Source organism: Copidosoma floridanum, unplaced genomic scaffold (assembly GCF_036245765.1).
Source record: "Copidosoma floridanum isolate Cflo_tuat_1 unplaced genomic scaffold, Cflo_Japanese_pri ptg000017l, whole genome shotgun sequence".
In the NCBI taxonomy this organism is placed as follows: domain Eukaryota; kingdom Metazoa; phylum Arthropoda; class Insecta; order Hymenoptera; family Encyrtidae; genus Copidosoma; species Copidosoma floridanum.
Genome location: NW_028321894.1, coordinates 11,596,756 through 11,668,844, shown reverse-complemented (window position 1 = coordinate 11,668,844; position 72,089 = coordinate 11,596,756). Strand labels below are relative to the sequence as shown.

The window sequence follows — 72,089 nt, the reverse complement described above, 5'->3', positions numbered from 1 at the left end:
TGTAAGGATGGGAACCCCAGCCACCCATTACCCTGCATTACCCTCTTAAATATAAGCATTTTATTAAAAATTACTAATACTCTTTGAAGTCTGAGCTGGTTAAACCTCACAATAAAGCTGCAAGGGAGAAATAAATTTGAGCAAAGGGGACAGTCTTTAACAGGCAAGCGATACAAACCAATCTCTCCACCTTGGATCACCCAAAATCCCTGAGCTCTGTGAAAAAAGAAAGTGCTTTGTACACCAATGTTTCCAGTGCAACGTCTTTCAATTACTCGAGTGCTACAACAGCAGGCCAGAGGAGATTACCCTGAGGTATCCAGGTAGTCACGTTTGCTAGTAACTTCAGTTAAGAAAAAGTTTAGCTTAATGGTTTTTTATGGAGCCATTGAATGTCAAACTACCTTACCATTATATATACAACAACTTAACAAAGTTTACAAAAAACAGTCTTTAGGGCTCACGAAAGTTTTTACCATGCCTATAGTCGCAAAAGAGTAAATTAGAACGAGAACTTCAATTTTTTTTAATGTATACAATTTTAGGCATCAAGAAACTGACGCAGAACGTTTATTAAGATTAAAATAGCAGCGTTAAAATTATCAAATAATAAATCTTTTACGTTTGAGATCAGCTTCTTATTTTAACCCTAACAGTTATTACTTCAATCTTCTAGATTTCAGAATAGGTAGAATAATAAATATTAGTTATTATTGTATCGATAAAAAATAGAGAAATGAAGCTCAAAGACTTTGCTGCTCTAATAAAAATGTTGTGAAATTGGAAAAACAATTTTGTAATTATATATTTTTTGTCAGTTTTTAATTCTTAAAATTTTGACAAATAGCCCTTCTTAATAATTATAATGTAGAGAAATGCAAATAAAAAGTCTTTTAGGCCCAGCAATTATTTTATAGTGTAAGGGACTCCTGGATCTTCTAGCTTCATTTTTCTTCTTCTCACTTCTTACAAATTACTGTTTGACCAAATTAACATGGATTCCAAACAAAAATGTCCTTAATAAACAGTTTCATGTTTAGAGAAGTGTCAATTGTAGTCAAGTGTTTTGAACTCAAAACGTTTTATTTTATATGTCAACACACTAAGATCTTTCATTTAGTGAGTTTCAGGACATAGCAGTGTTATAATAAATGAATTAAGAATGCAGAAAGTTAGAGATCAGCTTTTTTTTATAACCGTGATTGAAATAACTTCAATCTTCTCGCTTTAAAACAGGTAAAATAATGTGGATTTGTATTTATTGTGGCTCTAAAAAATGAAAAAATGAGGCTTTAGGACTTTATTGCTGAGGTGATAAGCTCTGCGTTTGTCCCCAAATTTTTTATTTGATGACGGAGCATAAGGAAACTCTCAGGCAATTTGACAGCCTCTCTACTCTTGGCACGAAATTGGGCAACTTTAAAAATATCTTTGTATATCCATTTGTTCAGTTAATCTACAGTTTGCTTGAAGGTGTACATACATGGACCAAATTACTGTACTGTTAAAATAGTTGGTAAATGATCTTTGCACAGGTAACCATTCAACTAGTACCATGACAGCCTTAAATAAGAAACAGCTAGCCTTGTATCTTGTGTCTTACATCGTTACAAGTTTACTATATTGACTTTTTAAAACTTGTACTTTTTCAAATGAAGTTACTACCAAATTTATGTATAAGCTTAGTTGAAGTGTCAGAGTTATTTTTGAGTTAAGTGGTTAGGTTCTCTTTAAAGTTGTGTGGTACTTAAATGACACGTCCAATCTCCGACCATAGTTTGTGATATTCTTTTGTTAACCATAGCCTCAACTTATTATCATGAGCATATCGCCGTTTACCTCTGCCAGGATAAATACGAAGAATATGGTTTTCTTATTCAAACCAACGTCTGCTAATGTTAATATTTATCTTTGTAATGGAACAAAGCTTGCTGTGACTTTCCACAGACAGTTAGCTTTTCAAGCTCTAAAAGATACCCTCAACATGGTCCTCGAGCTTATTAATCTACTTATCTGAGATGTAATTGGGTGAAAAGCTATTCTCGATGTTATAAGATTTTTGCCACCTAAAACAGAAAACAGAGGTCTTTAATTTATAGCTTCTAATAATCATGATTCTTTAAAATTTATTATAACACAAACCAGGTATCGTTTAACTAAATCTTACTATTATATAACCCTGTACTAATCCGTATGTGTCTTTACAGAACTTCTTGCGGTGCATGGTTGGCACCACGAAAGAATAACAGAATTGTGGTTTAAGTCCGACAGCTAAGTCTTCATACCTTTCTCATTGTACACGGGTAGCATTTACAATTTTGTTAAAATTTTGTTTCAGTAGCTTATTTCCAAAGACGTAAGTTATACATAACGCGATGGCACGAGCAGGTATACAGCTCGATATTTTAAGATCACTGAGCATCTTCTTTTTATACTTTTAGAACTGGAACTCTGTGTTTCAAACTGATGAATATTAAATACATTACATGAGGTCTTGAAATAACAATAAACAGTAAATGAATTGTTTTGTTCAAAAAAAGTTATAAGCCACAATACAGAAAATAGATACCACCTCGCAAACATTTTTTTTTCCTTAGGATAATTATTTGAAGAATAATATTTAAAGTGGATTTCCCCTAGACGTATATTTTAATTATAAGTAAATTAACATGTGCTTAAAAATAACTGTTACGTTGTGAATTTTAGTTATAATATTTAATGGTCCATCAAATTCTTTGCACCACAGCTCATTGATGGATTACATACGATACAAACTATGATAATAGACGTACAATGGAATTTGCTAGATATTTTTTAAGTAAAGCTAGGGTGGATGAAATGTTTCAGCTGAAAGTCATATGGACACCATTCTTTTTAAAAAACAGGATACTTGCAAATACTTCTAAATTAAAAACACCTTTTAAAACTTTTTTCAATATTATTCCTGATGTAAGGGATTTAAGACTGTATGGAAGAAGAGTATTTTTTACATATGCCTAAACAAAGACGAAGATCAAAATACGATAGGAAAACAGGTTAAGAAATTCTTGGAGGTTACACAAATTTCAGATATGGAATTTGGATTACTTATAGTTAGTGTTGCCACATATGCTGATGGCATTTGAAACAATTCATATTGTATTCGTTTAAAAGAAGATAATGATTAACTTAAAAATAAAAACACGATTCTTGGTAATAAGTCTGATTTAAGTGAATTAAAATTTAAAGATGCTCGGTATGAAAACCATAACGAAATTAACAAGACAGACAAGAAATGTAAAAATCAGAACAAAAACAGCGTTAACAGGTGAATAAAAAAAATATTTAACGTGCAGAAAGATGTTATGAAAATCATGTGGATAGTAGTATTTATATCTTAAAAGTTTCAATAAAGCATTGGAAATTTTTTATTCTGCTAAGTGGAAAAATGCCATAAAATAAAAGATCTATTCATTTAATAAACATAAGACTTAAATATTGGTAGGTAAACCAAAAGAAAACAAATTTCAAAACGTAAAATAAGTTTATTGAGAAAAAAAATTAAAATAAATTTATTCCTAGGTTCTTGGTCAGAACGTTCCAACAAAAAGATATTGAAGATATTCATTTGTCAGTGACTAAGATGCAAGTTTTTAAAAAATTTCTGTATTAATGTTGTTGTAAAAGCTTGATTGTTGATTAAATGCAGGTTAAGACTGTATTTTTTAATGGTACAGTAGAGTTAGAGGTGTACGTGAAATAACCTTAAGGATTTGAAAACTGATCTTATTAAGGTTCTCTAATATAGAGCAAAAAGCATTTTATGGTTTGGAAAAATGCCTTACAGCTTGAATGAAATATTTTAACAAATTAACAAGAACTTTTGTACTTAAAAATATCAAGTTAACTAATTGTTTGCAGTCTACTTGTAATAAAAACATCAAGTTTATTTTATTTCAACTATTTCTGACTTATTAGTTGGTTGTAAAAGTCAAATGTCCTAACATGATTGAAAGAAGTTTTTCATAAAATTTTTCTTCAAACGTTTAGGAAAAATAAAGCATTATTTGGGAGCACACATCAATTACAATGTGTAGGAAAATAAAACGCTTTAGCATCAGAAAAGTTTGTGACGCTCTTTTTCGCGTCACGAAGTTCTTTCAGAACTAATAAAACAAATAATGTAAGAATTTGCCTGGACGGGAGAGTCGAGATGATGAGGAAGAAAAATTTCTCTACATGTGCGTGATAAAGCGATGGGTGTCGTAATTTTAAATTGTCTACGTACTTACAAAATACTAGCACATACTGTGTGGATATTCTTCTCCTCGGCCGAATGGAGCACTGAATGATTTGGGAGGATAAAGGATGAGAAACGGGTACTCGTCACTGTGGCTAAACCATAGATTGAGGAGGCCCGGAATGATATAAGATTCCCGTCCTCGTACTTATGACCTTGGCGTTATTGCAGAACTGGAACAAGCAAGAAATAGGGCTCCACCACCATCCAATGCTTCCCAAGACGTTCGGCGAAAGCTGAAATGATACTTGCATGCAAAGACGCCAAATTCAAAGAAACAAGTGAGGTGAGATTTCATTTAAGTACCAGGGCTTTAATGTAGTAAACTTAACAATACATATCTTTCTATAATGCATACAAATCACTACATCAAGCAAAACGTAAAACTTAAATGAAGGCGTACAAAAGTGAGCGAATAGCAAAGAAAGCAAAAGTAAGCGCTTAAGCGATAACCAATATGAGCTTAAGCCAAAATTATAAGATGTTTAAAACAATAACCAACGCGATGCATTAAAGCAAATTTTAGCGGTGCATTTAAGCTACTCTTAATCAAGCATTAAAGCTAAGTGCCTTGGTGCATTGAAGCGCGACACGAATGTATGGCGGATTCCCCGTTGGCACCAGAAAGATCAAGTGTCTCGACCAAGCCAGTACCATAGGAAGAATGCCGGTTGTCGTGCGATCACCGTGCCTGGATGGTGCTGTCAGATCGCTTGTGGTAGGTGCTGCCGAAACCCATTTCCTATGCACCGATTGGGAACTTTCGGTGATGGGCCATGCATTGAAGCCCCTCGAGCATTGCGCTGCGCGCGGCGATTTACCTGCTCTTCACCCTGCGTGCACCTATTCAAAACACAATTAGTAGCAAGCACAGCGTTAGCTATCAACATTAAATAAGAACAAAAAATATTTCTACCTCTAAACACAAGATGTAATAAAGACCACCAATCACTCATCGCTTTACCCATTATTAAGAATAAATTAATTAATTAATCCAAATACGAGAGGCTAGTTGGTCGCATTAGCCCCCCCGTGTATCTTTACCGCCCCCGTGGGTATGTGTGAAGCTTATTGAGCGCTCAGACCAAGGCCAATAATATCTTCTCTGTAGTAAAATAGTTTAATTCACTCACGTGCAACGTCTGACTTACGGAAGTGATTATCGCTTCCTCGCCTTGATCGTTTTTCTGCGATAACACAGCCGCTATCGCATAGTCACTCGCATCGGTCGTCAAGACATAAGGCCGTTGGATATCAAGAAATTTTAAAATGACGGTCTCATTAAATAAATCTTTAATTTTTTCGAATGCTTTTTGTTGATCCGTCCCCCACACGAAAGCTTCTTTCTTTCGTAGCAGCTTGTTCAAAGGTAACGTACACAGCGAGTAATTTTTCACGAACTTAGTGTAGAAATTTACAAAACCTAAGAACGATTGCAACATGGTGACATTTTTAGGTACCGGAAAGTTCATTATCGTTGCTATTTTTTTGGGCTGCGGTTTCAAAAAATATATTTCTCGCCTCATGAAATTCGACTTACACAAATGAACCCTTAAATTGTGCTTCAAACAGCGCTCAAAAACCATATCCAAATGACGCAAATTCTCTTCGAAGGTCGGGGAAAATACAGCCAAGTCATCTACGAATTGTAAGACAAAAGCCTCGAGCCCGAACAGCACCTCACTAAGCGCCCTTAGCAAGGCAGCCCCCGACGTTTTAATGCCAAAAGCGACCACGTTGAATTCATACACGTGATTGTCGAGCTTAAATGCTGTGTACTGTTGGGATTCTTCGGATAAGGGGATCTGCCAATAGGAACTCGTCAAATCCAAGTTAGAGATGGAATTTGCGTGCCGGCATCGTGGAAATAGCTCCTTAATCCCTGGCGGCGATTCGTGATCGTCGACTAAGTTTTCGTTCAATTTTCGAGCGTCCACGTAAAAACGCACCGTTTTATCTTTTTTTTATCACCACGCGAATGGGATTTATGTACGGACTGAAAGACCTGCGTATGACGTTTAGCTTTAACATTTTGTCGATTTCATTCTGAACCTGTTCTCGGTAATAAAGCCGAACCGGGTAGGGGCGCATAAAAAACGACTTCTTGTCCTTCAACACGAGTTCGTGAACATACGTAATAATAAGACGCGGGCGCTTCTCGAAAATTGGCTGATAACGTTGTATTAATTCTTTTAACAAGCTCTTTTGCCCCTCTGACAAATCTAACGCCTTTATTTTGTCTTCTACTTCGTCAGGAGTAATTTCGTACGACTTATCTGTTTGATCGAACGTTCCATTATCAATGATCACATGCTGTTTATTATTATTGTATTCCACCTTGCAATAATATGATTCATAAGTATTTGATTGCTCAGGACAGGATATCGACGGCATGACTATCTCCCGATGTCGAATATGTAGAGTGACATCCATCTTCGCCGAGTTAATAATAATATCCAGCTCTTTAAAAGCATCGAAACCAATAATAACTTCCTACGTCAATTTAGGCACCACCACATACGTCAGGGACACTTTATGATCCCCGAAATCCGTAGGAATAAAAATCTGTTTTTTCATTTTGCAGGACCTTTGACCCTTATTCGTTTCGTAAAAGGCTTCGGGAATACAGGATATCTCACTGCCCGAGTCCAACAGGGACATGACCTTAACGCCAACCAATCCCACCTCGATTTTGGGACATTTTAACCCACGAAATATCTGATCGTGCGGATTGACGTCGTACAATAACTCCTCTCGTGCATCGAAAAATATAGAGCGATGATTTAAATTCCGTCGGAATACCACCCTAGGTGAAAACACAGAGTCAATATGAATCTTGTAATTACCGAATCCTTTAAGGCAATCATCTATGAAGAAAAGCGTCGTGAGCCACGCAAATATTTAAATCGAGACCATATGGGATTTATCTTAGTTGGTACTCGACGATGCGACTGTTTGTTTATAATAATGCTATTCTTACCAAAACGTGCCCACCGATGCGATCTCTCGCTACCTCTGCGCGTGCAGTATTCAGTTGCGTTGACCTGACGCGCGTAATCGACTGATTTCGTCAACGCAACCTTTACAATTTTTTTTTCGGGTGGCATGGGTTTAAAAAATCGTCACAATCCCTAGGATTCGCACCAAAAAGACATGATTTTACTGGTTGTCGGTTGCCTCGTTGTGGCGAGGGATCACGTGTTTGCCCAAAACCTTCATCTTCTTGATCCTGCGAAATCTGGTTCGATCGACAGGTCTGTGTTCTGTTGCGATTATTATTGTGATTATTATTAACTCGACTTCCTGTGTTCGAACTCGGATTAGCATTCGATGCTGTGGGATTACTCGAGCTCGAAGGATTTTGATTTTTCTCAGGCCCAAGACCGCGATAACGCCGTTTGTCCGCGTCAAACTCCGCCAACAATTCTAACAGAGACTCGTCCGTTGAATTCTGATCACACATAATGGCATGCTTGAAATTATGGCTAAAATGAGCCGCGAGCTGATGCAATAAATTTTTATCATTCGAGGGAATATCTAAATCACGCACAAACCCGAACATATGAGTGGCATACTCTGCCCTCGTGTACTTTCCCCCAAGTTGATATGGACCGAATTCTAATTTTCTGCGGAGGCTCTGTTGCACTGCCGGACTCCAATATCGGTCGCAAAATTTACGTTTGAACTCGGCAAGGGTTTTTGCTTCGTGCTCGTGCAGATACCACCAGTTGCGTGCTGTCTCCTCGCAACATTCCGTAAAGATACACGGTAAGTTAGAATCGCGAGGTCGAACGTAATTCACGTATCTCTCGAGCTCAGAGAGAAACTTGATGGCCGTTCGCCGTCGCGTCCCTTAAATTTTGAAACGGACAAGTTTAAAGAAGGCGAACTATTTGTTGTACTCTCCCTTATGGATTGGCGTACTTGGTATAACTTCTCGTCGAGGGACTGCTTCAGGCTTCTTGAGTCATTGTAAGCTTCGTCGAAAAACTTTCCCATACGATCCCTTGACGACTGTACGTCATAATACGAGTCGTCAACATCCTTGTATAGACTATCGATATCTTCATGTGATTTATCAACAGACTTTTTTAAGTCGAAGTAATTGTTTCAATCCCCTCGATCAATAGCAAATTTTTTGTCACGCCGTTTTCGACGCTTTCTTTCAGTTTGTGAGTTTTATTCGTTGCTTTGATAAAATCACGGGTAAACTTGGCTCTCAACGCACGTAAATCGCTTGAATCCGTCTCACATTTCTCCAATATATTAACACTTTCCATAAGCTGCTTGTTTACTTCAAATATTTCTTTTACATCTTCGTTGATGGCACCCTACCACCACATAAGCTGTCCATACGATACACTATGTTTCTCCTCGTCAACCACGGTTTCGCGTAGTTGAATTTAAAAAGCCTCAGCTCGCCTACCATGAGCCATTTGGCCTTAAAACCCGAGTGGTCAAACGGAAAAGAAAATCACTACGTGTGTTATATTAACCCAATGTAACAGCAAGGTATGGGATAAACATACCAATCTGGGATGTACAAGAGTTGTCAACGTGTACGTAAGTATCAACGGAACGTAAACAACACGCGAGGCCGACGAAAAATCAACATACACGCCCTTGTAAATAGAGTTCATGGGTCGTATAGTGTATTGTCGATATCCCAAGAACGACGTACAAGACAAACGACCTTAATTTGACCGTGAAGAGGTTTACATACAATATCACATATGCCTCACAACAAAAACGCTGGCGTGATTCTCAGAACAAGCTGCTGATTTTTCCCGTGATATTCAACGTTATATCGTTTATTTAGTTACGCTACGCTTATCTCCTTTTAATACTGAAGTCTCTGTTTTATACTATACAATATAATGCCTTACCAAAATGCCATTAGGTATTACTTTTGAATTTTTCGCAAACACGTGTTAAGGATTTACTATATCTATAAATTTTATAAGGGTAACTAATATAAGTACAAGCGTAAAGTGTAATAGATAAGAGTAGGGAGAGAATGAATGCGGTACTGCGATCAGTGTATACAGTCAGTCGCTAGTTGATAACAGTAACGTGTGGTTCTGTTTTAGTAGTCCGACTCCGGCTGGCGTATGCCAGTTGTTTGTGTGAGTCAGGCAGTTAGCTGTGTGAGCGTGAATCGCTGTAAAGATACCTTACGCGTACTTACCTTATGAAGTATACTATTATAAATTTACAAATTTAATAAATATTAAATATTAATTTAATAAAATTCTAAAACTAACGTGCAGTTCTTTATACCTTTTTTGTGTCTGATTTTATTATTCTATATTATAAAAATAATTATTAAATTAAAAAGCATAATTTAACAAATCAGAAGTGGGATCAATATATAAGATAAAACAGACAAAGACGATACACGGTGTAGATTGAAATTTAAATCAAGAGAAAAGGAACGCTGTAGATTTTAATGAGTAATATCGATGAGTTTGAGGACTTTATTGAGAATCGATTGACAGACGTTATAAAAAAAGGCGGCAAAATGAACGAGAAAGAAGCAGAGTTAGCGATAGCAGAAATTGAGAGGCAGAAAAGAAAACGAGAAGAAGAAAGACAGCAACACGAAATTGACATAGGAAGACTTATGTCGAAAGTGCAAGATTTAGAAAATGCTTTGAGTTTAGCCAGTACAGCTAAAAATACAGCAGACCCAGAAGAAGCATCAGGTATAAAAACAATTTTGGTTTCGTTGGGAGAAATTATGAAAAGGCAAACTAATGTAATCGAACAAGTGCAACGAGAAAATGGTGGTAATCAACAGGGACAAGCATTGTCTTTATCAAACGCACAAGACGCCATGTGAATTTTTTGGAACGGAAGGGCCCGAGCAATCTAGAGCTTGGATAACCGAATTATTGAATTTAAAAATTTTGCACGGTTGGTCAGATGCTATAGCTTTTAGCATTGCAAAAGCACGCTTAAAAGATGGAGCAAGGAAATGGTTAATGGCTAAAGTTGACACTATTTTAACTTTCCAAGAATTTGAACGAAGTTTCATTTCTACCTTTACGTATGCGCGTACACATAGTGAAAAATTAAAGGACATGGTTAAACGTGTGCAAAATCCACGTGAAAATTTACAAAGTTATTTGTTGGATAAAGTCTGGCGGTGTAACGGACTAAATTTTTCAGTAAAGGAAATCGGAGAAGAAATCGCCACGGGAATTTACTCGAGGGAGTTGTCTCAATATTTACTTGGGAGAAATTATACTACTACCGACGAAATGATTCAAGATTTGATAAAGGTAGAAAAGATTTATGAAAGTCGTCGAGAACAAGCTTTTGAACGTCGTAATATAAACAAGAAAGAAAATCAAGCAGCTCTACCTTGGCATGGAAAAACACCGAATTCCGAGAAATCATTAACAGAGGCAGAAAAGTCTACTAAGGCACAGGGTGCGAAGAGGACATCGGAGCATCGAGGTGATATAACATGTTATAATTGCGGTCAAGCGGGACATCTAAAGCGTGATTGTCAACAACCGAAACGAGAGGTAATTTGTTATAAGTGTAAACAAAGCGGACACGTTGCGTCTCGTTGTTCTAAGAATAATGGTGTAAAAATCGAGGAAATCAATATGGTTTTAAATAAAGGCAATGATCAAACAGAGGAAAAATTTATTCGCGAAATACAAGTTGGCTCCCACGTGTATACCGCTTTATTAGATTCTGGGGCATCGGTCTGTACAATTAAAAATTATATCGTTGAATTGGAGCAATTTCAAGTAAATAATAATAAAATTATTTTAACCGGTTTTGGGGATTATAATGTAGAATCTCGTGGTGCTATATACGAATTTATAAAATTAAAAGATTTAAAAGAACGTAAATTGCAATTATTAATTGTACCTGATTTTGCGCAAAAATACGATATAATTTTAGGTCGACCGTTAACTGAAGCATTAGATTTAGGGTATATTCGAAGGGGTTATGACTTAACATTTTTCGAAGTTGAACCAAATGAGTATCAAGATAAGTCGCGTGGTACAAAAGTACAATCAGTAAATGATATCACCATTAATTCGGGAGAAATAAATTGTATTGAAATTAATTATAATAATCAAGAGTTGAGTATGCCTGTAATAAATGAAGGAAATAAAAATTGTATAATTAAAGCAGGTCAAAATATAGGAGAATCTATATTAGGTATTGAGACAATAGAAAATACGGAAAAACGTGAAAATCAAATTTTGTTAGATGAAATCATTGTTGACGAAAGTATAAATAATGAACAAAAAAACGAATTATTGCAAATATTAAATGATAATCGTGAATGTATAGCTAATAATATATGCGAAATTGGAAAGACAGACAAAATAACGATGAAAAGAAATAACAATAAATTCAAAACCTTACAAATTAAATGCTCGTGATCGAGATGATTTGGACAAAATAGTTAACGAATACAAAAGAGAAGGTATTGTTACTAATACTGATTCCGCATATATTAGTCCGGCATTTGTAGGGCGAAAAAAGGATGGGACGGCTCGCATGGTGGTTGACTATAGGAGATTGAATAAAGCTACCAAGCCAGTTCCTCATCCAATACCTAATTTTGATGATCTTTTAGAAGAATTAAATAACGCCAATATATTCATTACATTAGATTTAGCGTGTGGTTATCTCCAAATGCCACTGGAGAACGAGTCAAAGAAATATACGGGGTTTTCCACTGAAACACAAACAGGGCAGTTTGAACGAGCAATGTTTGGACTCGCAAACGCACCTCGTTATTTTTCAAAATTGATGCAGCGAGTTTTGGGTGATGCTCGTCGCGAAGGCATAGTGTTTCATTTCTTTGATGATATATTTATTTATGCTAACAATTGGAAAGCGCTGATGAATAATTTGATTAAAATTTTGGAATTGTTAAAGGATGCCAAATTAACATTAAATTTACCCAAATGTCGTTTCGGAATGTGTCAGATAGAGTATTTAGGGTATATTATAGGAGAAGGTAAAATTTTACCGGGAGAAAGGAAAATTGTTGCGATTGGGAATTTTCCGACACCAACAAATAAATACGAGCTGAGACGATTTATTGGATTGGGAAGCTTCTTTCGCCGGTTTATTGTTAATTTCGCAGCTATTATAAAGCCTTTGACTATTCTATTGAAGAATGGTAATGAATTTAAATGGGAAAATGCCCAAGAAAAAGCTTTCCAAGAAATAAAGTCAAAACTTGTGTCGAAACCGATTTTGAAATTGTATAACGCGAAAGCTCACCGGACTGAACTACACACAGACGCTTCTGCAATGGGGTTAGGTGCCATGTTGTTACAAGCAGATGAAAATAAAGATCTACAATTGGTTTATGCTGTTAGTAAAACAACTTCAGAAGTTGAATCAAAATATCATTCAAGTAAGTTGGAATTAATGGCAGTAGCATGGGCGTTGAAGCGTCTACGACCCTTTTTAATCGGTCTAAAATTTACAATTTATACTGATTGTCAAAGCCTAATACATTTAAATGCTTGGAAAACAAACAATGCTCAAGTGGCCAGGTGGATCAGTGAAATATCGGAATTCGATTTTGAATTAAAGCATAAAAGTGGAGAGAAAATGAAACATGTTGATGCTTTATCACGTGCTCCAGTGATCAGTAAAAATAAAGAAATTAATATTATAACAAATGAACAATTACAAGAAGACGAATTGATGATATTTCAAAGATCTGATCTAAAAATTAAACAAATCATTCAAATTTTGCAAAAAAAAGAAGGTTGTGAAAAAGAGGAGAAATCGGAGGCTAAAAATTATTTACTACGAAACGGTCTATTATACAAAAAAATAAAGCGAAATGACAAACAACTTGAACTTTATGTAGTACCCGACGCTATGAGAAAATCTTTAGTTATAAAGTATCATGATTTAAAAAGTCATTTTGGTTTAGATAAAACTGTAGAGCGAATTAATATATATTTTAATTTTCCGGGTATGCGAAACTATGTAAGATATCATATAAACAATTGTCTTGAATGTATCTTAAAGAAACATAAAACAGGCAGACAGGAAGGTGAATTACATCCAATACCTCCAGGGCGTAAGCCATTTGAATTGATTCATATTGATCATCTAGGACCTTTTCCTACCACTCCGCGTAAAAATACTTATGTACTAGGCATCATTGATACGTTAACAAAGTTTGTTATATTAAAACCTGTAAAGACTGTTCAGTCTAGTGCAACGATCAAACAGCTTGAAAATGTGATTGAAAATTTTGGAGCACCAACACGAATTGCTTCCGACAGAGGAACTTCGTTTACGTCTCACAGTTTTCAAGAATTTTGCGATAAAAATGCTATTAAACATACATTGACCTCTAGCAGACATCCACAAGCAAATGGTTTAATTGAGCGCGTTAATCAAACAATTCTACCTGCTATGAAAATTGCAGCAATAGAACAAGGAGATAATAATTGGGATAAGAATTTAATTAAACTCGAACAAGACCTAAATTCAAGTGTATGTGCTGCTACAGGAACAACGCCTTATGAAGCGCTAATGGGTTATCTACCACGTTTCGATGATGTTAATTTTCGAAAAATTACTGAAAAGAGCGAGTTATATACACCGGCGAACGAAATTCAAAAACATATACGCGAAAAGATTGAAATTGAACAGGCTAGGTATAAGGAAAGGTTTGATGTTAACAGACGTAAAAATGTAAAATATAAATTGGGAGATATCGTATTCATGAAGAAGAATCCAATAGCGACTGGATACTCAACAAAACTTCAGCCGGCATACACAGGTCCTTTAGTTATAACTGGCATTGATCCAAGTGATGTTTATAGAGTAAAAAAATTAAATGAAATTGGCGATCGTGGGTTTGAGACGACTGCTTGCGTTAGTCAGCTGAAAATTTGGAAGGGTTCTAATTCTGATATACAAAAAAATAATTATAATTCAGAGAGCGAAAGTGAAAACTGCAATAATTTATGTAACACTAAACTCGATGAAAAAGAAAATAAAACCATTACGCTCAAGAAAAATATTATTAAAGATAGTGTACATCGAAATGAGCGACCTAAAATAATTATACGTCCGCCCGTACGGTATGGTGATAATGTTTAAAATTTTTTTTTTTCTTTTCTTAATAATAATTATTTTTTATACTATGTATTTAATTGCAAAAATTTGATAGTTAAACGTTTGGGGACCAAACGTATATAGGATGGCCGAGTGTTAAGGATTTACTATATCTATAAATTTTATAAGGGTAACTAATATAAGTACAAGCGTAAAGTGTAATAGATAAGAGTAGGGAGAGAATGAATGCGGTACTGCGATCAGTGTATACAGTCAGTCGCTAGTTGATAACAGTAACGTGTGGTTCTGTTTTAGTAGTCCGACTCCAGCTGGCGTATGCCAGTTGTTTGTGTGAGTCAGGCAGTTAGCTGTGTGAGCGTGAATCACTGTAAAGATACCTTACGCGTACTTACCTTATGAAGTATACTATTATAAAGTTACAAATTTAATAAATATTAAATATTAATTTAATAAAATTCTAAGACAAACGTGCAGTTCTTTATACCTTTTTTTTGTCTGATTTTATTATTCTATATTATGAAAATAATTATTAAATTAAAAAGCTTAATTTAACACACGCTACTCCCGATCAACCCCCTCCCCTACAGACATTCCCTATTTGGGCGCCAAAAAATCATACATGACGTTCCTTTTCACGTCACAATGTTATTTAAGAACGAATAAAACAAATAATGTGGGACTTTGCCTGGAAGGGAGAGTCGAGATGACAAGGGAGAAAAATTTCTCTACATGCGCGTGATGAAGCGATGGGTGTCGTAATCTTGAATTGTCTACGTACTTTAAAAAATAGTAGCACAAATAAATGTAGCAAACTTAACAATACATATCTTTCTATAATGCATACAAATCACTTCATCAAGCAAAACGTAATATTTAAATAAAGGCGTACAAAAGTGGGCAAATAGCAAAGAAAGGAAGAGTAAGCGCTTAAGCGATAACCAATATGAGCTTAAGCCAAAATTATAATATGTTTGAAACAATAACCAACACGATGCATTGAAGCAAATTATAGCGGTGCATTTAAGCTACTCTTAATCAAGCATTGAAGCGAAGTGCCTTGGTGCATTGAAGCGCGATACGAATGTATGGTGGATTCCCCGTTGGCACCAGAAAGATCAAGTGTCTCGACCAAGCCAGTACCATAGGAAGAATGCCTGTCGTCGTGCGATCACCGTGCCTGGATGGTGCTGTCAGATCGCTTGCGGTAGGCGCTGCCGAAACCCATTTCCTATGCACCGATTGGTAACTTTCGGTGATGGGCCATGCATTGAAGCCCCTCAAGCATTGCGCTGCGCGCGGCGATCTACCTGCTCTCCACCCTGCGTGCACCTATTTAAAACACAATTTGTAGCAAGCACAGCGTTAGCTATCAACATAAAATTAGAACAAAAAATATTTCTACCTGTAATCACAAAATATAATAAAGACCATCAATTACACATCGCTTCACCTATTATTAAGAATAAATTAATTAATTAATCCAAATACGAGAGGCTAGTCGGTTACAAGTTGTATCAAGTCTTGAACAAATAAGGACAAACGGAAAAGTGCTAAGTTGTATGACATACCGACGAAAATTAATGCAATAGTAGAATAAGCAAAAGACGTAGAAAACGATTGAAAAAAAAAAAATTCCATAAGTAAACTTTTGGATTTTAGTTGAGCAACGAGACCTGATATAAGTTACAGTATAAATTATTAGAGTAGATATCAAAGTTGCTATGATGGAACTTGTTTTAAGTAAGTGATGATTTAAAGTATTTGTTCCTACCAACTGATTTAAAATAAATGTAGAAAAAAAATAAATGTGTACATATTTTTAACTTTCTTATAAATTTAGACTGGTCAAGTCATTTTATAAATAGCAAATAATCATTTGGTTGTGTGATAAGATTTTTTTGTTATGTTATTTATTCAAGAATCTGTTAAAAATGTAGCGTAACGATATCATTGAAATCAGCTAAATATCTTGCGTTGTCAGGCTATAAGTGAACTTGCAAATTCTTATTGTGTTAAGTTTCATCGACAAATTAAAAAAAATACCTGATGTAAGAAAAGGTGGAGCTGAGGCAAAGATGAAGGGTGGTCTATAGAAAGTTAGTTGTCACTCAAAACCTTATAACTTTATAGCATAAACAGGTATATATTATCAATTTGCATCGATTTCAGATGAAGCTGCCAAGTAAAAAAATCATCGTTTACTGTGATCGTCAGAATACAAGAAGCCGTATAAAATTTTTCTTCAATAAATATAAATCAAGAATATGAAAAGTTTATTGACAAAATACATTAGAGATTTAAGTATATATTATGCTGGTGTACAGCAATAATTTTTTTTGGTATTGTCACGTACCTGACAAGATTTAAATAAATAAAAGCAAAAAATGCAACTTCATTAACATAACCTATGTAAAAGTGCAGACACAATAACGTCTATAAATAATAAGACAGAAAGGGCATGCACGTCAAGCTCACAGTAAATGTCGACAATATAATCAAAACATGCGAATCACTGTTTTTTTTTTCCTCTTCTCAATAGTGAGACTGTTCTTTTCTAATAATAGACGATACCTTAAGGTATACAACAGCAGTCATTGAGTTTGGCTTCCTACAAAAAATTTAAGAAACGTTTGAAAGCAATTTTTAAATCAATTGTATCAAATGTATCGATAGATTTTGATTTAATAGTTTAACTTAGCGCCTTTATTCTGTTATTTAATACGTAGTTTGCATTAAAAAGTGCGATTAACCGTTTATAACTCACATTTATTATTACAATATATATATACTTCAAGAAAAAAATACTGCATGCATTGAGTTATTAATGTTAAAATACATAAATTGCATCCTGGACGCAAGAAAAAAAGAGCCACACTTTTTATAAGAATGTTGATTTATATGCACAACGAGAATATTTTGAATTAGCCGCACTGTTTCACTGACTCACAGGTAGCTCACATGTTGTACCATATATCTTCATATTAGGAATCCAGAAGGTCACGTTACTCTTGCGATATACGTAGCAAATTAGGAAAAAATAAAACGGGCCTTATGGATGTGATCTATTCTAACTTTTTTGACATGTTCAACGATTGTACTAAAATGAAATCCTTCCAATTACATGTTTTTAGAAAAATGACAATACCTTAGCTGTTTTTGCCCAGCTCAACTAGTCTTTTGCAGATTAAAACTTTTCTTTAAGAGTGCTAAATGCACATTTAACCTGTACAAAGTTCTCCTGCTCCCGATGATATATAGGATATCAAGCAGGGTTTTGGTAAAGTAAAATGTGCGTTTTTGCAATTTCAAAGAAAAGTTTTAGGCTACAAAAAACTAATTGAGTCGTAAAAAAATAGCTAAGGTATTGTCGTCTCCTTAAAAACGTTTTATTGGAAGGATTTTATCTCACTACAATTGTTAAACGTGTCAAAAAAATTAAAATTAAATTTAACCCATGAGGCCTGTTTTATTTTCCCCTGTTGTGACCAGCCTTGTTTAAAGTATGGTCTTAACCATTTTGTTTTAATGTTTTTCATGGGTCTTCTAGGATTCAGCTCGTGAGCTTTATTTGTTCTTTTTAGTCAAGTGAAAATAATTATTTAAATAATATAGATGATTCATTTGATGGTTCATTTTTAACTCTTTCATTAAAACAATTAACAACAGGTATTCTCTTAGATACAGTCCATTCAGATCACTTCAAAGATTTTGATTTTAATTATATTACTGACGAAAAACTTACATCTATCACTGACTGTTGTTACTGCTGCTTCGGAGTTCCCTAATGCTTCGTACAGTAATTCCCAATGATTACTTATACTACACGGATGAGTTCGTGGACTGTAAGGGGTTGCGGTTTCTGCTTTCTCTGTTATTGCCAGAACCACTTTCGGTGGGCCTCTTTTGTTGTAACTCGCTCCTTAGCGTAGTCTAATATTATTGATACTCTCGAACTGCACCTGAGTTGCCTCAGCCAGCACGTTATGTCTTACGTGTATAAGATACTCACGAGTTGTGGGAGTCAAAAGTAGACTAAAACTATAGAGGATAGGTGACAGACGTAAAAAAAGCGATTTTTCTTCTTGATGGTGAGTTTTTACAGCGTCAAAGCGAGTAAAAGAGGCTTTTGGTGGAGTTAGGTCCACTAATGAGCGATGTTTATGCAGATTGCGTTGACAGTAAAACAGTAGGCTGGCATGGTGATATTACATGTTATGATTTCATATATTAAGAAATAACAATACAACAGTACCAATCACATTATTCTTACAAGTGCGATTGAGTTTTTTGGGTCAGTGATAATAAAAGCTCGCACCAGCAATATAAGATCGCCAAATACAAGTTCAATTGTGACAGCAAGCTTATAAATTTTGAAATTTACCCTTCGGGGGATTGCACAATCAATTTTGAATATAATGAAAAAGTGCTTTTATTTCAAATTTTAAAATCGGTGTTATGAGAAGTGAACAATCAATGCGCAAGTAAATTATTCATTCATACATACATCACGATTTTCATACATACCTGCATCTATAGAAAAAGGCTGGCTGTACTATATGTTAGAATATTATTGAACATTCACCTTAAAGCTGTTACACACATGCATATAAATCACGTATGAGCTCCTCTTGTCATATAAGCTTGCTTTATATTCACTATACGTCTTATCTAAATTTGACGAGAGAATCGCTGCTAGTTATAATATAATCCGTATCAACTTGAGATGTAACACCCCCAATGGGCTATGTACATAACTCCTTTTTTATTTCACCCCCCTTACTATGCCACCCTGCACCGCATGGTGTACCATTTCCTTATTTTATGTTAAAAAATTATTAACAGTTAAAGAAAATGATATGATTTTTTTTTCTTTATTTGTAAATAATTAATTAAGGACTGTTTGAAGAATAAAGAAAATCAGTTAATGAATCTTTTTTTCAAAAAATACATGAAAACGCGAATTTTTTATAGAACAAGCAATTAGGTTATGCAATATTTTGTAGGAGCACAAAATACAATAATTAACATTAACATACTTTAAGCAATAAATAATAGTTAATTTTCAGAGTATAAAAGTCTTTTTCAATAAGAAGCATCAACATAACATCAAATTATCCACTTACAACGAAATTTCTATTGCCACATCGTAAAAAACACTGTCACAATGTGATATATTTTATGGTAAAATTTGAGTTTTTATTTATTAGTCGAATTATAAATTTAGTGAAGATACAAAAGAAAGCCCCCCCATCATTAAAAATTTCAACGATTGAATAATATGCTTGAACTACATGGTTTCATTCAGAATAAATAAATTCAGTTTACCTTAATTGTAAGACGATCTTCCAGTAACCATATTACTAGTAAAATAACTTTAAACTATTCTACATGTACTGGAACAATCTAATAATGTCAACATAACCTCGTTATATTAAAAAAATATTATATATAACTTACTAATGTTTAAGTATCCCTTCTAATTATTCTCTTACTTCTCAACCTCTCATAGACTACACTAAAAAATACATCGAAATTATTTATTAAGGTTCTAATCTTTATATATAAGGATAATAATTATCATCCCAAACTGGGAAAAAGAAGTGCCAAACCATAACATTTATAGGACTTGGTTTTATTATTCAGCCATATAGTTACTCGGAAAACATCTTTCACTTTTCATTTATTGCGCAACAAGTTTCATTAGAAATAACAAAAAATTAATTGATAGAGTTGTTAAGAACTATTAACGTACAGTTGTTTGACATAGAATTTGGGTTACCCGAACTTGAAAAGGCTACAAACAGTATTATCAATAAGTAATTTTATACAGAACTGTTTTTGTTCTTGCTTTCGTAAGTGAAAAACTTTATAACCTAAGGTTCTAATAATAAGAAAAATTCAGGAGTTTGGCTTAGATTTGAAGAATATATAAGTTTAACTCTCTGTATTTCTTGATAACTGTATCATTATGATAAATCACCTCTACACTCACGTTTATAAGTATGCATTAATATTTTTTTTATGATAGTTACAAAGTGACTTATTTGGAAAAAAATGGCTTCACTTTATTATTATTAATAAATTATACAGCTCCACAAAAAAAACTTTTTATCTATCAACCTAGACAACTCTTACTAAATGTTATTGACCCCGCTAAAATCGAATCTGGGGCCAAAAAAACCCTCTTACATCAGGTTCACTTTTTATTTCTTAAAATTACTTTAAAAAATGAATAAACGAACTTGGTTTATAAGCTAAAACAAACTTTATAACCCCATACCATTTAACTACAGTAATCTAATTCATTTTAAGATTCTTTAACTACTTAACTGGAAAACCGTATAAACGACAACCCTACAACCAGTGATGCGAGATCCGACAGCATTTCCCTTAAAAAACAGTTCAGTAATCAAGATACTTGCTAGTTATAGGCTGGTGCTACTAGAGTACAGTTCGAAAGGGTCTCTACCCTAATTCCCTTATTTCTACTTACCGTCTCTCTGTGATGTAAGTATGGTTGATCCAAGCATAACTTACAGCTTATATATCACATTTAAACCTTCTTTGTCATGTTATTCCATAGCCAAGTGAATTAAGCGGTTCTTGTTTTTGCTGGTTATACCTTCGAATCGCATCTGCGCTTTTTTTCCTTTACAGCTGCTGTTTAAGTATCGTTATTTAAATAAATTTATATGTATTAAAACTGCATTTAAAATAAATTTTTTAGAACGAAGTTCTTTATGTCGCGTTACTCGGGGAGCTGGAATTTTAAAACCGACAGATTTTTTTTTTTTTGAATCACAAATCTTTTCCTCTCAAGTTTTTCCCCTCACCCCGTCCCCCCTCACCAAGTGTTCTCTACACACTTCCCCTCTCCTCACTATATATGTATATCTGTCAACCGTGCCGTATTACTCTTCTACACACCTTTACTCACCATTCCCTTTTCACACTCCCAACCAATTAATTTTCTAACCAATTACAATTTTATTTTCCCACAATAACTTTCATTTCACTTAGAATTTTTTTCTTTTACAATTCTTAAAAAAAAAAAAAAAAAAAAAAAAAAAACATTTTCCAATAAAGAGATTAGAACCCTCGACCTTCTGCATGTAGGTCCTGTACCTTACCCACTCTGCTACGAGCGCTGCCGACTGTAAAAGTCGGTTTCTTGTACTTATCGTGCGATTCGTAACTATAACATTCCATTTTCAAATGTATTCACTAATAATACATTTAATTATGAATTTGTTTTATGAATTGTGTATTTGTTTTCTAAATAATACATCTAAAAAAAAAAAAAAAAAAAAAAAAAAAATTCAATTAGCATAAATATGGTTATGTAGATTAAATATAATAAGGCACGTTATTACGCATTAAATATTTGTATTTTCATTAAACCTGAGGTTTTTTTGGCATTACAGTAATGCTAATAATTACTGTTATAAATGAAAAAAAGGTAATGAAATTAAATATGAAAAAAAAAGAAACGAAATATGAAAAAATGAAACATGAAAAAAAATAATAATAAAATTAAATGAAATTTGAACAAATAAAATAATATATTGAAAAATAATGAAATAAAATATAAAAAAAAAAATGAAATAAAGGAAATACAAAAAAATGAATATAAATAGAAAAATATAAAAAAAAGAAATAAAGGAAATACAAAAGAATGAAAAAAAAGTAATGAAATTAAATGTGGAAAAAAAAGAATGATATATGAAAAAAAAGGGAATGAAAAAAAAAAGATTAAATATGAAAATAAGAAAGAAATTAAAAATAAAGGAAATACAAAAAAACGAAAAAAATGTAATAAAATGAAATATGAAAAATAATAAAACAAGAAATGAAAAAAAAAATAACTAAAACAAGAGATAAAGAAAAAAAAAAAAAAATAAAAAATAAAAAAAAAAACAACAAACCAGGGGGTATAAATAAGTCATGGGACCCACGGTAAGAACGAAGTTCTTTGAACATGACGAGTATAAAAACACAATTTCTCAGGTAACAAGGGGGTCGCCAGACCCATTGAAAGAACGAAGCTCTATAAACGTTAATACTGCATTCATGTAGTTCACTAAACAACAACTTGAAAAACGAAAAAAAAAAAAAAATAAAAAAAATAGTTCAGTACTCACGATGGTTGAACTTCGTGAGAACGTTGTGCATAAATACAGTACTCACAAAGTTCAACCATCGTGAGTACTGAACTATTTTTTTTATTTTTTTTTTTTTTTCGTTTTTTAAGTTGTTGTTTAGTGAACTACATGAATGCAGTATTAACGTTTATAGAGCTTCGTTCTTTCAATGGGTCTGGCGACCCCCTTGTTACCTGAGAAATTGTGTTTTTATACTCGTCATGTTCAAAGAACTTCGTTCTTACCGTGGGTCCCATGACCCATTTATACCCCCTGGTTTGTTGTTTTTTTTTTTATTTTTTATTTTTTTTTTTTTTATTTTGTTTTTATAAACTGAGGGCTCCGAAGAAAAAAGGCATGAGTTCGTAGTGTCCTCGAAAAACTAACAGTACAAGCTGCGATCTAATGAACACCTAAAATACCTTTTAATAAAGATCAGTTGTTCTCACTAAGCTCTGATAAATAGTAGCAAGAGACCTGGTAAACGTGAGGGCATCATAATTTTAACTAATTTTCAAAGTTTGCTAATAAACAAGTATCTTTAACTCAAATTCTACATTGAAGTAACCTTAATTTTAATTTGGACTTACATTAAATAATAAATAACTGCTAATAACAAAAATAAACCACTTTAAACAGGTATTTCTATATCTCAAATAAATGCTACCATCTCTCTGACTAGATGTAAACAAACATACCTAACCATGGCAGTTTGCACATCACAAAAAACTTTTTGATTGTTACTTTGTATTATAATTGCAAACCCTTGTTAAATAACAATTGTTTACATCGCCAATGTTTGTAGTGCTAAAAAGACCAATCTAATCGTAGCAGATAGCGCGCAGCTGACCTGCTGCCAGCGCAGCCGCAGTGGCTTGCGTCGTCTTGTTCGTCGTTTAAATACTACGTAAAACAAAAAAACCTTTTTTTTTCATTGTCGATATCTACGTAGAAAAGTCTCATCTTCCGATGCAGATAATCTAAAAAATGACTAAAGTTGAAATTCATGAAGACATAACGTGTTTTTTGAACTGTTGCATGTTTCAAGGTTATGGAGGCAGAATTTTGAAAAACGGATACCACCAATCGAAAGCTAAGAAAAATACGTAGAGATTTGAGTTTTGATAATTTTTTTATCAACGTTTTGAGACCAAAACGACGAGTTTAAAACGTCGTGTTTTACGTTCACGCGAGCCATGCGCAGCGGCACTGGGGCAGTTGACATGATTCTCCCCATATATCGAAAAGTCCATTAGTATTTATGTCTTTTTTATTTAAAATTAGTGAAACTATCTCTTAATAAACTAATACTTATGTCAAAATAATCCAGGATGCCCAATTTTTTTTTGTATACTTTGTCGTGTTGTTACATAATAAACAAGTGCTTATAACAAAATATTATAGTAAGCTCCAGCCCCCTTACCTTTAATTAATTGAATATCTTTTAAAAAAAAATTCAACACGTTGAATGAAACAATCTTACGCACTCTAGTTCTTTCATCTTTAATTACAATAAAATCTCAGTAATCAAGCACCTTAAACAGAATAATCCAGTACACAAGAGTCTTCTACATTTAAATTTATTATAACGTGACTTAATGTACAAATGTTTATAACCAAATTACTTAATAGCCTTAAGCCTTCTCTTCTTTCATAAAGTTAAAGCTAAAATGTTTAAGCCCATTCAAGGAATAATGTTATGTACTTTAGTCTTTTTGCTTATTTTAAGTAATGCTAAGTATCAAGTTAGGGATTTGAATCAAGCAATACAATGCTATCATGTTTTTTGGCTTGTGTATGATATTGTTGTCTAGCATAAATTTATTGCCACATAAATACTGTGGTTTATTAACATCTCCAGTTTTTAAGACTAATAGTGATGTTAATCAGTATAGAAACCCATTTCTTCAAATAATTGATAATGAGCATTTAATTATTTTCAATGGTTATGACTCCAAAATATAGTTAGAAAAGAAATATATGTTATCAAAGAACTTTTGTCCACTGCCTTTAGTTGTTTACAGCACTTTTTAAATTACAGAGAACAGCTCTAATTAACCAACAGTCAAAACTTAGGGGTGGGGTATTTTAAATAAATATGTTGTATGTTAATAAATAAGTATGACAGCAGTGCATACTTAAATAAAAATTTCCCAGTCAATTATCAGCATTATTATTTCTAATATACAAAAGATGTCCACCTGCACGTGACTATTCTGTTAATGCGTTTAATTATTAACATTGAATTTATTACAATCTAGCGGCCCCCCGTATCGGCTTCGCCCGAAACTTACTAAATAAAACACCGTAGTGTGTTCATATGTAATGTAAAACGTTTTCAGTTAAAAATTTTACATATATTTCTGACATATCTCAGAACAAAAATCTTCTTATTAAAAACAGATTTATTCAGAATTCATATAGTTTATTTGGTCACATAATAAGCTGTGAAAATTAAGAAAAAATATAACTATGCTGAAAAATACCGCACATATTTTATGCCATAAAATAATCGTTGGCCTTAAGGAGCCACTAATTTGCAGTTTCTCCTGTATAATTCACGAAAAGGGCTATTTTTTTAAACTGTTAAGATTTTAAACTCCCAAAAAATATACAGTAATGAAAATCTTTTTCTCTTATCTCACAACTTTATTACCAGAGCAACACAGTCCTGGACCTTAAACTCTACATTTTTTAGTGCCACAAAAACACAAATACATTTTTTACTTATTTAAAAATCTAAATTAAGATCTTTAAAGATTTTAGAGATTGCTGTGAGGGTAGAATGAAAAGCTGATCTCTCACGTAATGGATTCTTTATTTGTCGATTTTGACGATGCTGTTCTAATCTCGATAAATTTTGTGCGTCAGTTTCTTGACGCCTTAAATTGTACTTATTAGATACATTTCAAGTTTTTTTTCTAATTCACCCTCTTGCGACTTTTGGCATTCTTAGGACTTTTGTGACCCCTAAAAGCTGTTTTCTGTCAACTTGGATAAGTTCTAATATATTTGTTGGCAAGGTAGTTCGACGTCTGATGGCCCTAAAAAAGACTGGTGAGATTATTAAGTAAACTCTTTCTTGACTTCAATTAACAGCAGTTGTGACTACCTGAATACCTCAGGGTAATATTCTCTGGCTTGCTGTTAAAGATCCAGACTGATCGGGAGAAAAATTACGAAAGTCTGAAGCCTTGGAGCTAGTTGTAAAAATCTTTCTCAAAGTCTCCTGTTATAACGTCGAAGACGTTGGTGTCTAAAGGACGTTTTTTATTTGCAGATTCAGTTGTTTGGGTGATATTAGATGGGAAGATTAGTTAGTTATACTTTCCCGGTGGAGACTGCCCTGTTGGTACTACGCTGGTATTAAACAGGGTGAATGTAGACCTAGATCCCTCTCTCCTTAGAGAAGAGTGCCGTCTGTAACCAGGATATCCAGCTGCACGACTATCATCTTTATTCTCTATGCAGCTTAATGGACCACTGGAGGACGACTGCATCATTTTTCGAGACGCTCCAGCGTATTATATCCATACTTATTTAATAATGTTGCAGGTAGTTTCGATTTTATGTCAACGCCACCTAGCAGATCCTATTGAACTAAAGTAAAAAGCTGGCTTATTTTTGCAAAACTTTGAGCTTATTTATTGCTATTGCTATAAAATTTTTTAAGATGAAAACTATACTAAAACTATCCAGGAAGTGTCATGAATCAGTGTGTAAAATTTTCGCAAAATCATCACAGTAGTTTTCGTGGTTAGCGGTTACAACAGTTTTAGCGACTTTGCTTTATATATTAGTAAGATAAAATAACAAGAGCTTAGTAGGTTATATGGTTACAAGCTTTTATTTGTAAACTTATATCTTAATAAATTAAAATAGAGCCGATGAGAGCACATTGGATTGTTTCGTTCAAGGTGTTTTATTATTAACTGATATTTTCATATTTTTTAATATTAAAATACAAGGTTGTGTAAGATTATTTATGTTATATGCGCTTGTTAATTAGCTAACATCACACAACTTAAAATAAAGATCAAAGCATTGAGCCTACTAAGTTATTCCGTAAACGGTTTTTATTTATTTATTTACATTTAAGTTTATTTAAAATAAAGTGACTATAATCTACTAAGACAACTTGTTGCAATTACTTGTTCATTTATTACTATCATTTTAAATTAGAATCGACAAGGCTTAGGCGTACTTAATCATTTCTTCAAAAGTCCTCGCTTATTATTTAAGAAGTTAATTTATTTAAGAAGAAAATACAAGAACTACTTGTTCAATGAGCGCTATTGCTTATTAAAAACAAAAATACTTAAGCACACTAAGCTTTTGGGTCAAAGACGCTTGTTTATATTATAAAATAACTATAATTATAATACACACTTACTTGCTACGTTGTTAAGTTGAAAGTGCTTGTTTATCAACTGATGTACTTCCTTAGTAGAAAAGGAAGGATTGAATCTCTTCTTACTATTTATCGGAGCTGAGTGAGAATTGTTCAGATATGAGTACTAGGCGAGAAAAGGGGGGTAAGAAGAGACAATGCGAGTGAGCGCCAATTAACGAGGCGCTGAGTATCACGCGATGTAATGTTAGCCGTTCTACGATTAGAAAGCCACGCGAGGCAAAAATTCGAGAGTTGCCGGTCGCGCACCATTGAGGCAAGACGTCTCGCATGCTCTACGTGAACGAGGCCAGGGCGCCACAGCTTAAAGCGAGAAAGTTCAATCAAGTTTTGGTGAGAGAAGAAAGCTCCTCCTCACGATTCAAGGCCAGGGCGCCTTCAGGTGGGTGAGCTTGGCTTACTCTTGGGCTTTTCCTTTACATCACACAAAGTAAAAGTTCTATCAAGTTAGTCAGCAAGAGTTTACGTCGGCTTTTGTCACAAGGTCAATTTGTTAAAGGTTACGTCGTGGTTCGCTTTCTCGCTGTTGTAAGACACTGCTAATTGTTACATCTAATAAAAGGCCACGGACCCGAAATTAACCTATTATAAGTTACCTTATTAAGCATAGTGTCGTTAATAATAAAAGAAGTGAGTTTTCCAGTAGAAGAATAAAATTATAAGTGAATTTTCTACAACGAACAGTGACATTTAAACTATATAAAACTCGAAGCCTTTTGGCGTTATTTCGGCAGCTATAGCATGGTTAATAAACTATCTTCTAATTTTTCTTTTGTTTTTATTCACTATTAAGTTCAATTCAATATTTACGATAATAACTTAGTGAGTGCAAAGTTGAAAAGGAGTGAAATTTCGGAGCATTTGATAATTTAGTTTTCGTTAAAAATTGTAATTTTGTCAAAATAAAAACATTGGTTTCAGAGCTTTTGATGCAAAACTAATCTTGTAATAAGAGACTTTGACGTATTAAGGATTTAATTTTTTTATAACAACAGTGCTGTGTAGAAGAGTTAATTAACCGTTCTCTCAAATCCCGCAATCCGGTTTTCTAACAACAAACAACCAACAGTTAATTTTACAGTCCATTCGACGTATTTGAACAAAGTCCTTCGAGCCGGATATGCGGATTTGAGAGAAGATATTTTAGCTCGGACGAGCGAAGAGACATCTTCAAGGTTAGCGCTGCTCACTGCTCCCTAGTTAATATAAACAAAGATCGGAAAACGAGCTCGGTTGTATTCCACATGTAGAAAAGGCCAAGGGGAGAGCGCCACCAAGCAAACGTTTGAGAAGAATAGCCTAAGTACAAGAAGCCACGGAAAAATACGCAATGAATATTTTGCTGTTTAAGTAACTACACCACGCGCAACACCGTTGATATACCAGAATAAAGCGTCGGTTCCAAAACAAGGCGACAAATTCCAGAAAGGTCGTCGTAAGTAGTTTAAGCAGTGTATAACAGTAAAATCGTTAACTTTAAAAACTTTTCGTTCGACTATTGACTTTAATTTTGGAATTTGAAGAAAATCACCAAAATCATAGAATTAAGTTTAGATTATCAAATGCTATCGTTACTATCAAAAGCAAGATAACTATTGATTATCTATATCGTTAGCAAAACTTAAAGAATTATAAATCAAATTTACTTAAGGATAATTGATCGCGTTATAAAACAGTAAAGTTTTCTTTGTAAATAGCGCGTCATCCTTTTGAGCGTTGATCTATTAAAGAAATCACATTAATTTTAAATACCATCAAAGACAATCGTTAGATTACACAATCAGAAGTTTTTTATTTCTATATCGAAACGCCAAAATTTATAACGATAGTTATGAATAAACACTAGTCTTTAATAGATTAACTGATCAAAATAAATATTGTTATAACAGTGGAGTCGAGCAATTATATTCGGCTTTCGATATTAGTTAAGGCTTTTCAATTATTTATTTAATTTTTTTTGGTATTATTTCAAACGAAAACTCTTCTAGTTAGTAAGTATTTGATGTAAAGACTTCAATTTAAGTTTTGATATTATTACAAAGTTTTTGCTAGATAAAGGATATAATTGAGTTGGGTCTTTGCTATTTTACAATATTTCGTATTCTTACATTGTTATTTATCATTTTTTAGAATTAAGAGCATTCATACTGTAACTAGATTGAGTATAATATCTCTTTTCACTGACCAAAGGTAATGGGATTTTTGAAATAGCAAATTTTATAATTTTGGAATTTAAAGGATTTTTTTTTTTTTTTTTTTTTTTCTCTTTTTTCGAACGCTTAGCTGATTTGATCGTGAACCACCAGGAGTTAGTCTCATACCCATACCCTTATTACCATTTTGATTAGTTTGCTTTCCTCGTAACTCACCAAAAATGGAGAATTTCGTAAAAGCTCAAGAAGCTCTGCGCCAACCTATCGCAAACGCATTTGCTAATTTTAAGAAAGTAGGGCAGAGTAAGATGACAAAAGGCTTAGCTAAATCTCATATCGCTCGACTTAACGAGAGGTATGATCGGTTGAAACAGAATCATGGAAATATTAGCAAGGCCCAAGATTACGATTCTCAACATGTTTATGTAACTTCAGATCTTTTCGAGACTATTTCAGATGAATATTATAACTCCTTAGGGGCTTTTAACGACTTCATGGAGCAATTTGAAACCCCCGCCTTATTGGACGAGTCGCTATTGAATCGAACGGGTCAAGCTCCCAGCTCATTCAACCCCCTCCCAAAAGTAGATATTCCAAATTTTTCAGGTGATTTAAATGATTGGGAGCCGTTTAAAGATTTATTTCGCTCCATGATTCACCGTCGCACCGACATAACTCCTGTAGTCAAGTTTCATCATCTCCGCTTTCATCTTAGTGGCGAAGCGGCTGAGTTAATTAAAAGCTTGCCGATTACAGTTGATAATTACGAGGTAGCTTGGGACATTCTTACGAAAAATTATGGTAGTCAAAGACGATTAGTGTCAGCTTACGCAAAAAAAATATTGGCGTGCCGTCCTATGAAATCAGATTCTTTACAGGAACTTAAGCGACTTCAAACAGAATCGCTCGCGCCTCTAGACACTCTAATCGCGATTGAAAGAAGCGTTGGCGACGCGGATTTCTTCATTGAATTTGTTGTCAGCAAGTTCGATTTTTACCTCAAACGCGATTGGCAGCGATTTATCGGTGCAGGCACCTCCCCGCCTACTCTTGAACAACTTCGAACTTTTTTCTTCAATCAGACAATGCTATTAGAGGGAATAGGAGAACGCGGTTCCGCTGGCAAATCCACTCTCAAACACTCCACTGTTCACGCTTCTAACGTAGAAAAATCGCAGAATACATTGTGTGAAGAAGCTCATTCATTGAGACATTGTCCAAAATTTCGTGAGAAAACCGCAGCAGAACGAAAGAACGTGGTTTTCCAGTTCCAACGTTGCTTGAATTGCTTAGGGATGCACTTTGTTAAGGAGTGCCCTTCTGCTGGCCGTTGTAGAAAGTGCAGTCACAAGCATCATTCCTTATTACATGTTGACAAAATGGAGAAAACTACAGCCACTCATCAGGCTAATGCCGAATCTTCAGATTCGAGCTCAGAAGAAGAAATTTTGACCTCTGTGAATCAAGTGATTGAGACCGTGCGTAATCGTAGCTCAGGAGTTCTACTGTGTACTGCTCGCGTTCGAGTCAAGTGCTGGGACGGCGAAGAGCTTATCGTAAGAGCCTTGATAGACCAAGGTTCTCAATGCTCAATGATCTCGCAATCCCTTAGTGACTTGCTTAAACTGAAACATCAAAGGATTCGAACGCGACTCGTAGGACCCGGAGATATAGTTATAGGGCAACCGCGTTTTTCTGTGCAATTGGAAGTCAAACCCCATTTTTGCTCCAAGACTTTACTAAAGATCGAAGCCCTTGTACTGCCTTGCGTCTCCTCTTATCGTCCTCCCGAGAAAGAACGTGGTAATTTGCCTACAGCCTTTCAAGGGTTACGATTAGCCGATCCTCAGTTTCTCTTGGAGGATCGTATCGACATGATTTTAGGTGCTGAAGTGCACGCCGCAATTATCAAAGGTTTAGTGAAAAGAGGTTTACCTCACGAGCCCATTGCAACTTCTTTCAGATTAGGTTGGTTGTTATCTGGTCAAGCTGGTTTTAACAATCGAACTACCAGTTCACAAACAGTTTCCATAAATTGCATCTCACACGTTGATTTAACCGACACCTTGCAGCAATTTTGGAAGTTAGAGGAACCTCCTGATCGAACTCAAGAGCTCAGTCCAGACGAAATTGCTTGTGAAGAAAGTTTTGAGAAAACTCATTCTAGAACTAAGTCAGGTCGCTTCGTAGTCGGTCTTCCCTTTAGGATTAATCCTTCTGTGCTGCAACCATATTCTTCACGAAATCAACCATCTTCCAAAGCAATGCTTATTCAAATGGAGAAAAAATTCGACACAAATGAAAAACTGAAGACCGATTACGCTTTATTCATGCGCGAGTATTTAGAGTCGAAACAGATGTCTGAGTTCGAACCTGCCCCGGGCCAAAAGCTGCTCCCTCATCACGGCGTAGTTAGGGAGTCTAGCTCTACAACTAAGTTACGCGTAGTATTTAACGGGTCATCGAAATCCAAGGACGCTGTTTCGCTAAATGATACACTATATCCTGGCCCGAATTTACTGTCGTGCTTATTCGATTTGCTTTTACGATGGCGTAAATATAACGTCGCTTTCACAGCAGACATAGAGAAAACGTTTCGACAGATTTCAGTAAGAGAAGAAGATCGAAAATATCAGACCATCTATTGGCGTTTTGAAAGCACCGAGCCTATTAAGATTTTTAAGTTGAATACAGTTACTCACGGTTTTGCCTGCTCTCCCTTCTTAGCTATAAGAGTGCTGAAGGAGTTAGCGCTTGAAGGTAGGGAGCGCTTTCCCGTAGGTGCTGAAGCTTTAGAACGAGACGTATATATGGACGATGTTTTGTCCGGTGCCCATTCGGAAGCTGAAGCTAAGACCAAAATTGCCGAATTGCAAGCTCTAACCCGAGAAGGAGGGTTCCCCCTGCGTAAATGGGCTTCGACTAACCCTCGATCTCTTCAAGACTTGAACCCTGAATTGATCAGTCAAGGAGATATCTCATTGTCTGAAAACGAAAATTCTATCACTGTGCTTGGACTAGTCTGGCAACCTACTCTGGACTTTTTCCGCTATGAGGTTAAGATCGAAGAGTTTCCCTCGGTTTGGACCAAACGAGCGTTTTTATCACGATTAGCCAAACTATTTGATCCTCTCGGCTGGCTATCTCCCGTTATGATTACAGCTAAGATCATGATGCAGTCTTTGTGGGTTTTGAAACTAAATTGGGACGATCCTTTACCCGAATCTCACGCCGAGCCTTGGTTACATTGGCTAGTCAATCTTCCGAGTGTTAATCAAATAAAGATTCCTCGCTGGAATTATTACTCTCCTGATTGCTCGAAACTAAAAATACACGGTTATGCTGATGCGTCCAAGTTAGCTTACGCTGCTGTTGTATACCTTAGGATTGTTCATCGGGGTCAAGTGAAGGTTTCTTTACAGCTAGCAAAAACCAAAGTGGCTCCTTTAAAAACTGTGAGCATTCCCAGACTAGAGCTATGCGCTGCCCATTTACTTTCTAAAGTAACAGCGCATTATGCCAAAGAAATGGAGTTTCCTGTATATTCTATACATTTGTGGTCAGACTCTCGTGATGTTTTGCACTGGTTAAACGAGTTACCGTCAAAATGGCCTATTTTCATAGCCAATCGTTGTGCTGACATTATAAATTTAGTCCCAAAGGCCATTTGGCATCATGTCCCAGGCAAGCATAATCCTGCAGATATTGCTTCTCGAGGTATTTATCCTGACCAAGTCTCGTTGCTCGAGCAGTGGTACAAAGGGCCTGACCTTTTGCACCAACTCGACCCTGTTTACCCGAAGTTTGCCAATGTTATTGAACCCACAGTGGTAACACACGTAACCGAAGCTAAATATCCCAACTGGAAGTTGTTGAACGACTGCTCAGACTTAAGTCGATTGTGTAAAATCACAGCTTATTGTTTTAGATTTATAATAAAGCTTATACGAGCACGAAATCGATCTCTCGGAATGACAAAGGAGTTTTTCAAAGATTTGAGATTCCTTCATGTTCACTCCTTTGAGGAACCTGACAGTCTCATACTCTGTCCTTCCGAAGTTCAACAAGTTAAGTTTTATTGGGTAGCGGTCCATCAACGCTACTTTTTTGATCGCGAGATTAAAATATTGCACGAAAACATCGATCCATCGCTTAAAGAAAGGAAACTTCTCCCCTTGGACAGCAAGCTATTAAAACTCGACCCTTTTTTAGATTCTGGTATGATTCGAGTTGAAGGTAGGCTTCAAAATTCAGAATTAGGATTAAGCATTAAACATCCCTTGGTCTTATCCCCGGATAAACTATTGACGACCTCAATTATACGCGATAAACACATTAAATGTTTACATGGAGGCCCCCGAATCACTCTAGTGCATCTCAGAGCTAAATTTTGGATAATAGGAGGGCTTCAGACAGTGAGTTCTGTGATTTCTCGTTGCGTCACGTGTCGGCGGCACGCAGGACGTACGCAAACTCAAATGATGGGTGCCCTCCCTACGCCGCGAGTTTTACCGGCTGACCCCTTTATGAAAACGGGCATAGATTATGCCGGCCCGGTTAAGGTTCGACTTACCAAAACTAGAGGCAGAATTACCACCAAAGGCTGGATAGCGGTTTTTATATGTATGTGCACTCGTGCTATCCATCTAGAGATAGCAGAAGACTATTCGGCCGATTCATTCGTCGCTGCTTTCATCAGATTTTCTTCACGCCGAGGCGCCTGCCTTGAGCTGTACAGTGACCGCGGTTCGAATTTTATTGGAGCCGAAAAGGAGCTCGCCCAGATGTTATACGATTACAGTCAATCATATCCGAAAGCTCAACTTGCGGAAATAAATACCTCTTGGCATTATAACCCTCCTGCAGCTCCTCACTTCAGGGGAATTTGGGAATCCGCAGTCAAGTCCACAAAATTTCATTTAAAGCGCGTTATTGGAGATCAAACTCTCACATTCGTTGTATACATGACTTTACTTTGCAGAATCAAGGTTTTACTTAATTCGCGCCCCCTCGTCCCAATGACTGGTAATATCGAGAGTCTCGACGTTATTAAGCCCGCATATTTATTGACCCTTAAAAAGCCTTTCATCATTCCTGAAGCGCCTTTATCTAACGCCAATGTTCCTCCTTAAAAACGTTGGCAGTTTATCGCTCAGCTGTCGTATCAGTTTTGGAAAAAATGGTCAGCTGAGTATTTGACTTCTCTTCATTCTCGCGAAAAGTGGCAAAATCCCTCTCGATCAATCACTCCCGGAGACATGGTTTTAGTCAAGTCTGAGAATACCCCCCCAGGGAGCTGGCCTCTTGGTCGTGTTATGGAAGTTTTTCCCGGAAAGGATTCATTAGTTCGCGTAGCGACTGCAAGGACCGCCACTACTACCTTTATAAGACCCATCCACAGATTAATCCTCCTGGTGGAAAGTGAATCAAATTAATTGGCTCGCCCACTTGTTTTATTAAGTTCGGGCAAGCCAAGGGGGGAGTTTGTTCAGATATGAGTACTAGGCGAGAAAAGGGGGGTGAGAAGAGACAATGCGAGTGAGCGCCAATTAACGAGGCGCTGAGTATCACGCGATGTAATGTTAGCCGTGCTACGATTAGAAAGCCACGCGAGGCGAAAATTCGAGAGTTGCCGGTCGCGCACCATTGAGGCAAGACGTCTCGCATGCTCTACGCGAACGAGGCCAGGGCGCCGCAGCTTAAAGCGAGAAAGTTCAATCAAGTTTTGGTGAGAGAAGAAAGCTCCTCCTCACGATTCAAGGCCAGGGCGCCTTCAGGTGGGTAAGCTTGGCTTACTCTTGGGCTTTTCCTTTACATCACACAAAGTAAAAGTTCTATCAAGTTAGTCAGCAAGAGTTTACGTCGGCTTTTGTCACAAGGTAAATTTGTTGAAGGTTACCTCGTGGTTCGCTTTCTCGCTGTTGTAAGACACCGCTAATTGTTACATCTAATAAAAGGCCACGGACCGGAAATTAACCTATTATAAGTTACCTTATCAAGCATAGTATCGTTAATAATAAAAGAAGTGAGTTTTCCAGTAGAAGAATAAAATTATAAGTGAATTTTCTACAACGAACAGTGACATTTAAACTATATTAAACTCGAAGCCTTTTGGCGTTATTTTGGCAGCTATAGCATGGTTACTAAACTATCTTCTAATTTTTCTTTTGTTTTTATTCACTATTAAGTTCAATTCAATATTTACGATAATAACTTAGTGAGTGCAAAGTTGAAAAGGAGTGAAATTTCGGAGCATTTGATAATTTAGTTTTCGCTTAAAATTGTAATTTCGTCAAAATAACAACATTGGTTTCAGAGCTTTTGATGCAAAACTAATCTTGTAACAAGAAACTTTGACTTCTCAAAGATTTAATTTTTTCATAACAACAGTGCTGTGTAGAAGAGTTAATTAACCGGCTTCTTAAATCCCGCAATCCGGCTTCCTAACAACAAACAACCAACAGTTAATTTTACAGTCCATTTGACGTATTTGAACAAGAATGGTTTATCTTTATTTAAAGGTATTTTGAGTGTTAGTTAGAACACAGCTAGTATTATTAGTTCTCCATGGACACAATAAACTTATGTTTTTTTTCTTCAGAGCCCTTAATTCATAAGAACTGATAAAAAATTAATTGTAAACACAGTTATTATGAATATACTAAATTTATTTTAATGGCAATACTAAAACAGTAGCTGTTAAGTGAAAAAAGCGCAAATGCGATTTGAAGGTATAACCAGCAAAAACGAGAACCGTTTAGTCCACTTGGCTATGTAATGACATGATAAAAAAGGTATAGATAAGGTATGCAAACTGTGAAGCAGGCTTGGGTTAACCATATATGTATCACATACAGAGAAAAAGTATTAGTAGCGGAACTGAGGTAGAGACTCTTTCGAGCTGTACTTTAGTAGTGTCAGCCTATAGCTTATAAAGGATTAGAGTACTTAACTCTGATTTAAGGAGAATGTGCATAAAAACGTATAGCCCCATCACCTAAATATCAAAAAGAAAAAGCATTCATTTGTACCTTGACTAAGGATGCAGATGTCGGGCTGTCATGTATTTCTTAAGCCCATAAACTTCTGATCTCATAACCCAATAATTTAATTGTTGACAATCCCATTACTTACACATAACATCAGAACCTGAATATCTGACAAAAAGCATCTGTTCGTATATCAACGATCAAATGCTGTTTTTTAACTCTGATGTAATTTTTGAACAAAAACATTATGACATTCTTATCCTATATAGTTCCATAACCTTATTACATAAAAACATATAGTCCTAACACCTAAAAATCAAAAGAAAAAAGCATTTGTTCGTGCTTACATGTATGAATACAGATGTTTGGTTCGGATGTATTTCTTGAACCCATAAATTTATGACCTCATGATTTTTTAAACTCAACATTTATGACCCTATGGATAACATAAAGCCCTATTACCTCGATATCTATTAGAAAAACAATTGTTTACCGCATTACTAACCCTACGGGCTATACGGGCTATGTGTAAGTAATCCAATTACAACTAATGAGGTTATAGAGTTATGGAATAAAAAGTAAATAGATTAAAAGTAATACATTAAAACATTTTGAAGTGATAAGGTTCGGAAGCTCTAGAACTATGGGATTACAATGTATTGGTTCAAGAAATAAATTAGGACCAAAAATCAGCCACCCATCGTTAATGTAGAACAAAAGCTATTTCTTTCGGATATTCAGATTATTAGGCTGTATATAAGTTATGTAATTGTAAACAATAAGGTTATAAGGTATTAAGGTCGAACGTTTATTGGTTTTTAAAATAAATTATCACCAGACATCTGTATCCATAAGTGTGAGTACGAGTAAATGCTCTTTCTTTTTCACATGAGGATAAGGGGGCTCTTTGATTGTAAGTTATGCAATTTATGAGGTTAAACAGTTTTCAGATAATACAGATTATTTCATCGTAGTGTTATGGGGTTATAAGATTTGTTTTAGTTTATGAGCTTATTTTTTTGTTTATACTTTTTTTGGTTATTTTTTGAAAGTTACCAAGAAAACCACCCGTGATAGACTCATTTTAATACAAGATTCGTTTTCAGTGGAGTCAATTACATCTTGTGAAAGGCGTCTGGGTTTTTTTAGTAAACAAATATTTTTTTAATGGAGCTGTGTCATTTATTCATAACAATAGAATTAAAAAATTTGATTTTCAATAAGTTACCTCGTGATTATCATAATGAATGTTAGCAATGCGAACTTATTAACATAAGTGTTAAGGAAATATACTATAATCACACAGATTGTCAAGAAATGCAAGGAGTAATACTTCAATATTCTTGGAATTTAAAGACAACGCCCAAATCTACCTGATGTTCATAACTTTTAGGTTATAAAATTTCTTAGCTAAGAAAGCAAGAATAAACACAGTTTTGTATAACATAATCTATTGACAATGCTTTCAATAGCCTTTTTAGGCTTAAACTAACAAAATAGTTCGATAAAGGACTGTGGGTTATGCAGCATCTATTAGGAAAATTTATTAAGGTAACGTTTGCAATTAAGAACAATTTTATAAATTTGTCTGGTTTTATTCTTAAAAAAGCTTGTTACACATTTCATAGAAAGCAAGAATCTTTTCCCGTGTAAGTATATGATGAAATAATAATTCTAAATTATAGAATTGTTAAAGTAAGGTGCTTTCTTTCTCCAGTTGTGAATAATAATCATTATTTAATATTTAGATTAAGACATTGGCAGAGAATTAAGATGTTATGTTCATCGTAGGTATGTCATTCATAATACGTCAAGAAAAGTATTAGATAAATTTGAAAAGATATTTAAAAGTTCTCAGATTATGCAGAATTTTGTTTTTAATGTAATGCGGTTACGCTGACATAACTATATAGTTCAAGTAATTATCAGATAGTTCGAAAACATTCAACCAGTTTTATAGTTACCGGTAGATTGTTACAAAATTAACGTTAAGTGAAGTAATATTTTTCGATATTAACTATATATACTTTAAACATGAAACTAAATCGTGGAATTTTAGAGGGTTAGAGGTTCTTTTAATTTCTTGACAATATTTGTCATTTCATGGATGGATGTCGAACCAAATCATCAAATAAAATACATAATATGTTGCTGCAACGCATTTGACAGTGCAGCAACATAAAATTTTGTTATTTAAGAGACTATTTTAAATTTATAGTCATAATTATAATAAAAAAAGACAGTTTATCTCTCCAATAAACTTATATTCATGTTAACCCTGATTATATTGTTAATTATTTTCATAATTTTTGCGTTAATGTAAAATTGCATAACCTTATTGCTTGTTTCATCAGAAGTTTGAGTTTTCATAAGTTTTTCTAGAAATAGAATTTTTATACTCTTTCTCTTTAATTTTTACTTACTTATTTGTCAACGTATTAGGAAAAGTACAGTTGTCACGTTTTTTTCTAAAGTTATTGATTTTAAAACTAAAAATCACGAGATCCAGCAATGTGTGCTGCCACCCATACTGCCAGTCTAGACGCCATGCCACGAGAGCATAGCACTTTTTTTGGATTTTATCAAATTTTACTTTCTATTTTCTAACAAATTCTTACGAAAAAAGAAAATCTTTAATTTATAAACATGCAATATTCTTTACACACCAAGGCCCTTACCATGTATCTATTGATATGGGGAATTGAATGTTGGTTCAAATAGAAAAACTAATTATTTTCTCACTATACTGGTTCTTCCAGTTAAATATATTTTTTTCAACTATAAAATAAGTATATTTCAGCTGAGAATCCCTACTTTGTCCTTAATACAACTTACTTTGTCATCGTTGTCTTTTTATTTTTACAATAAATAATTAAAACATTATTTGTTACATTTTTTTGGGTCTCTTTCTGTAATTTTTGAGAATTAAAAAAAAACTTTATGTGTACTTTATAAGTAGAAAAGGTGATTCTTATTGCATTCGATACTTTTACAATTACTCCCATCGTAATAGGGGTGATTTTTTTCCTTAAGAATGTTTATCACCGTTAGCAGAGAAAAAGTTAGGAGAGGTCAGAGGTGCACGAATATGCAGCAACGCTAACAGTAACTTTTTTCATGCGGCTGTACTTACACGCATGCTTTTTTGTGTACCTAACCTCTATCTTGCAATAAAAAAATAAAAAAATTGTTACACTTCTTCTAAATTAAATAATGTTATCCATACATAATCTTTATTCTAAAAATATTCAAACATTTTTACAAATTCTTTAAATGCAGTTTTACTAAACTGCACTTAAGGTAACATATTTGAATGCAGTTTCTTGAAATTAAGCATATAAGGAAGGGTACAGTAAAATTAGCCAAAAATTCTTTTTAGTTTGATCTTAAGCTGTTTGAAAAGTTTTCTAAATTTCAAAATAATATCGATAAAAAAAACCTATTGTAATGAACATCCCGAAAGGACTTTGACTGGCACGTAAAACTACTCTATGAAAGAAAGCGGAACTAGATAGTTATTCTTTTTATTCGTTTTATATACAATTATACTGAGAATATTAAATATGGACTCTAAATAAATGTGTGAGCGTGTGTGATAGATGTTAGCATGAAGTTGCAGATGTTTTAGCGTAGGCAGCAGAAAGTTATTTAAAAATTATTGGAAGATTCGATGAAAGGGAACAGTTTTATACATACTAGCTTACCAGCCTACACATTGTTTATATTTCATTTTGCTGTAATATATTGATAATAATTACGAATTTCATAAATACTTAAATGGTTATCAGAAATACATCCAATTAATGTAGGTATACTCATTCCAACGAATGTTGCACCAATTTTGTACACATTATCGTTTTATAGAACAAACATTCATATTTATCATTGTTTAGTCTGCCATATACTTTCATAGAATTATGACATCAAATTCAAGTACCTAAGCATGGAGTCATATATTCCCAAGCACCCACTGTTAACATGTTTTTCCCTAATACGTTTTTACTAAATTACTAAGTATCTCTGCAGTTACTGAAAGAAGTGTCGTATAAACATAAACGAATGTATTTAATAAATCAGATTTAATTGACACCTGATTTAGATTAAGAAGTATGTTTTTTTACAGTAAGCTTTTAAGTATACACAGCAATCATTCGTATATTCTTAAGGAAGGTGACTAAACAAGTAGAATTTCAAAAGTTTTCTGCTCCAAAATCCACGCGTTTGCATTTAACAAATGCACTTTGATCTAATAAAAAAAAGACAAAAATGAAATATGACTAGCTATAATTCAAGCATTAAGACACGTGAAACTTAAAAAAAAAAAACGAAAATTAACGGACTTATGGTTAACTAGTTTTTTAAATTATGTAAATAATGTTCGATTTAAGATTTTAATAAATAATCGAAATGTTAGTTTAAACTATCTGTTAAATAATTAAAAACAGGTGATGAATCCAATACTAAAATCACAATTTGTCGCTACAATCAATTTAAAAATTTCTCCCAAACATTTTAAAAATTTTTTGTGGCAAGGCAAACATAGTGTCCGCTGTAGCGTGTCATATGGCACCATTCAGTACATATTTAACGCGCTTATCTTTATATTATTATATATTATATCGTTCCCTTCTTCGTATAAGAAAGTTTTCTCGCAAAAGTTTCCTTCTTTCAGCCACAAATTATTTCTATATTAGGGTTCATAAATAAAGTTTTTTAACTAGTTGAAACCCTTACTCATTCCATCTCTTGTCAATTATTGTGAATGCTGTCAAGATTAATTATTTTTTTTTTATTCATACTATAGTAATGTCATATTTTAGCTGTTAGGAAGTTGCCGTTAAATTTAAGAAATTCGTTTTTTCTTGCATTATTGTGTTACCTTTCATGTACTTATTTTGTATTTGCTTTGCAGTTTCTAAGTATTTTTTCTTTTATCCATGCTCAATTTAAAAACTTTACGATAACTCTAGTAAGTATTTTTCTTCGATCTCGCATTTCACTTTACTTTAACGTTCACAAATTTTTGTTTTATCTCTTTGAGCCCTTAATTCTTATTTTTTCATTTTATTTTTTATCAGTCCGTGTAATCGTGTATAATAGTAAACTAAATTTTCTGTATTTATAAAAAAGTGCGTCAAAATTGAAGAGAAATCACATATCGATAAGTGTGGGAAACTCGTTGCGTTGTTTTTCGTGCGAACAAGAGTGTTAATACGTGTAAGTTAAGTTTTGCCTCCCACAGGCAGTGTTAAGGCAGTTGGGTCTTTAACTTTTTCTAAAGTCTCTAAGAGTTGCTTTTTATTTTCCCCTCATATTCAAGAGCTAGAGCTTATTGTTGTGCATTATTGATCATTGATTAAATAATAATCTTGCAAGCCAAGGTCATTATGCAAAAACACTCTACGCTAAAGGGACAGCTTACGGTGCTCGAGATACTAATTGTGGAGGAACCTTTTGACACCGTAAGGGCTTAACTGAGATTGGATTGCGCAAAGAAGTTGTTGAGCCCGTACAAATAACTAAATTATGAGTTCAAAGTGATTGACCCCAATAATTCGCACAAAGAAGAGGAGGAAATCATTAGTGAACGATATTACACTATAGCAGCAAAACTTAAGCTACTATTTGCGGCAGCTTATGCGCATTATGCTTATGCACATTGCAAAAGTGTTATCGAAATTGGTGGACGACACTCATCTTTAGACTAAGATTACAGCATCTGAATGTTTTGTCTTCCTAGGGCATAATGCTGAACGATACAGTAATAGTACAACTGCTGGAGTGGACTTTAACGATCAGTATTTGTCAGAAGTAGAAAGAGTCGTTTGATTTAGACGCGTTTTTGAAGCTTGCACAATTTTTTTAAATTTTCTTATGCAACGACGTTCCAATTTAAAAAAATGAAGACTAAAATTACTCGTATAAAGGAAGAAAACGTGGTAACAAGCGTTAAAGAGAGTGAGAATTGGAGACTGTAAAGAAGGCTAAATTTAATTTGTCTTGGTATGCGTTAGTCAGTAATACAGCTGCGATGACGTGTGCACGATGTAGCGAGGCCCATCGTATTTATTCGTGCTCAAAAGAAAGCAAGTTAAGTGTAAAGAACCGTTGCAAATTCGTACAATTAAAGGGAATGTGCAAAAACTATTAAGGTTATTATTCAGGAACGTGTTAATCAGGTGCGTGTAGGACATGTAATCCTCAACATCGCATTTCCTTATATCGCGAAAAAAGGTCGAGAATTCTAGCGTTTGTCTGGGAGCGAGCATGCTAGGAACGAATACCTAAGCGTTATAGCCGCAATTAATGAGCGTAGAGATTAGAGCTAAAAATACTTAAGGCAATATCGTCAAGACGCGTGTGCTTTCGGACACATGTGTTACAGCTTATTTTGTAAAGAGATAATTTGCTTGTGAAATAAATCTGCTAATGTTTAATTCCCGTAACTAAGTGTGGGCGCAACTAATTTTTTAATTACCAACACAAAGTAAAGCGTATAAATTAGTTTTAAATCACGCTTTACTAATTTTTTCAAAACGTTTACCTTTCTTGCGATTCTGCGAATTAGCAGAGTTTGTACTGAACGAACAATTTCCTTGCGCATGAGTTTTATTAATCACGAGTATACAATAGTAATCAAATAGTATAAGTCACTTAGTCATATGACGTTTCTGCAAGCCGAGGATTTTGACAGGTATTACCTCCCACATCATGCTGTTGTAAAGGCGTCTAGCGATACGTCTAAAGTACATGTAGTTTTCGATGCATCCACGAAAACAGATCAAAACATTTTTTTAAATGACAAACTTCTAGTATGGCCTACGATCTTGCTGATATTATTAAAGCTTTTAATATAATTTCGCTTTTATGTGTTTGTTATGACAACCGATGTCAAGATAATGTATATGCACGTACAAGTACATCCTGACCATCGGTGTTATCAGCAGACTTTTTGGTACAATGGGAGTGCCGTCGCCGTAAACGAACTAAATAGGGTCACTTTCTAAGTCGCTTCTGTTGCATATTTAGCAATACGAAAGCTTTACACATTAGCTGTGTGTGAATGTAAGGAACAATTTCCTGCAAGCCTCTAAAATACTGAAACGCAATGCGTATCTCGATAACCTTCTGAGAGGTGCCAGTTCAGTCGAGAAAATTTTACAGATTTGCGACAAATTAGTTACTTTTTTGGATCGTGGTGATTTTAACATTCAACAGTGGGCGTTCAACCACCAGCATGCCTCAAACAATCTTGATTGAAAACTGTTTAGATCCAACAGTGTATTAAAAAAGGATTGGGCTTCAAAAACTGTAGAAGTAACTTGCAATTCGCTGTTGGATAAATTTGTTTATTTAGTTCAAAAGATTGATCTTTGAAGCAAAATCAGGAAACAATATATTTTTTCCAAAATAGTAAAAACTGTTGATATACTGGATTTTCTGGGACCCATTGCATTGTTACGTCAGCGCAACGATTTATTTCTTATCCTAAGCTTGCACTTAATGACTCGGGACTCACACTGGGTACGTAGATGGGACACGGGGCTAGAGGGTAGTTAAATTAAACAAAATGGGATATTTGCAAAAGGGGCCACAGTTGTTGTGCAGTATCCCGATGCACTCACTCACGACACGCCTAAGATTTGTTGAAGTCACCTGGAGTGGCATGTTGAATGGATGACCGTTTCACGCCTCGAAAATACCAGTACCACTATAAGTAAAGGTGTCATTTTTAGAGGTTATGTGAAGGAGGCTAACTGAATTTAAGTTCATGATCCGTCTAGAATCTATCAATACTGCCACAAGCAATTGATATTCGTTCTAGAGATAATGACAATGCACTCAGTAATTTACTCTAGGTTGAGCTGATGGTACCACTAATGTAGCGAGTAGTGGTGTTCGCATCTGAACTTAATTCCTCCTAGTATTCAGTGGCTACCACTACTACAGCATGTAGTAGTGTTTGCGTCTGAGCTCAAGCCCATGCTAGAAAGAAAAAAGGGAAAAAAAGAGATAAAGAAGAATGATAACTTAAAAGACTTACTTTTTACTTAAAATTGAATTAAAAAATACGGCAAACAAGCTCGAGGTGTCCGTATTTGAAATTAAAACCGCGCTCGTGGTAGACCCAGTAGCAGAGGTGGACTCTAGATACCAACTCGACCGCTCAAGGGTAAAACAAAAACCATGTCCTGACCTCGTGGAAGACTGGGAGGAAGGTGAACTAGACTTTTACTATTTAGTCTACCCTTCAAGGGATGAAAATTAGGAAATAATTGTTTCAGGGCCTCTGGGCCTTTTATAAAGAGAAGTGGACCTCAGTTACGTGCGGGTTCGAGAACAACGCAGGAAAACTTGCTGAGGGAAAATCTTACAGAAAATTTAATAGCCAAAAATCTAATTGGCTAGAACTGCTACAGTTAAGCCACTCAGAATTAGGCACTTCTCACATCCAGCTCACTCTCCTCTATTCGTCAAGAGAAGGAAAAGTGATTCACTTGCTCATGGCCTTACTTTCTCTTTTACATTGAAATTATATGGAATTTCAGCATAACTTAATATAAAATACTAATAATATTTACTAATCCTAAACACCGATCGTTTACTCAACTAGACTCGTTGCAAAAAGAGTGGTGAAAATCGCTTAACATTTCGATTAAATGCTCGGGTAAATAAGCGATCGGCGTGTTACACGATATATTAGTTAGCACTAATACTTAAACAGTAGTAATGGGGGCTATTGCCATAATAATATAAAATTTTATTATTAGTAGTAGTAGTTATAATAATAATAATAATAACAATAGTAATAATAACAATAATAGTCATATAAATAGTGGTGATAATAATAGTTATAGTATTAATAATAACAGTAATAATAATAATAATCATAATAATGATAACAATAATAATCATAATAATAATAATAATGATAATAATAATTATAATAATAACAATAATAATAATAATAATAATAATACTAACAACCACAGTAATAATTATAATTATAGTAGCAAGGATAATCATAAAAATAATTGTTCTTTGTCTGTAGAAAGTTAACATATTTAAGCTTACAAGTAGTTTAACTTATAATAGTGTCGCAAAAATAAATTAGAATTTGAGTCAATATGTTTTTTGCTGCTAGTAGTCAAGGAGAGAGTCGGCTCTTGGTGCCCTGAAGAATCGGAAATTCTGTTACCTGTGTTGGAGGTAGACGTACAGACTCTCTCTCGCTCTCTCTCTCTCTCTCGACATCTTCGAGTCAAGAAAAGGGAAGGGCTGACTTTTCCGTTCTCCTTTACATTTGAAAGAGTGTTAGAATTTTACTAAATTACAAACTAGATTAATGCAGTAAATTTAAGAGGTTATTAATGTGATACACAAGAGTTATTTGCTATATCATAAACCTGCGAACATGAATGGTGAAAATTGGATAACTCTTCAAAAACTGACAAGGTTGCTTCACGAAGTTTATGTCAGATAATTATGTCATGCTGCTGCTTGCTAATAGTGTAGTGGGTACGGGTTGCTTCTAACTATGCATGACAATTTTAGCATCTTCTATTATTTTCGTTTATTTATATGTATTAACTCTTATAAATTATTCTCATATTTAGCTTTATGTCCTTAAATTCTAGTCTAAAATTATACTCACATCTAATATTACCCCTCAGTTCATCTGTTACCATTTGAACTTTCACACATATGGTTTTTTCATTTTCATGCATCGAAAAATATTTTGCTTGTTTTTCGTTTCCGGTCAGCATAGGTCAGCGTTCATGTACATGAATTATCATTGTGCTGCAGGTACGAATAACTTGCAGATTATTCACCTCTTTTTAGATGCACGTTGGTCCTTACTATTAATACTTTCAAAACAACACGAAAAATTTCTAAGAAATTAGTGGAGAAAAATTATCAGTAATTTTAGTTTACCAACGTTACAGTATAGTACGTGAAAATCATATTACAAGACTATTGGTAAGCAAAAAGCAGTTGGGATGATTCGGTGACGTACGAGGCTTACACTTGTTGGATTAAATTTGCGCGTAAGCTTTCTTTTATGTAAAATTTTTTCATAGATCGTAAACTTTTAGTCGAAAGCGCAGTGACGGTAGAGTTAAATAGATTTTGCGTACATGTGTACATTTTATAGACTAGTATCAAAATTTAGATGTGCGTCTAGCGAGTAAAAAATCACAAGTAGGGCTGGTGAAATTAAAAACGATATCACAGGTCGACTTATGTGGTATGCTTCTTTTCGTGTGTTTGTTTAGCAAAGTGCGTCGAGCACTGAATTTTAAAATTCATCAAGTATTTTAAGTCTCATTTAACAATTATGCTACATTAACCTCAAAAATTTTTGAAAATTCTTAAAGTTTTCTAAGTGAGTCGAGTTACGAATATTTAATCGTTGCAAGTAATCTACCAATGGATGCATGTATAAACGAGCGATAAGTCTGCTGACGTGTTGTCTTGAGAACAATTACTGATAGATTTTTCCGAAGACTGAGCTTGGCTTAACGACTCTAAATGACCTTAGAAATTCGAAAATTAGTGGCCCAAATTCGTAATAATAACAGCAAGAAGATTGCCAGGTTTCTCAAGGAAAAAATTTTCATCAAGTAATTCAGGAACATAAGCTTTTGCCCAATTTTCTTCTTCCTCTAATGAAGATGAGTAGGTGCATTTTATTTGCATATGTGACGCAGTCAAAAATTTAAAAGAAAATCGATTGGCGTTAAAGAAAAAATCAAAGCAGTGTGCCGGCTCCTGCGCATCATTTCCTAACAGCAGTTTTCTGATGAGATCTCACCTTTATTGGCATCAAAACGAATAAGAAATATACGTTTATCAGCCTTTAATCTCCTCATTAATAAATATAGTCTTTTACGAGTGGATGGCCAATTAAAAAAAGCCAAAATCTCTTTCGAACAAAAACATCCGATTTTGTTGTCATTGTACCATCCTGTTACTAACTTAATTATTCACGATACTCATAAATACATGTTGCATGCAGGGATTCAAATAATACTACATATAATTTTTGGCTTTGGGGCACAAAACAACAAGTCAGACATGTAGTGCTAAAATGTGTAAGAAGCGTCATAAATCAACCGATATCACTTTATAGTAAGATAGGAGACTTATTGTTAACTCGTGTAATAGAAGCAGCTACATTTTCTCACACAGGAGTGAATTATTTCGGACCATTCTGTATTAAAAAAAAAAAACTATAAAATCATAAGGAAGTAACAGTGTCTCAATGTGTGTTTGTGAGCATGGCGTCCAAGTCTATACGTCTCAAAATCGTAAGCGACTTGACGACAGAAGATTTTTTGAAAGCTTTCAATCAGTTTTCTAGCCAACAAAGCGTTCCTTGTCGCGTATTTTCTGACAATGGTATGGATGAGATGCACTAAAATCTTAAAAAATCAAAGAGCCACTGCTCTGTAATACCAAGTCGTGTACGTTACGTGAGTGCAAAATGGTGCTGATCTCATCTATACGTTAGACCTTGGTCGGTTCAACTAAGTTAACGTACAGCTGATTGTAGGTTTAAGTCATGCTGCAAACGACTCTCTTGCCACATCTCTATGCTTGGTGCGATGGCCATATTAGTCGATGGCACAATGGACATCCTTTCTATATTGCTCTCTTTCTCCCGCTCACCAAACCTATATCTGAACGGTTATCCCAGTGGTGGTAGGCTCAATAAAAAACCAACTCTAAAAAGTAAAGGAGAAAATAAGAAAATTTTTTTCATTTTGTTAAGAAGGATGTTAAGATTATTGGTGGGCTACTGGGCAGCCACACACTGGGGAACAAAGCACTTTTTTGGTTCAAAAGTTTCTAGAGACCACAATTTTTAACCAATTAAGATAATTTTTTTTATTTTGGAGATAAGATGATTTGTAAGATATCTGTGGAAGCCGAATTTTGATCTTCCCTTTCAAATATGTTGCACCTAACCTCAAATGTCAAAAACAATTCATTTGTGCTAGATAACACTTTACTATAAATAATAAGCTTTTACTTATACGATAAAATAATGTAGAAATGACAGTTTAATGTATTTCGAGGTTACTTCTGCTAGATAAAAATTATAATTAATAAACTGAAAATGGCAGATTCAATATGGCTGACCCAAATTTGAAAATGCCCAAATCTCAAGAAAAAACTCTGTTTGGAGGTTTTCGGGGTCGCTGATTACGAATTCATCGTCCAAATTCGCAAATTCAAAATGGCAGATTCAATATGGCCACCTAAAACTGTAAAAATGCCTAAATCTCTAGAAAAACCTGTACTTGAGGGTTTTTAAGGTCTTTGATAACAAACTCATCATCCACATTTGCAAATTTGAAATAACAAATCAAATATGGCAGACTAGAAGGATAGTATGGATATTTCCAATATATTTGTTTATTACTGTTTGCGTTACATAGAAACAGAGAAGTTGCAATTTATGAAGAATAAAACGTAACTAACTGCTGTATTATTTTAGCTAGTTGTATTTAAATAATTAAACCAAAATTTTCGTGCGATTCTATCGTACATGGTTTTAAAGCAGTATTTTTCAATAGTTCTGCAGCACTGTCGTCCACTTCATGCTTATTATTACTCACTTTGTTTCTAATACTACAAATGTAAGGATCCGAACAAATTAGTAATTTATTCAGCAAGTCTGAATTAGTCTGAACTCTTCTACATTCTCTTGTATTGAGTTTTCTGAAGAATTTTACATCTTTATTTCGAGCCTCTTGCGTTTCTTGCGTCAAGTGTCTAATTGGAACAAGTTTATGATGCTGTATTATTTGAGCTCAATGGAAAAGAGCTTTGTGAACAGAAGCAAGCATATAGTACCAGTCATAATATTTTAAACATAGGTCCGTGGTATTTTTTGTGTATTCTTGAAATTTAAGTCTGTCTATTTCCATGCCACAAGTAATGACCTAGAACAATGAGAGAGGTTTTCTTAATACTTCCTAGTTGAACTGTTTTAAAAATTTAATTTACTTATAATAATTATTTATGATTATTACCTGCAAAATGATTCCAAATCGTTGAATCAGTTCCAAGTTGACTCCAGTAATCTTGAACGTCAGTTCAGGGTCTCGGAAAAATCTGCGAGCTGTATTGCCATCATTAGATGAGCCACATCCCTGCTTGGGGTAATCAATGAGTAGCCCAGTTTTTTTTCGAAATTCCTGCTGAATGTATTTCTTGTTTTCTGCTACCTGGCTTTTCCCCTCATCAGATCTTACACACCACTTTCGGAATTGTAATCGTTGGCCAATGTGTAAAATGCACTTCATTAATCTGATCCATGTGTGCAAGCTTGAAAAACCATACTTAAAATGTTCTTCTACTTTTTTTTTTTTATTTAGCTTCACTAAGTCATTCATTTCCGATGGTTTTGCACCACAAATTGTACATGATGAGTTAGATAGAGTATTTGTTAAAATTTAACATATTTTACCATCAATTATTGTTAACAGTAATTAAGGCTTCACCATACATGCCATGCCATTTATTTTAACTTGCGTTCGTTGGAGCAGTTTTATTTGATTATTAATATTATTAAATTCTAACAATACTTTCTCAGGAGTTTCTTTGGCAAATTCAAAGCTAATGGGTCTACAATGTCTCGTAGAACCTGCCTGTGGGTTCTGCCAAACCAGTGAACTACCAGTAGAACAGTACATTTCTAGTTTCAGTGGGACTATTGAAAGCATAAAAATACTCTCGTCAGATATAATACCGTCACTCAGCATCTGCTTATATTTACTTTGGTCCAATGCGCCATCACCTCCCCATTTCGTTGTTAAGATCAAAAACAAATGCATATTACTTGTAGACAAAGCAGATACTACTTGAGGAATGAGCAGAATTCGAGAACATGTATGATTAAATAGTCCCTGTAAACTTACGAAAGCACCTTTTTTCAGAACCAGTAAATCGGCAGACGAAGAAAGGCATTGCTTTTTTACTACATATAACTTTCGAAATGAAGTCTAAATATCAGCTTTTTTTTCACGAGCTACACTCTTTACTATTTTATATTGCCACCTAGATAATTTCGCATCGTCTATTGAGGCAATGCATTCCTCATGTGTGCAATCAGTAACACCATCTACTACTTTACTAGTTTCAGTAGCTGTCGTAGAGTCTTGCAGTATTATATTCATCAATCGTAGTTTACCCTTATTCTTTAAAATAGTTAAGTAAGCCTCTTCGATCTCTATTTCACTGTATGCATCAAGAATACTTTGCATTTTCCGGCGTTTTTTCAACTTTGAACTTTCTTCATAATCAGTGCTCAACGGTCCTCCAAGGCGGGGTGATTCTGAATCAAAATCCATGGTAACGTACTTAGTTATCCATTCAGCATTTTTTTTTTCAAACGCTTCAACGTTGTGTTAAGATGATGCTATTTTTTGTTTGAAACTTTTTAAAAATCGACTTAATTTTCTTTCAATTACTATTATTTGCGTAGCATGAATATTATAATATTTTTTTGCATATTCTACCAATTTCTCTGTTGTTCTCTTACAATTTACAAGTGGATAAAGCACCTGACATAGTTTACTATATGTAATACGTATGGAAATCATGATTCTGAAATCACAATTATGTATGGCTAAATAACTAATAATTTACTACTGTTTACAAAAAATTCTGATGTAAAAAAGTTCTTTGTTTCATAAATTTTTTTCATTTCTTGTTCTCTTAAGGTGGCTCCAGCGCCTAGTGCCGTATCAAAATGGGGAGACTAAAATTAATCATTATTTTCTTTAAAATATGGTATAAAATTATCGTAGAAACTGTTGTAAGCCATATTCTACATTTTATCTGTTACTTTAGTGAGTCAATATAAAAAAACAAAAAAGTTTTATGGTGCTCTAATTGATGAACTGTTACGGTACGCTCCTAAGTTCAAGAGTAGTTACACCTATATACATGTACTCTGCAGAATGCATACAGCTGAGAGCTGACTTGCACTCGCAACTGTATACTTAGTCTCTGATTATTTAAAGATTTTGTTCGATAACAAGACACTTTTCTCATGTCATCGAAAACTGCGTAATAATATATACAAGATAGTATGTTTTTTACACCTTAAGGGTTATTTATATAAGTGCAGCAGTAGGTTGTAAATCGCGTAAGCTTGCATTTCCTATCCAACCAGTCTTAAAACTACGATTTTGTAAGCATGATTTCTTACAATTTTCATCGTCAACCTTCATTTTTTTTATACGAATAGAAAGATGGGAATTCAAAGAATATAATTCAATTTTATTAACCTAGGTTGGGTTATTTATAATTTTAACATTGAGGACACTGGAGCCACCTTAAAAGAAACAACTGTAAACAGGAAAATTCGTAATAGTAAAATAAAATTCTTCTTTTACGTTGTGGTATTGTCAATTTCTACATAAAATAGCATTTTTCACGTGAAAAAGATTTTTGTCTGGCTTACAAAATTCCTTTTATCTCACCTTATATAAAAAAATAAGCTCACTTTCATCAAACTCAGATTGCCATATGTATTAACATAACACACTATTGGTTGGTGTGGAACATATGTACTTTATCCACATTATCTACAAATAAAAATTTTAAAGTAGCTTGATTACACATGTCTGTATATTTTTTAGCAAGCAAATTAATAAAAATTGTACAAATCATCACCAATACCTCATCAGTTCCAAAAAAATATATATCTTTATTAGAACACTACAGATGCAAAAACAATTAAAGAAATTTTGTGTACTCCAAGACTGTATACTAAGAAATGACAGTACAAAATTTTATCATTTTAAAAAACAAGACCAAATCATTTACTTACATACATACAGACATACAAACAATACATACATAATAACAGATATGCAGAAGTTACGTAAGCATAATAATAACTATAAGGAAATGGGGGAGCATACTAATTTTATAATTCCAAAATCAAGATTATACCTCTGAAGTATAAAGTATTCCAGTATAGAGTTCAGTGTGCCCAGAAAATGTTGCAGTATAATACCAGCAAAATGTAAACATTAGTAGCTTTACACAGTTAAGTACATAGAGGTCTAGTGTGTAAGTCACGAAATCGCGAGGAAATAGTCTATTCGAGTGTAACTCATGAACTAAGAACAGAGATGATGATCTACCTAACGCGCGATACGGCAGATAAAGGTATACTATACCTACCCCTATAGGCACAACATATGGCAATAACAAGGATGCCTGGCGAAACAGCTGTACTTAGGCCACTATCACATAAGAGCGTTCGAACGCGTGTGTCCGATTCTTCGTGCGTCTGGCACATATCGAATATTTGATATTGGTTAACACTACAGTAAAATGTTAGTATATTACCAAAACTGACTTGTATATTACCACAACTCACCAATATATTACGACAAGCAATCTGTACATAACCACAACTAACCAGTACATTACTGCAATAACGACTAATATTACATCTCTCGAGGTATCCTGGACATATGCAAACGCGGAAGCACGCGTCCACACGTTCCTATATGTGTGCGGCCTTACCACTTCCTTTTACCTTCGAGACGACTTACTGTCACTTACGTCATAATCATAAAAATACCGTTTCCCCTGCATCAAGTGTTGCAACAAGGTGGCTTATGTCTCCAACTTTAGTTTTCTTTACTTATTCATAATAATACAGGATGTAATTTGTAAGCGATCCTATTATGCATTACAAAGATGGTATTCATTGGATACATATCATAATATACGTAGCCAAAACTAAGTTGATCCCCGGTGCCTAGTTTCACGTGGAATCCATAAGAATTTAACGTTGAAACGGAGTGATATTTTTCATTGGACTTTAAAATTTTTTTTACAATTATGATTCGTAGAAAAATATTAATGTAGGTTATACAATAATAAAGAATCTTTTATGTTGCAATTTCTCTGTTGCTATGTAATGCAAACAGTAATAAACAAATATATTGAAAATAAGTCTGTAATAGATCTTCTGTAGATAAATTGTGACGTATGAAAATTACAGTTTCTATTCATGTTTTAGTACCACGCATAAATGTAATTACTTATATCTGCAACAAGCCTATCCATATTATCCTTCTAGTCTGCCATATTAGATTTGCTTTTTTGAATTTGCAAATTTGGACGATGAATTCATAATCACCAACCCCGAAAACGCCTGAGTAGAATTTTTTCTAGAGATTTGGGCATTTTTTAAACTTTGATCAGCCATAGTAAATCCGCCATTTCAAATTCAATAATTATAATGCTATATCCAACAGAAGTTACTTCGAAATACATTAGGCTGTTATTTCTGCCTTATTTTATCGCATGGATTCGAACACATCACGCAATTCAAACCGGAAGGGACGTGTAGTCAACTACATGATATGATGCGTGCATTTCATTGTAGAACTCTTACGTGACAACGTGTACATAGGAATTGAGTGCTCCTAACTTATAAAGGCTGTCACGGGTTTTACAAGTCTTAGTGCAGTTATCATACACTTAGCAAGCATGAAATATTATATATATAAACATATATCCCAGTACAGGATACAACCATTCAAACATTAAATCTTAAAGCATGCATATTCAAGTAAATTGCTAAACATTTGTTTGCAATGCCAATTGATACTGCACTCACTGAAATATATGTACCGTGTAGTTGTTGAATAATAAACCTTTTAGTCTGCACGACCTCATATTTAGACCTTACGGTTTTATCATCATTAAAATCAGATATCAAATAATCTCTGACAATAAAAGATACTTTTACTTTTTTTCACGTATCCGTGCATGCAAAAAGAATTAAACTTGTGAGACATAATTATTTTTAAGAAATAGTTTAGTTAGAATAAAAAAAATCTACAGGATTGCCAACTAATATATATGGTAAGCATGTTTTGTACACTTACTGTTAACAGCTTCAGCTTTTTTCTTATCACGTTCTTATGATATTGTAATGAGCAAAATTACGACAAAATTATGTTGAGAAGAGGTTTTGAAAAATAGTATAAAATAGGAACCATTTATTTGTGCATAATGTCAGTGCACGAAGGTGTATTCTCACTGATTATACTTACACTTATACTTTTAGGTAAGGAGACTAAAGATATTAACGATAAGTAAACTGGTGTTCAAAACAATGTTTATATATTTTAAAAAAGAAAGCTTAGATAAGTCACACTTTTTTCATCCAATACATCCAATCGTGATAACTGTCATCGTCAATACATGATAGGTCAAGTCGAATTATTGTTATTCTTAATAATGAAAGGTGTTTTTGTTCTTATGATTTATTTGTTCACGAGGTTCATCAAGTATATCGGACTAATTAATCACTTACAAAAAAATCAGTTGTTCTGTGCACAACATTTTTGTTTACACCAATTATATAAGACCTATATTTTCTTGATCTTAATTTTTTTAAGATGTTGCTAAATTGCGTGTCTAATACATTAAGGACACATGCACATACACACAGACACTTATGGATGTATATTTTCTATTCACGAAAAAAATTTTAAACATAATCACATACCTTAACTATACTTAACCATGAGGCATTTTATGTCAACTGTCCTAGCGCGATCCGCGAGCACCAAAACATGTACTTTTCAACATACGATTGCGGTATAAATAACTGAGATAAAATAATGGAAACAAAGGATCAACGTGTTTTTTTCTCAGTTTTTTGGTAGTGCAATCGGTTTTTAAAAAAAGTGTCGATTTAACCTAGAAAAAACATAAAATGTGTTATATTTAAAAATCAGCATTTTCAATATTTTTTTAACCATCACCAATCGAAAGAGCAGGACTTTTTACGTCAGTATGGCGATTTCCAGAGAGTAAATTTTTTATTTTAACGAGATATTAAATGACAAAGTTGGGCGCAATGACATATAGCGGCAGCGGCTGCTTGACTCGCGCGATGGTATGCTATATGTATAATCGCCAAGCGAACATGGTTAGGTTGCGCTGTTTCGATTCGACTTTTAATACACAGCAAAATAAATAATTAAATAAATTATTGTGTTATTTAAAAAAGTTGCCATTAAAAAAGAATAAACCAACATTGAATTTAACAAAACAAAAGTATCGAAAATGTATTCATCAATCCAAAATTGACAGAGAGATAAAATAAACTACTTACATCGTTCATAATAACATTGCAATAAATTATTTACACCGTTTAATAACTCTGTCATTATATTTTTCACATAATGTTTACAATAGTCACTTAGTTTTTTACTTTGGTAATATACATTTTTTCTTCTCAATACTCGTCGCTTTAAGATTTTCTTTCTTCACTTCAGGAAAATTTTGGTATTTTGTGGCTAAAGATGTATTTTTAAGCACAAAATATTTGTTATCCATGTGAATGATTGCGTGATCATTTAATGTCTCTGGGATAGCTTTGCATTTTTCAAACCTACTTTTTAAAAATAATGAAGTTGCTTTATAATCTGATTTCGCACGAAATAAAATTTCAGTTTCTTTGCAGTGACTTTTTGCATAATCGTATACAGCTTCAGCAGAGGTAATGTGCTTTTCCGACGTCAATTGCAAACTTGCTTTTCTCGCGCCTCGTTTTAAGTTTGCTCCAATGCCATTACAAGCACCTTTTTATCATGTGCAGTGGCTAAGAAATGCCATTCAGCTGCTATACCGAAATCTGTTTCACGGTATAAATGATTTTGGAAATTAATTTTGTTTTTAAAATGTTGGCCAGCTCCATCAGTAAAGTAAGAAATTTATTTCGGATTTAAATTATTTTTTAAATAATTGACAATAATTTTTTGATACTCATACACGGCTATGGTATCATGTGCTAAATTATCGAGAATAATGGCAATACTTTCATGTTTACTTTATCTCCTTCTATACGATAAATAACTATCGTAAATACAGTTACCTGATTGTTGTTCCAATGAAACACTTGGGTCGAGTTTTGCACTATGAACGCGTAGTTCTCCATTCAAGATAAACTATTAATCTGTCGATTCCTTTTAACTTATGTGTCAATAAAAACAACTTTATTTACAAATACACTTAACAAGAAAAGTATGCGATCCAACCGTCCATCAAAACGTTGAATCAAAGCAGCGTAACCTGACCATGTTTGCTTGGCGATATTTATATATATATATATATATATATATATATATAAATATATATATATATAGCATACCATCACGCGAGTCAAGCAGCCGCTGCCGCTGTATGTCGTAGCACCTAACTTTGTCACTTAATATCTCGTTAAAATGAAAAAATAACTCTCTGGAAATCGCCATACTGACGTAAAAAGTCCTGCTCTTTTGATTGGTGATGGTTAAAAAAATATTACAAACGCTGATTTTGAGATATAACACATTTTGTATTTTTTCTAGGTTAAATCATCATTTTTTTAAAAAACCAATCGCATCACCAAGAAACTAAGGAAAAAACACGTCGATCCTATGTTTTAATTATTTTTTTTTAGTTACTTATAATACCGCAATTGCGAGTTGAAAAGTACATGTTTTGGTGCTCGCGGATCGCGCTAGGACAGTTAACGTGAAATGCTCCCTATACATATATTTACTAGCAAGCCTTTACAACAATACTTGATAGCTGGCTCGCTCTTTTGAATGTTTTGCATGGTAAAGTGCATAAATAAATAAGTATTTCAAGCAGAGTGTACGTAAAAGTTTATCAAAACGCGTTTTAAACTGCCATCGTTTTTAGTACCTTTGGTAATGTTAGCTGTATTTATAATTATACATTTAAAATACAATAAAACATTCACTGCTTAAATTGCAGATTAACTGTGTATACGGTTTGTTGTATCATGAATAATATAAGTAATGAACTTAAAGTTTAATTATACATTGTTTTATAATTTACCAGCATCACCAATGACAAAAAAAATTAAGACATTATCTGCTTTTTTAACAATACTATTGCTTAAAAATGCTAAGTTTGATCGATAAAATAGAAAATAATCGTCCTAATTAAGAGTTAAGGCAAGTATTCAGTGTTTAAATACAATACTTCTCTTCAAATTTATTACTGGTAAGCATCTCAAACTGTTAAATGCTAAATGAAGATTGGAAAAGACCTTCAGGTTGTGACTTAATTCTGTAAGTTCTAGTTTATTATTTTAATTTATTTTTACGTAACTCCAAAATGTACTATGTATACACGAGTGGGGCTCTACCCTTCTACACAATTTACGTGCAAAACCTTATAAAAGCATTACAATCCTTTACTTAGTCTTTTAATAGGAAGTGAAAAGTTTTCAATAACAAAGAATTCTTTTTAAATTGAAGAAGATAAACTAAGAAAATAATTATAATGATAATGACAAACATATTATAGATACCTTTTGCCTAAGTAAAGTATAGTTACTATAAAAAAAAGCTTCGGTCGGGTTGTGGTATGCAATAAAAATCGGCATATTATAGAGGTTAATTTAATATAATTGTTTAACCTGACACAAGAAAAAATTCCAGCACAGTACTTAAAATATTTTAATTATATACATTCTTATTTATCAATTTTATTCTCTATTTATTTTTATTTTAATTTACATATATATTTGATTTTTTTAATGAGAACACATAAACATTCAATCTTTTGTTTAATATAGTTCGATTTGTATCCTAAATAAAGTAAGAAAATTTTCTATTAAAAATCACTATAACTATTTATCATTATTGACATGCTTTAAAAATTATTTATTTACTCTTTTATAACCTCTATTGTAATGGCTTTTTAATGCATTTTTTCTTGTAAATATTCTTCCAAAATATTCACAAACTTTATTGTGCTCCATGTTATGTACATATAAATGAAGCTGTAAGTGTATCACTATTTTCAATTTTTGTTTACAGATAAGACAACATAAGATTTTACCGTACGTTTGCTTTATTACACAGCATACAATATGTTTTTCTTATAACTATATTACATACACCACATTTAAAAAATTTGTTGGTATATTTTTTAATTAATTTTCTAATTTTTTTGTAGCTTCAAAAACATACTGGCACTATGGACACTCTAGTAAGCTTATTGACTTAAAATTTATTAATAAATAGATAAAATGTTTAATTTTTTTTGCTCAATATCTTGCGTTATATAGAAACATTTTAACTAATCAATATCATTACAGAGAGTGCCCCTGTTTTATTACAAAAACTATCTTGTGTATATTAGTGTAGGCTTGTTCAATACATATCCTTTTTATCCATTCTACACTGATAGTGCAAGTGCATTAAAATAGTAAAAAAATCATGTAGAGGGGCAGTGGAAGGGCAAAGACAATTGTATAGTATGACAGTCAACGAGTGATAGAGGGAAAGTGAAGGAGCAGTGGAGGCAGTGAGGTGCTCACTTTAATAACAATTTAATTAAAATAACGTTGAAGTAAGACGGATTTCTCTTATTTTTTCGAAGTGGTAGTAAAAGGTTGTGTGGGATGCTTTACACATTGCATCATATTACATAGAAGGATATATATATATATATATGTATATACCACCCTACATTATATAGTGATTTTGGTCAAGATGTCCATACGACCTTCCCATATTCTCCTGGTTCCTGTACAGTCTCCATCAGCACCATCTTAACTCCGCTACAATGAAAACAAAAATTGTGTATTCGTTTTACTGTAAATTTTTTAATTTTTTTTGCTTTAAAAATATACTGGCACTATGAACACTCTAGTAAGCTTATTGACTTAAAATTTATTAATAAATAGATAAAATGTTTAATTTTTTTTGCGCAATATCTTGCGTTATATAGAAACATTTTAACTAATTTATCTTATTACAGAGAGTGCCCTTGTTTTATTACGAAAACTATCTTGAGTATATTTATGTATAGTGTAGACTTGTTCAATACACATCCTTTTTATTCATTCTACACTGATAATTTAAGTGCATTAAAACAGTAAAAAAATTGTGTAGAGAGGCAGTGGAAGGGCAAAGACAATTGTATAGTATGACAGTGAACAAGTGATAGAGGGAAAGTAAAGGAGCAGTGGAGGCAGTAGGGTGCTCACCTCAATAATAATTCAATCAAAATAACGTTAAAGTAAGACGGATTCCTCTTATTTTTTCGAAGTGGTAGTAAAAGGTTGTGTGGGATGCTTTACACATTGCATCATATTACATAGAAGGATATATATACGTATATATCTATATACCGCCCTACATTATATAGTGATTTTGGTCGAGATGTCCATACGACCTTTCCATATTCCCATGGTTCCTGTACAGTCTCCAACAGCGCCATCTTAACTCCGCTACAATGAAAACAAAAATTGTATGTTTATTTTACTGTAAATATCACACAAAAAATTTGTATGAACCCCTTTACGCCACCCATTGACCCTCCGCTGCTTCCTACGTGAATTTAGTAGCCCCCCTCCACTACCCCTTTACGACTCCCTCACAGAAACTTGAAAATTTTTGAGAAAATATTATAATAATCCTTTTTAATAAGAAATATGTAAATATAGGGTACTATGAGATAATTTACCAACCTTACAGCCCTCCTTCACATGTTCCCATCAAATCTCGAATGTATTGTAAATTTTTTTTTCATAGGGTTGTTATAGAATGTTTACCCCTGCAGCTTCTCTAAAGTCTTTAAATGAACTTAAAATTTTATGTCCGATAACTTTATAATAGGAACAATAGGGGCTAATTGGCCACCCCACCTTATGTACAAACTAAAATTTTATTTACATATCCATTAGGTTAATATTTTTTGACTCCTCACTTTAACTGTAAAATAGCTTCAATTTGTGTTTCTTCTATTGTGTAAGTTAGTGGTAAAATAACAATGAATTTGATCAAAAATAAAATTTTATTTACAAAGGTAGTTAGAAAAATGCAAAGTTACAATTATATAAAATTACGTTACGTTCAAATCCTTTTATAAAGATCATATTATTTCTCATTTACTTCAAAAAACTTCTTATTGATAGTAATGTTACGCAGAGCGTGCAAAAACTAGCTAATTATACATAGTAAACTTGTCAAGAGTATTGCTATAATAATTGAAATGATTGTCTTATTTAGAGAGCAGTACATTTATGGATTCATTTACAAGTACATAACCTGAAGAATGATGAAATTTACAAATACTGCGGAAGAAAATTTTCAAAAAAAGTTGGATTCCAAAGGCATCGCAATAGTGTTGATAAAAAAAGAAATACAAAATTTCCATAACATGTGAATAATTACCAATAGTTATAGAAATGTTTGATACATTATTCTCTTACTTTCAGCAAAATACAGGTTTTACCATTTTAAACGGAAGATCAAACTTTTTTTTTTACTTTACTGTACTGTCTGTAACTTGTGAGCATGAGTTACCAAGCCCGTGAGCTATAAGGACTACAACCTAAGTCACTGAGCTACCGTGGCAGTGTCAAGAAGATTAAATGTTAAGATTAAATGTTAGAGACAATAAATTAAAAACTACACTAATACATAAAAAAATATATTCTCAAAATAACTTAATTACTATGCTGTAACTTTTTTTTATTAAGTTGAATAATTATATTATAAGCCGTACTCAATTGTATACCACAGACCAACTAAAGCTTTTTTTTACAACAACCATACTTAACTTATGTAGAAGGTATTTGTTATACCATTGTTATAATTATAATTAATTGTACAGCTTACGTTTTTCCATTGAAAAAAAATTTTTCGTATTTAAGATCCATCGTCTCCTACCAGAAAACCTTCATGAAGAATTATAATACATTAATAGGGGGTTTGTGTGCAAAGAGCACAGGGGGCGTGACATGACTACTGCATATATATGAATGTAATAATTATAATGAGCTGTTATGCCGAATAAATTTATGACTTGATTCTCAGATCTTGCTTCGTTCTTCAAACTAAATGTTTCAACATCACTTTGTAGATCAGTTTTGTAAGACTGAGAAGCAATTTTGTTTCTTCGTTTCACTATCTTGAGTTTATTATTGAACTTTTTATAACCATTTTTTCTGAATATTTCGACTTCCATAATCATCTATGCATCAATATATATGTAAGTCATGTAAGAGTAATATGTTTCCTCCTTAGACATAAATTTTCATTGTATTAATTAAATTGTTGGTACACAGCAAATGTGTAAAATATAAACAAAATTTTATCATAAAAAAGATTTAAGTCATAAAAACCTGCTTGACATATAATTAAAAAAAAACTTTAATACAAAACAAAAAAGATAAATAACGAGAACAGTGTATTCAGAAAACCATTTTTTTTTGAAGCCAGTGATCATAGAGAGCTTTCTCTCTATATCTTCTGTCTAAGAGCCTCAGTAACAAGTGCTTTCTAATTTATTTTACAATCTAATTGAAAGGTCTTTTGAAAGGAGTAGAAGAGCTGTTTATTATTAACCTTCAATCTATTTTTGTTAAAATTCTTTTCTTTAAATTTGTTTAATTCTTTTTCCTTTGTAACAGAGCAATCTGAATTATTTAGATTAGATGCCTTTAACTTTAATGTTTAAAATAAATCTTTTTATAGTAAGTGTATCATCAGTGACAAAAATTCAAGAGCCATAGGGAATTTTTTCTGTAGTTTGATTGAACATTTATTTTTTCTATTTGGGCAATGATTTGTTAAATATTACTTTAAATTTATATAAAAATCAATGTCCAGTGTGTAATAAATGTGTTTTGTATTGTAGTTAAGTGTATTTGTAATTTAACATTTTGTTCTCCACAAAATTTTCTTCACAAAGAAGAAAATCTTATACCCATCGTACTATTTGTAATAAAAACTGTTGAGCAATCTTTACTTGTATCAGAGATTTTATAAGCAGTAACAGATTTTTTTTATTAATGCTCTATCTTAATATGGACACAGATGCATACTTACCTTGATACAACTAAGCCAATGTTGGTAGATCTAAGACTTATTTTTGTTTTTAGGATGACTAGTTTTCCTTTTTAACAAATTTAACTTTTTCATCATTGTTAGCGCCCCAATTTTCTTACTTTCTTGGTATTAGTTAATCCTGTAATAGTTTGTATTTTATTAAAAATATTGATTAAATTACTATCACAAAAACTGTTTCTTATATTTTCAAGAGCCTTGTGTGCAGCTATACAGCTCATGTGGCATAACAATCTTTAGATTATAAAAAAACGTTTCTTGAGATTGCAATACTAGAAAGGTGCTAACAATCTCATGTCTTACTCGTAAGTTTGCAGTTTTAAAAACTTCTAGAACAAAAGTACAGATTCTTAATTTTTTGTATGACATGGTTTTTAAAATAAACTATTGCAAACAATATCTTTACGTTTCTTAGAGGATAAAAAAATTTGGAATGAGTAACTTCCTCAGAACTTCCAAGTGCTCGTTTTTTGATAACTTTCATATTGTTTAAGGCTTATATCAACAATAAAACATAACTTGGTTTTTCTTGAACAAAAATTTCTCATTTATGTACTTGTCAATATTTTGTCTCATCATAGAGACTTTTTTTTATTTTTCTTTTTCGTAAAATTTCTCTATGATAAGACGAAATATTGACAAGTATATAAATAAAAAATTTTAGTAGGGTTCATCAATCACATATATTTATGGAAAGTGTTACATTATCAAGTTGGAAGGTGATAGATACAAATAAAATTTTTTCTTATGTCAAATAAGGGCAATGGTCAAGTTAAGTCCTCATTTAATGCGTTACAGTCTTAGTTTTTTAATGCATTTTTTAGATCCCATCACGCTTCTTTTACAATGAGCCCCATTGGATTAAAGAATCTTACGTAACGGTGAAATATTCAGTAAATCTTTGCGAAGTACTTTGTCCATGACTAGCAAGGAAATAGATTAGGATATTGCTAAAGTCTTTATACTAAAAATATAAGAGGTAAGCACTATTCTTATTTAGCACATCACAATATAAACGTTTAAACAACATTATAAGAGCCTGTAAAGCTCCACCTTTCGCTAAGAGCCGTAAAGCTATCCCGTCACGAATTGTGCATATATTAAATGTTAGATTATTGACTTGGATATTGGCTTGTACATTTTTTTAATAAATATGATAATAAAGTCAGATTTTATAAATAGTGCCTTTATTTCAGTTCTAATAATATTTTATAAGAGCTCGTAACGATCTTATTTTTCTTAGACAAAATTAGAAAGTCGTCAATCGATTTTTTTTTTCCTTAGATCCAGTAGAGTCCAAAAACTTTGGCTTTTTTAAGTTATCAACAATACAAAGAAAATATAAGAAGTCTGTGAAGAGTTTATCGATTCTAGCACTATAAATATTTAAACTTTCTTAGAATGAACTGTACATACTAACGTCCTACGAATTAAATGAAATTTCTGTATATTTCAAAACTTAACTTACTTATTCTGCATAGTAGTAGAAGTCTTATTAGTTATATTTCTATAGCTGCGTTATGCGCCAGAGTAAATTAATGATCTAAGAACTCGGACATTGATCAAATACATGACAGTAGATTTTGCATATTACCAACCTTTCGTATCGCAACCCTCACTATATCATCCCTACCAGACCCCTGCACATTACACAACACTACGCTACGCCACCACAGCTAAGCCTATATTTCAAATTTTTTTGTATTTTATTTTTAATTCTTGAACCAGTTGACTGATTAAAATCTTTTCCTCTCGAGACTGGAACCCAAAATTTCGTGCTTAGAATCCAAGGCCCTTACTCACGTTTATATAAGCGGTTTTTTATATAATATACATATTCGGTGACTTTTTGTTATAGTACAGTCCATAAGTTTTTTTAGTGTAAATGTTTACTTGATATTAACCTTTGATTCTTAATTAATAAACAAGTAAGTAATAAGTATAATAAACCAACTTTTTAAAGTAATTGATTTTTTTTAAGACTTAGAAAATTTTATGTCAGCAGAGGAGCTTTTCTATAATTGAATGAATATTTATTTGTTTATTATTAATTTTTTACTTTTGTAACAAATAAAGAGCTATTCATATAGTTTTTCTGATTTATTTTTAATTTTTAAAGTTTTTTATCATCTTATATTAATACATTCTATAATTTTTACTGTATTTAATTCGTTTACAAGTTTTCCATTTGTAATGAAGGTGATTTTTTGACCTTAGGACGTTCATTACAGTTAGTAGGAAGGGAGTTCAGAGATGTAAGAAGAGTGCAAAAATACAAAAATATGCAGCAATACTGTCTAATACTTTTCTCATATAGATGTACTTACGTACACAATTTAACGCAAATGGACCCTTTTTTCCTCATGTTATTAAGACTCAACAAGTTGTTTAATTATTTGACTCATAACACTATTTTATCTAAAAAAGCAGTACTACTCGACTATTATTTCAACTTTTTAGATACAACTACACTTGGTGTAATAAATATGGACAAGGAAAAAGTTTGCGGGCGTACGTAACAGATGTTAGTGTTACGTTAGAGATGTAATTGGCGTTGGTGGTAAAAAGTTGTTTTGAAATCCTTAGAAGATGTGGTGAATGTGCAGTCTAGTACCAGCTAGCCTACATTCGGTTTATACTATAGTTTTCCGTACTACAATGTTTGTAACTGTTTACTTAATCAATATTAAAATGTTTATTAAAATACCACCCAAATCATGTAGATATATTCATTTCAGCTGTAATTGCAACACCTAGTTTCACAGTTTTTTAATAGAAGGAATACTTAAATTAATAATGATATTATTAACCGTGTTATTTTATACAATCAAAACTTTATACTTGCAAACCTTAGTATCCACTGCTTATTTCTTAAAGAAAACTGTTTTTAGAAAGACGATATAAAAATTAAGTTTGTAGAAAAGTTAAATGCGTTAATTGAGTGAGATGTTTTTTCATTAGATAGGTGATATACACTTAACCAAGACTATTAATAGTAGGAAAAATAACTGACACTAAATACACATAAGAACTTAAAGTTAAATTATTTATTTTCATTATACGATTATTTCTGTGGTAAAAAAAAAATGTTTCTTAATAAACCTCAAAAGTATTTTTAACTTTTATACCACCAATATTTTTATGAAGTCTGTACTTTAGCTTTAGTTTAAGCTCATTACTTTTAGTCTACTCTTTTACTGTACACCTTAACGTTAGTTTGACTTGACCAAAAAAAAAAGATTCAGTTATTAAGACATACTAAATATAGGTAAAAAGTCTGTTACATTTGTCGTTATTTCACAGGATAATCAACAATAAACAAAAGCTTAATATGTATACATGCTCTTGTTTGAGATTTATGGTTAGAACATACAATTCTTAACTATCTTAAGATCTTCAATAAAAAGAAAGAATTTATTGTACAGACTGTGGTCGATAAGATTGTTTAAAGCTAAAAAGCAGTAAGGCCAAACAATACTTCTACACCTTTTTCTAACAATGCAACTGAACCAACAGTGAATCCTCGCTTTAATACATTGTTAAAATCAAGCCATTATAGGCTTTTTATTTCGAAGTGTGTTATAAGTGAGGCCTTAGGCGTACATATGGTTCAAGAAGATGGTTGCCAAACGACTAAGAGAGGCTGATAGGCGTGGGTGACAGTATTAAGGTAGAAAAACTTGCGCTTATTTTGCAAACGGCAGCAGCAATAATTGATAAAACATGTGTTGTTATACAAAAAAGTTTTATAAGTGATGAGTGTTTTAAGTTCAGAATGAATAAATAAAAAGTTAAATTGCGTAAAACGGTAATGATTGTATATGGTTTACCAGGTCCCAGATGCAATACCACTTCAAAGTAAATATGAGCTTAAAAATGCAAGTAAAAAAACGTGGTTATGAAAATTCTATTTTCGAAAAATCGTTGATAATTTTTTTAACCATTGGACATTCGAGTTGACAAAAGTTGATGTTCGTCCAGAACTCATCAAGAACAGCCATTCATCTACTATGAAACTAGTTGCCAGTGGCTGCAGAGAAAAAAGTGGTCTAGACTACATTGCCTCTTGTAAAACACCCAGAGAATTCTAGTAAAAATGAGCTAAATAACCTTATTTTTTGCAGTGTGGTGATAACCCTACCTACATGTTCATATTTCTTAAGTGCTTTTAGGACTGGCTAACATGAACAGAGTTTTTTTTTAAGTCATATGTATTATTTTTATCCACTACTCCAACAAGCCTGTTATAATTTGCAGTCGTCATAAAGCCTCTGTTACTTATTTATCCTTCAAGCTTGTGGATTGACCCAAGATGTCAGAAAAAAATACACATAAGATATGCACTGTCCAACTCAGAAATTAATAAGGTTTCTAAGGACTTATTTTGTATTACGAAAAATTTAGTCTAGAAGAGGAGACGTCCATAATATAAATCTAGCCATTTCATAGCTATCTCCCCAAGCTCTAAGATTCTTATGCTATGACCCATGCAAAGTGGCAGATCCCTGCCGCCACCAAAAATCCAGCAGCGCCTTATCTATATTTTCTGTTTTATGTTATTTTTTCATAGTAAGTAGGCGTAGAAATAAAGAACTGTTATGTGTATTAACCAGCTAACACTACTTATTGTTCTTTTTTTCAGTAAAACTTAGTCTACCTTGCTTTTCCAAGGTTTATTATGAACGATAACAATTTTGATGAATCGAACTCTCGAGAATTAGTTAGATTATCACTAACTGAAAAGCTAATGAAAACTTTCTTGAGTCTAAACTATTGTCCATAAGTTTCGCAGATGTTATTCTTATTTACTTATCCATTAAAATCATAGTGTACGTAAGGTATGTAAAACGAAAGGAATGCAGTAAGTTCTAAATGCAATTGTAGTCCTTTGAAAGTAAATTTAAATACCTGTGTGTAAGCTGGTAAAAAAAACTTTTAAATATAACACTTGAACATAAGAAATACTAACAAACTACATTACATATCTCAAACAAAAATTTAACAGTCCTACATATTTACAATTAAAATATATCACTTCGAGACAAAAAATGCGTACAAACTTTATTAGGTATCTCAAACAAAAAGTCAATTTAATAACTTATTATTGCTTTATAAATTTGTTCGATTGTAAGTATTATAATTTATAAATATTTTAATTATATTACATTATTACAGTACATAACAGTAGGTGTAAATAAAAGTAATTAAATTTAAATTGATGTAATTTATTATTCCATCAGAACTATATTTTTTGCTTTAATTTATCAAGTAGTCACATTTTTCTTCTTGTATAAATGAGCATTTTTGTTATAGGAAGTAATTGCAAAATTCTTTTTCTGGGTAAACGGCAGTTATTTAGACCTATTCCACTTAGTTCTTTGAGCTATAAGCAATTACTTTTACAAGCAAAACACTTTTGTATGGTAAAAAGAATTTAAGCTATAAACTTGTTTGTAATACTAATTCTTACAACTTTTGATCAATTTTTACAAACACATTTCTATTTCATGCAGTATTCTATGAGACATCTTACTCTACTACTCTATAATTAAGCTGTTAAAGATTGTGAATGTGTGTGTATGTTAGTGACTGTGAGTGTGTGTGAATGTGTACTGGTAAAACTTACGTGAGACTGTTACTCCATTGATTGTATTGAAGGTATGTGATTAAAAAAGGAAGAGTTAGGTTTTAGATCCTTCTTGAGTCATTACCAGAGGGACTTAGCACTGCGTGAGTAGCCATTGGTCTTAGTATCCTGTTATCTGCAAGTATGTCAAAACAAGCTCTAGTCCACAAGTTTTTTTTTAACAAGCTATCCACGAAGTGGCTCCTGGGCGGTTCGTGGCAACTTCAATCTGTGCTTTAACTTATCTACTTAGTGATCTAACTGAAGTTTTCTACAGACTTCGTGTTGTGCTATCGTAACATGTAGTCGTGCAGTGCATGTGTTCAGGTAAAAAGGACAATCTACTGCTTGTTGAGTAAAAAGAAAATATTGTGTGATTTAAATATACAAATAAAAAGGTAGATAGAAGTGTAGAATATATAGATTCCACATAAACTGTGGACTAGGAGAGTGAAGATAATATAGTTTTCTGAATAATTCAAGTTAAAACGAAGCATTGAGATAGAGTACTCACGCAGTTAATTCTTGTCAGCATTAGTAATTAAAAGGAGTGTAATGACAAGCGGGGTGATTGTGAAAAATACATTGATAGTAGTCAGAAGAGTGGGCTTTTAAGTACCAAAGCCTTCAGAAACAATCATACCGAAAAATGTTTGATACTGCTGAAGAGAAAAAACAGTGAATCAAACTTAAAGCCAAACAGATTGATGCGAAAAAATGAGTCCTAGGCAGCATGGTTAAATGAGTGACGCTTGTGAAAGACGGCGGTAAGAATAAAGAGAAAGAGAAGGTAAAAGAAAAAAAAAGATATAAAAGCAAGGGTCGCTGATATGAAGAACAGGAATAAAAAGTGTAAAACTAAGAGAGAACAATACAAAAAAGCGAGGCAGGTATACATAAAGAAACTAAAAAAAGTCAAGGAAAAGTATATTGAACCGCAAGAAGAGGCAATTAACATGAAACAAAAGGAGCTACTAATGGCAAAACATATTAAAATTGCAAAGAAAACATTGAAAGAGTTATAAAAAAAGGAGCTGGCGATGGATTCAAAATGCAAGGGGGATTAAATACAAAGAGTTGCAATAGCAGAAGCAGTCCAAGAGCAGCAGAGTCGACAGAAAGCATTGAAACAAGAGCGAGTGCAGTAAGTTTATCGAAACAAGAGGTATTTTACATAAGAAATTTAGCGTAGCAAGAGGAGAAATTAGACAGGGTCATTATTATAGTCATATAACGGATTAAATTAAATGATAACCAGAAGTGGATTGTAAAAAAGTAAATAAAAAAATGTATTGCTTTGAAACTTCAGTTGCAATCTAAAGTTGTAAATACGAGAGGGGACAGGATAAAACTTTTAGTGAATTTAAAAAACAGATATAAGAAAATAAAGGTTTTAAAAAAAAATAGAAGTTGAAAGGTACTGATACATTTATTAAGGATGACTTGACGTTCGAGAAGAAAAAAATTTAGGACGAATCAGTAAGATAGATAGAGGTAAGAAAGAACCTGGCAAAGATGTTAAAGCTGGGTAGAAATGAGTGAAATACACGAGGTAGTTATTAAAAAGAAAAAGGATTTAAGCCTTTTCGTGAAACGGGGCATAATATAAAATAATAGCAGTAAGGAAAGAAAACGGGCAATAATAATGAAAACAAAAAAAAGTGAGGGAAATTATAGAGAAATTGCAAGTGTTCAATAAAGACAGTTAAATGGCTAGTGTACAGTTTGTCAGTTGAGCTAGAAACAAAAATTGTATTACGGTGTGGAAAATATTGTAAATGTTATCGATAGGGTAAAAGTTTCAATTTTCTAGAACGTGGCAAAGCTAGCAAAACATATAGAGATCTTTGGTAGTACATTCAGAATGTTAACTTAATGTAAACTCAGAATGTTAAGGAAAAGAGTGGGAAAAAATAAGTCATAAGTGTTTAAAAGGTATGTTGTTGGAAACGGTGTTTCTTGTAAGAGAAAATAAAAAAAGAATTGCAAAGGGAGGGGTTATCATACTTAAGAAAAATTTTAGTAAGGCAAAGGTATCAATGTCATTAATGTTTCAGGAAATTGTATTATACAAACTCAGAATTTATGTCATAATGTCAGTTTAAAGATTATCAAGGTACTAAGTACTGCGAGATTATTTACGATACTAGAATAAATAAAAAAAGGCGTGCTAATAATTAATGGTTAACTTTCTGAGAAGAAATGGTTGTCAATAGCATGTTAACGCAACCAGAGCATAGACTCAGTAATATTTTTTATGAATCGTATTAAATAAACTAGACTTTGAGACAGCTAAGGACTAAAAAAATATTTAGATAGATTTTTGGAACTTCTTACCTTGATCCAAGTTAAAAATTTTTTAAAGAATTCTTTGCTAGAACTACAGTCCTAAGTTTTTGAATCGAAAGCTGTATCGAAGAATCCTCTAGTCCAATATGACGGAACAAAGGACAAAAGCAAAAGATTTTGACGAGTCATCGAACTACTTTATTTAATTTCTTTACCTCCGTTGCAGCGGTATGCATAATCTCCGTTAGTGCAATAGTTTAAAACTTGACTGTGGCATATTAAAAAGTCCATTCAAGAAAAGGCTACATTTTGCCTTAATTGCTTAGGCTTTATATGTTTAAAAAGCGCGATTCTCTTGTCCCATGTGTAATTTGCCAAAAAAGACACCATATCATCATGCATCGAAATACAGACTCTACTGAATTATGTGCTACAGTTACTTATTACTTGCTAAAACAAAGTGCCTTTTTAGAAACAAATACTCTATCAATGACTGTAACTACACTAACTACCTCTGGTCAAAACAAAATCATCTACATGCTTATTAATTTTTTCCCGTAACCTTTACTAATTGTTAATCCGCTTATGTTATCATTACAGTTACAACCTATGAAAACCAATTAGTTACTGACTGGGCTAAATAGGAAAGTATAGACTTCTATTACTTAGTCAGTCGACTATAAAATCAAGCCTTACTTTGACTCTTATTTTTTACTTGTACTATGTGCTCTCATTGTTGTCATAGCTTATTCGTAGAGCCCTGCGTCTTTTAAAGAATGATAACAAGGTTATCTATAAGGGCTTTTATTAGCTGTTCCTAATTGTAACTCTTATGATCCCGTTTATTTGCTTCTCAAAGCAGCAGCTTATGCTTCTAAATAAAGTGACCTATACTGAAGCAAGATTTTAAAGTTTTTATTGCTACAAAATCTTTACTAGGTTCAGATCCTGTTTTAATCCATCACATAAACATTGTAATACGTGGTGTGGTCTTCTCACTATTTTTTTCGTCATAAGCACTAAAAATATAATCAAACCTTCATCATAAGCTTCTCCTGCTTAGAGTTGGCATGTAAAAGAATAAAGTTTATATGGATGACTTTATTTCTAAAAGCCACTTAGTTTACCACTTACAACCAGTTACAAAAAATAAGCTGAAGATCAGCTAGTTGGCAGAGTATCCTCGTCTAACCTGTTTTCACCTAAACGCACGATTCTCTCAGAATCAGCCAAGTTTCTTCATCCACTGTGCTGAATATTCTTAGTGATGATCAAGGTAAAAATTTCCATACAAAAGTTATGCTATTAAAGTGTGTCCCGGCAAAAGCAATTAATTTCTGATCTTTTCAAGAACTCATATAGCTAAGGAAATAAAACCAAGGCTCTTAATAAGTTTAAGATTCTCCATTGTAGTTAAATTCATCCCAACAACTTGAAATTGTAAAAACATGTCCTTACAGATGCCCTAAAATAAGAATACACTAACGTTGTTTATGTAACTGTGATTTATAATGATGGAATTTTTATTGTATTAGAGATTGCAAAGACCAAGATCAATCTACTTAAGACTTTTAGCATTCTTTGTTTTGAGCTCCGTGGTACGCACATTCTCTTAGAGAGTTTTAACATTACTATTACCTGAATTTTACTGTACAACTTAACTACTTAATTTTAACCATTAAAAACTTGTTTGTACATGGACTCTGCAGATACTTAATATTCTGTATTCACTTTGCACATTCTAGGTGGCCAACAAGTATCACCTACTGACATTTCAGTATTTGAACGTTAAATTCTAGTGCAACTGCAACCGAGCTACATGGAAACACTATACAAGACGTAGTGGATATTATCTTTCATGGTATTCTGTCCCATCAGCTGCTTAATTAAAACTTGCGGTTAGAAGAGCTAAGGTTTCTGAAAAATTGTAAAATTACGTTTTTGTCCGGTTTCTCCAAAAAACTTGTTGGTAGAGGACATAAAGATCTATCAAACTTATGATACTTACAGTTTCAAGAAGTCTAAAGACAAAACGTGAGATACTCACTTTGATTGTAGCAGATAGTAAAAGTTTCTCGTTGTCACTAGCTATTGCTTGAGCACCAACCTAAGGAATTAAGAAACTAAGAAGCCACGAAGACTTTTTTGCTTAATTACACCGCACATTTTTTGTAA

The 72,089-nt window shown here is 33.3% G+C and overlaps 1 protein-coding gene across 1 annotated transcript; it reads left to right on the top strand.

Annotated features, from left to right (window-relative positions):
* The first annotated feature begins 29,297 nt into the window (after window positions 1-29,297).
* On the top strand, window positions 29,298-34,208 carry LOC111643909 (uncharacterized). The gene has a single exon (XM_023392221.2). It carries the CDS (start codon window positions 29,298-29,300, stop codon window positions 34,206-34,208), a length of 4,911 nt encoding a protein of 1,636 aa, XP_023247989.2.
* Window positions 34,209-72,089: the final 37,881 nt, after the last annotated feature.

What these genes read in the sequence shown, in the direction of transcription:
- LOC111643909 (XM_023392221.2), top strand. Translation starts at nt 29,298, where the DNA reads ATGGAGAATTTCGTAAAAGCTCAAGAAGCTCTGCGCCAACCTATCGCA.